The 56306-nt window shown below is 44.8% G+C and overlaps 1 protein-coding gene, 1 long non-coding RNA gene and 1 pseudogene across 3 annotated transcripts; 2 read left to right on the top strand and 1 right to left on the bottom strand.

The window, feature by feature from the left end:
- Positions 1-46401: 46401 nt before the first annotated feature.
- On the bottom strand, positions 46402-47571 carry LOC107277969 (growth-regulating factor 1-like; annotated as a pseudogene).
- A 359-nt stretch (positions 47572-47930) lies between these two features.
- Positions 47931-49455, top strand: LOC107278416 (uncharacterized). 2 transcript variants are annotated; one of them, XR_010740372.1, is made up of 3 exons: positions 47931-48086; positions 49026-49096; positions 49252-49455. It is a non-coding gene; the product is annotated as an uncharacterized lncRNA (long non-coding RNA). The 2 variants fall into 2 exon arrangements; XR_001544225.3 differs by having other exon boundaries at positions 49026-49155.
- Positions 49456-52255: 2800 nt separating this feature from the next.
- LOC4333216 (ABC transporter F family member 4) lies at positions 52256-54724 on the top strand. The gene has a single exon (XM_015776781.2). It carries the CDS (start codon positions 52327-52329, stop codon positions 54457-54459), a length of 2133 nt encoding a protein of 710 aa, XP_015632267.1. The 5' UTR covers positions 52256-52326; the 3' UTR covers positions 54460-54724.
- The last annotated feature ends 1582 nt before the right edge of the window (positions 54725-56306 follow it).

Raw genomic sequence — 56306 nt, 5'->3', positions numbered from 1 at the left:
TAGTCCCACACCTCTCACAATAATTATGGATGTTATACCTGGTAATAATTTGTTTAGCTGGTTGGGCCTGTGCAGCATGGGTGTGCTGTTCAGTGTTGATTAAAATTTCTGATTAATTACTCCACTGTTTTTACTTCTCTTAAAAGTTTTGCTAAATGCTGCTTTTGCAAATGAACCTATATTATGCTTGTGCACTTGTATATTTGCTGTGTGGCTTGTTGAGTATGTTATATGCTCATCCTTGCAATAATCAATCAACCTCAGTTGAAGAAAAAGGATCCAGAAGGAGAAGACGTTTGGCTTATACCCCAGTTGAGCTGCCTGTGGGAGTGGAGCCGGAGCTTCGCTAGATTTTATTTTCCGCTGCAAATTTCTTCTTAATGAGGACTAAGTGCCTCATAAGTAAGTATTTATCGTTTTAGTTAATTTGATGAATCTGTATATTAAATTGTCAGTTTGTGTACCTCGGCTGATTCCTGGACGAGGATTTTATGCACAAATAAGTTCGGAAATTACTAGTGAATTTCCGGGCGTGACAATAATAGAGAACAATTATTACTCTAATTAATAAGCGAATAAAATGTCATTACAGAGGTAGATAGTTCCTCTCAATCAATAAAGATCTAAGCAGCGGAAAAATAAGATAAACGGCGCAGACGACTCTACTCCACAGGCAGCTTGACCAGGGCTACACCTAATCCTCCACACCATCAGCATCACTGTAGAACTCCTCCTCTGAAGAATGATTGCAAGGTGAGTATATGACATACTCAGCAAGCCACGCAGCAAATATGCAAGTGCACAGGATAACAAAGGATGGCATAGTAGGGTTTCATTTGCATAAACAACATTTAATAAACATTTCAGAATTTATTAAAACAGTTAAGTAATAATTAAACAATATTAATCCAACGCTATACAACATACCCTATTGCATAGGCCCAACCATTCTGAACAACCATCCCGGCTGCACAGTTCTATCTCCAAACCAGGAATTAACCATTCCAAACCAGGAGCTAATCAAATTATTACCAATTATAGCATCTTTTATTATGATGAGAAGTGTGAGACTAATCACGAAAGACATTGTTAGACCCGCCTATAACCGCGGGCACGGCTATTCGAATAGTTTTACTCTGGCCAGAGGTGTACCACTATACCCACAAGACACAGCCCCACAACATGTCACCATGTGCCTCAATACCACCACGGTACCTCGGAAAGGAGCTGTGACAGTACCCCTCACACAACACAATCCACCACAGCGCACCGTTCCTGGATCATAATCACCCCCTTATAAACAAGGCATGGACTCCCCAGCAACCCCCGTGGGCTTACCTCCGCCACTTCTTAGTCTGGTGCCCCGCAATGAACCATGTTATACAAAAGGTAAAGCCGTTGCCCACGCTGGCTTGTGGTTGGCACGGTTAATGTCTCACAACCGAAACTCGTGAACCGATCCTTAATTGTCATGAGAACGACCAACAAAACCATGTGCTCACAACCCACCTTTAATCAGGTTTTAGTTGGCAATTTAATTAATTAACCAATCACGATTGACCATCGTGAACTATCATTAAGCCATCATTAAATAATAGTGAGTCATAAGTTATCCCAATAGTGTGCTAAAGTTTCTAAGCATGGCTAAGCAATCATATCTAATATCTAGTTGAACCAATATATAAAGCTCAACTAGTCAAGTTACAATATCCCAAGGTATCAAGGAATAAAGTAATCAAGAACAAAAGTGCCATAACAAATAATAGGTTAATTCCACCCAATGACATTCGAAAATAAATGCAATAGTTGAATAGAAACAATAGCTTTAAATGGGATCAACATGCTCAAAGGGTTGTTTGGGATCTGTGTGACTTGCCTTGCTAGCCTTGGGACTCTTCAAATTCTTCTCCTGCAAACTCAGACTCTCCGAAAACGTCGGAATCTAAAGAGAAAAGAGCAAAATCACCAAAACAGCACATAAACAAGCATGAACAGTACATGTGGATATTTTTAACATGTAGATCTCAATTTTAGAAAAATTTAGAGACTTCAACCAACTATATCCGAGCTAAGATGAATTAGTTATGAATTTTTAAAGATTAAATCGGATTAAAACACTTATATGGATTTTAATTGAATTATGACGCAATAATGAATTATTTTTGAAAAGGAAAAGGGAATTATTGCGTCAGCAGCTAGGGTTCGCGATGGACCGGGTGCACGGCGACGGCTCACGGAAACGAACGGCCGAGACCGATCCATCCAAAAACGAACGGCCGAGATCTATCGGTCCACGAGCGGCCTACGACAGATGGCAACGATGACGTCGGCGATGACGCCACCACCGGCGGCGGCTCGGGCATGCATGCTCGCCGGCGAACGATGGCATGACAGCGCGAACGGAGGGAACCAACACGTAGAGGGCGACGCGGCGAACTCACCGGTGACCAAAACGGCGGCGGAAGATCAACGGACGGCGATGGCGTCGAGGAAGAAGCAGCGGCGACCTTCGGCCTGACGACGACGGCGGTGCTCCGGCGACCTACGGAGGGGCGGATGAGGTTGGTGACGGCTTGGCGATCACGATGGTGACATCCCCGAGCGACGATGACGACCGGAGTGGCGGCGGCGCACGGCTGGACGAACGACGGCGATGGCGGCGCTAGGCTACACGGCGCTAGGGCTCTACCGGCGACGAGAGGCGAAGGCGAGGGTGGCGGCGGGTAGCGGCGGGCTTGGGGGTCAATTTATAGGGGTTAGGAGGCGGCGGCGAAGGCCCACGGCGACCGGCGACGCGAAGGAAAGTCTAGGGTTCGGAGGAGAGAGATCGATTCGAATCAAACTCGAATCCACGGATTTCCAAACGATTTTAGCCGACGATTCCAAAAGAGAAAAGGTAGAGGAGATTCCGAAGATCATTTCCCCTCTATTGATTTCACCGGAAAAGGAAAGGGGTGGCCGAATTTGGAAGGAGACGGCGGCGGCGCGGCGCGGCTAGGGTTTCGACGCGAGGAGGACGACGAGTCCGACAGGTGGGACCCACCTGTCAGCGGCCGAGCGCGCGCGCGGGCTGACTGAGCCGAAGAGGAGAGAGAGAGGGAAGGTTTTGGGCCGACTTTCGGCCCAAAGCCAAAAGAGAAAATTTAAAACCTTTTCCAATTTAAATTATTCATGAAATGCAATTCCATTTATTAAAAATACTTCCTTAGCTCAAATAAATCCCAGAAAAATCTAGCAATTATAGAATTAAGCAAAGTATTTAATGAAATTTTAAGCAAAGTATTTAATGAAATTTTATCTGGCCCCATTTTATATTGGAATTTATTAATTAAAACTAGATCTTCTCTTCTAGGCTTTTAAAATAAATTCTAATAATTCCAATTTAGACAACAATTTATATATTTGGGATTTTTAGGGTGTGACATGGTTCAACTAAAGTCCAAACTTTGTTTCTCTCAAAATTTTCAAGTTCTTCATGCATGGCATTAATCCACGATTCATCAGTTAATGCATGTGACACATCTTTGGGTTCAAAAGAAGCAACAAAAGCAGAATTTGCACAAACATCATGAGCCGTTACCTTAGACCTTGTAGTCCGCTCACCTATATTACCAATGATTTGTTCCGGCGGATGTCGTCGCTAAATGTGCAAAGGAGCAGCGACTTCTGAAGTTGATCCACGTTCTGTATCAGTACTGGTCGAAGTTGTAATCTCTGGAGGACCATCTCGAACAGCATCAACAGTACCCGAACCCGACGACCCTGGCCAGTCTGACCGCTCCTCATGGGTCGGTCTGACCGGAGGTGTGCCGGCAGTCCGACCGGCCTGGCACCCAGTCTGACCGGCCGAGCTGACCTCGTCGTGGTCGTTGTCGTCGCTCTCGTCTTCAAAAATATGACCATCCTCCCCCTAAACCTGTGAGAGTGTACCTGCAATATCGGGTCTAGTACCTGAACTAGCCTCATCAAAAGAAACTTTGTTGGTCTCCAAAACAAGTACACGATAGCCACGAGTATGTGCGGGTTAACCAAGAAACAATCCATCGGTAGAACGTGCCTCAAACTCATCCAAATTTCCAGATTTCAAGACAAAGCACTTGCAACCAAAAACACGCAAATGTGAAACTTTGGGTTGATGTCCAAATCGAAGTTCATAAGAAGTTTTTCCAAGTTTTGATCTCAAGAAAACCCGATTTGAAATATAACAAGCAGTGTTAATCGCCTCAGCCCAAAATTTTCTAGGAGTTTTATATTCATCCAACATCGTTCTAGCCATCTCAACCAAAACACGGTTTTTCCTTTCAACAACACCTTTTTGTTGAGGAACATGAGGAGAAGAAAATTCATGTTCAAGACCTCTTTCATTGCAAAATTGTTCAAACGAAGCATTTTTAAACTCACCACCATTATCACTTCGAATTCTTTTCAAAGAACCAGGAAATTCAAGCTCCAATCGAAGAAACAAACCACGAAAGTGTTGAAAAGCTTCGTCCTTAGTTGCCATAAAGAAAAGCCAAGAATATCTAGAAAAATCGTCAACAATAACCAACACATACCACTTTCCTCCAACAGATTGCACTCTAGCTGGACCAACAGTGTCCATATGTAATAGCTGTCTCGGTGCATCCGTCATCACAGAAACAATAGGAGCATGTGAAGTAGAAACCATCTTAGCATGACGACACGGTGTACAAACCAAATCAAGATCTTTCTTAAGTTTAGGCAAACCACGAACAAGATCCAAACCACTTAACCTAGTAAGATGATCAAAACCAACAAGTCCAAGTCTACGATGCCAAAACATCACATCTTTATCAAACTTAGCAACCAAACATGTTATCATAGGTGAAATAGGATTTTCAAAATCAGCTTTAAACACTCTTCCATAGCGAGAAATAATCAACACAGAATCACCACAAGAATCAAAAACTTTACTTCCAGTTTTCTTAAAGTGAACCTCAAAAATTTTCATCAATAATTTGTGAAACTGAAAGCAAATTGTACTTTAAGTCCTGAACCAAAGCTACATTCTTCAATTCAAATTTTTCATTTACCTTAACCAAACCTGTAGCGAGAACGGCACTTGTAGCAGCATCACCAAAGATAATCGATTCAATCTTAGCTGCCTTCTTTAGGGAGGAGAACCAATTTTTATCACCGGTGATGTGTCGCGAACAACCGGAATCCACGATCCACACATTCTCCTTCCTTGCCACCAAAGCCTACACACAAGCAGAAGTCGAAGCGTCAGTACTGAGGCACACGACCAGAAGATCCAATAGGCATATATCCACGTGCAAAATCAATTTTAGAATTTACAGAAAAATTCCTCCGAGGCCGGTATGACCGAGGGTGTGTAGCCGGTCTGACCGGTGGTCGGTCTGACCGAGGCTGTTCAGCCGGTCTGACCGGTCGCCGGTCCGACCGCGGGACCCACTGCGGTCAGACCGGTTTCCTCAAGGGAAAACCAGATTTTTGCCACTTTGATTTTGCAAAGGCAATCTCTCTCTCTCCTTTTTCTGTTTATGAACTAATCTGAAACAAAAACCAACAATATGTCCATCTTTGCCACAAAAAGAACAAGTATATTTTTCACGATGATTAGACACATTGGTAGCACTAGTAGATTTATCAACATGAGCAACAACATGAGATTTTGCATGCACAACATTGGATTTTGAAGAAGATGCATTCATATTAGATATGACACCAACAGATTTAAGCACAGTTTTGTTAGTATCAAGTTTAACCAAAATCTTGCCACTTCTAGCACCAACACCTAACACAACAGGAGGATGTCTAAAATTGTGAGCATAAGGATTAAAACCTAAACCACGGTTATGTGTGCTAATCTCTGATTGATCCAAAATCATGTTGAGGTTCTTTTTACCATCAGAAAATCTTAGCAAAGAATTTTTCAAATAAGAAACCAAAGCCAAATCCTCCTCCTCGATTTGTTCGAGTTGATCATCGGATGTGGCATTAAAAACAGCAAGAAAAGAAGACTTAGATGAAGAAGCATCAACATCCAAAGAGGAAACTAAAGCACTCGACTTAGAATCAACTTTTCGAGAAAGAACATTCATCTCATGTGTTTTCAATTTTGTATAAAGTGAATCCAAAGTCAAAGTAGACGTGTTAATAGATTCGTGAATAGATGTAACTTTCATCTCCCAAATAGATATGTCAAGACCATTCAAAAAGTGGCGAGAAATCTCAGATTGTGGATAATTAGCATCATAAGAAGAATCAACAGATCTACGATCACTCAAAATTTTATTAAACCGAGAAAGATAGTCATCCAAAGCTTCTCCAGGTTTCATCTCAAATTTAATATACTCCTTTTTGAAAAGATCACGACGAAGTTCTTTAATATTATTTGTTCCTTGATGAAAATTACTCAAAGCACTCCAAATCTCCTGAGCAGTTTGAAGATGAGCAACACGATCATAATCTGAACGAGAAATACCACTCAAAAGAATATTGCGAGCTTTGCAATTTTGTTCAAAAGCAGTTTTTTCAGCAGCAGTATTAATAGCTTCAAGAATCACATAAGGATGAGAAACTTTTCTCCAAATATCATAATCTTCAGCCATAATATAAGATTACATCCTACTACACCAATGAGAAAAATCCGTTCCATCAAAAACATGAGGCTTAGTTGAAAACCTAGCAGGAGTAGCCATGGCAAAAACTTTGGATCGATAAAAATCCAAAGAAGAAAACAAGGCTTTGAAACCACTTGTAGGATCGAATCACAAGAACTAAGCCAACTAGAGGGGGGGTGAATGGTTGGTATACCCAAAAACCGAAAACTTTAAGCGAAAATAAAAGTTACCCTCGAAATCGACGGATCGCGGTCAGACCGAAGTTGTCCTGCCGGTCTGACAGCCTGGTTGCCGTCGGTCTGACCGCGATTATATCTCCGGTCCGACCGCCGAGATCAGCTGCTGCTCGCTGTGTCGCCGCCGCCGGTCTGACCGCCGTGCTCCCGCCGGTCTGACCGCCGAAACCCGGTAAACACAAATCGAAGAAATCTTAAAGTAAATGATGACTTTATTGATTCTCTCTATGTTTACAAAGTGCACCAACAGCACTCCTTACAAAAATTCTGACTAAACTCGAAACCCTAACTCAAAACTCAACTCAATTGCTCTCCAAAGCGATACAGGGAAGCCTCACGCTCCCTCTCTATTTATACATGAGGTAGGCAGCCTAAAGCCACGAACCAAACTTATACTAAGAGTCCTAAACACCTTAGGAAACCCTCTAGTACAAGAAAGAAACTTTACATAACCAATCATACCAAATTTGACTCCGCATCCCATACGCATACAATAACTCCATCGTATGCCATATGGAATATCCATCAATCACGTGCATCAACTCTAGCCTAAGTATCCCGCATGATCTCTGACCACCACGGACGTCGTCTTATCCCCAAGCCGACTCCCGGTCCATCACCACAAATACTATCCCGAGACATCGAGTCACCTACACATGGAACAAACAAAGAAACCATATTCCGAGACCAAGCTATCTCCAACTTGACTCATTAGTAGCAAACAACAGTATTACATACGTATAGTATCCATCTAGAAGTCATAATCATAAAATAATCACGGATGTCCAAACAAACAACCCGAAACCGAAACCAACACAGTGTCGGCCGGTCAGAGCACGGGCTGGCCAGTCTGACCGCGCGCATACCGCCAGTCCGACCAGCTACCAGAGCCCAGTCTGACCGGTCACATGAAATAATGAATCCTGCGATCACCTATGAATCCAATCATCTCCAAAACCACTCCGTGAATAAATTCCAAATAACAAAACCAATAATCTCCAATGCCCAATTGTTCATCATAGAATAATAATCAAAAACACCTTTGATTTTAGAATTTCTCGTTTTGGTTTCGCCAACTCCCAGAAGGGGGCCGAATGCACAACTTTCGGCGAACACCCTGGTAGACAGTGCAAAAAGGGCAAAAGACGAATTGCATAGTGAGAATAGGCGAAAAAAGTATTGCATAATGTGAAATGTGCATAATCATAAATACGCCAAAGACTTCGACCACAAAAAAGTGGCTAAGAGTGAGTCATATATTCAAAATATCCAATGGGCCCTTTTTTCGGCTACAATAGGGAGGATTAGCGGCAGCCTGCCGAATATACATCATTCGCCATTCCCGGCAAACACAAAAAGAAGAAGGGAAACTACAAAAATCTAAGGAAGGGGCGGAGGGCCTCACACCTCTGGGTGATCCTGGGCATCGCCTCCACCCCCTTCGGCTGCCGCGTCCTCTTCTTCGCACCGGTCTGCCGCCTCTGCCTTCGCCAGTTGCTCCAAAAGGCGTGCCTTGGCGGTGGACCGGCCGTCTTTCTGCCATATCTGTTTTAGCCACGCACAAAGCGCGGGCGAAATGTTCTGCGCACTGATCTCCCAGTCCCCCTTCGCATAGTTAGGGAACTCGGCGACGTGTTCATAGCCGAACTGTTGTAGATGGCCCGTAGTAAAGGCCGCCGATACGCACGCACAGCAATCGCCGTACGCAGTGGCGCAGTCCGAAACCGAACCACCGGTCTGCTGGGTCCACTCGGAGAAGTCGAAGGCCGAGGCAACTTCGGCAGGGACCCCTCGCATCTTTGCACCCATGTCAGTAAGGGCGAGGCGAAGCGTTCGGCACGCCATTCTCGCGGATTCGGTAGTTTTCGCCATCTCCCGCGAAAACCGCTGCGACTCCTCCACAGCTGACCTCCAGGCGAAGAGCCTCAATCTTCGGCTCAGTAAGATTAAAATAATCTGTCAGCACGGCGGAATGGGCTTTTTCTTTCTTCAATTCGGCCTGGAGACGATCAACCTCAGCTATGGCCTCTCTCCCTTTCTCCAGTTCAGCCTTGAGCCGATCGACCTCGGCCCTAGCTTCTTTTCCTTTCTCCAACTCGGATTGGAGCCGCTTGTTTTCGGCTTTCGCCTCTTTCAGGGTGTTGGCGAGGGCCTCCATCTCCAAGTTCTTGCGGCCTATTTCGTCATCCTTGGCCCGAAGATGGTTCTTGAATCCGTCAAGATGGGCCCGCACGGTTCGCTCTGTCGAACAGTGAGCTGCAAGAATCTGGATGCAAGGTAGGAACGGGTAAAGAGAACAAATGTTAATTATGTGACATGTAAAAAATAAGAAGAAAATCAAGAAGAGAGAAAAAGCATACCCGAACCGCCAAGCTTCTAATAGCAGAACACCCTTCATCGAACTCATTCAATTCGGTGAATAGGCTCGGGGTGCTAGCAGGTAAGACAAGATTGCTTACTCCCTCAACAAAGAGAATAAGCTCTGCTCGGGTCTCGAAATCGCCAGGGGCAAAATGGGGCGCCACAAGGGAATACTCCGAGGCAGATGTTTCGACGGCCGCACCCTTCCCCTTCGCTTTGACTAGCGGCGAAACAACCGGCTGACGCAGAGGGCTACCGAAGACCCTCGCCGCAGCTGTCACGATCCATTCCGCAGAGGCTGAAGCCCCGGCGGCGGCACTATCGCCTGCCCCACCAGCGCCGAGGAAAAGAATGGGGACGGTTGAAAGGTCCAGGCTGCGGCTAGCGGGCGAAGTCGGAGTCTCGTCAGAAGACTCGTCATCGTTGAAGACACGAGCGACATCGACAAGTCCTTTCTTTTTGGAGATCTTTTTGACCGGACCTCCCTTCGCCGCCCTGCCTGCCGAAAACGCAATTAGCGCCTTCGCCCCATCCAAATCCTTTCGACGAAGGGGGGAGCTGTTCGACTCCACCCCGGTCTCGTTGTGACCTGGACTTGGAGTAGGAGTGTAGCCAGGGGTGTCGACGCGGTTTTCGACCGTCTCGTCCGCGGCCTTGTCAGCCACGACCTCCGTCTCCTCTTCTTCCTCTCCTTCCTCCTCGCCGTCACGCTCTTCGACGTCCTCCTCATCGTCGGCGTCGGAATCGGAGGAAGCAGGAACCCTTCGCTTCCTAGGGACAAGCTTCACTTGCCCGCGCGTTCGCTTTCGCGAAGGTCCTGCATCGTCGTCCGCCTTGTGGGGGTTCGCCCGGGGAGGCAATTCGCCGTTGTAAACCCGGTTCGCTCGGCCAGCTGCTTGTCACATCAGCAGCTGGCTATACTCGACGACTGACACATCGCCGATCATCCTACGGGCTTCGGCGTCAGCCTGGTCGAGGGTCAACACTGCAAAAATAACGGGTGTAGCCACATCAAGCGTCGAACAAATCAAAATAGCAAAGCGCAGGAGTGCGTAGTGAAAGAGCACTCTTACCATTCGTTCCCTCGGGGAGAACCAACTTCGGCAAACCATCAACCTCTTTGCCTTGATCAACTGCGACTTGCCATGATTGAGAGAGGGGAAAGATGTGAAGCATGCAGAATTCCTCCACCAAGTCGCGACAGCTAAGGCAGGAGCAAACCTTACGCAGCAGAGCGAACCGCGCCTCCATAGCGCCGTCCACGGCGATATTGGGTTTTTGGTTCGGCGCAATCGCCCTGCGCTGGCACCGGAGGGCCTTCGCTGAGTTAGAACCAGCCTCGAAGGAGATGGTGTGGTAAAACCACCTCGCCATCCAATGGCGGTCCCACTTCGACATGGCGGCATTCACTGGCCAGAGATCGGACCGCTCGGGGCGAACATTAAAGTTCACGCTCCCGAACACTGTTTTCTTCGTCCCAGCAGGGGTAACCACTGTCTTCGAATTCACGATGGCGAAAAATATGGCGCCAAAAAGTTCGGCGCTAGGCTCAAAACCGGAAGTCCAACACGCCTAGTCGAAGATAGCGATCCGGACCAGCGCCGACGGGCTCAACTGTGGGAGCTCCACCTGGAAAAGGCGAAGGATCTCCGGCAACAACGCGTTGCACGAAAACCGGAGCCCCGCCTCAAAAAACACGGCGAACACCACCGTCCGGTTGTCGACGGGCTTCGGTACAACGGCTTTCCCCAGGGCGAAAGTCTGTCCCTCGACTAACGTCCCAGAGCTGACCAACTTCTCCTGCTCGCCGTCATCTATGAGAGAAATCCCTAAATAGGCGGTGGTGTCATCGTCAATCCGGCCGGGGTCGGGCCCTTTCACCGAAAAGGGGTTAGGCTTGCGGGGAGCCATGACGAAGGACATATGCAGTGGTGAATGGTGTGTGCAGTGGCGAACAAAGGGAGCGAGCGAAAGGTCTGAAGGGCCAAGGGGTACCGTGAGAGCAAGAACGGAGGAAGAGAGCACGAGCGGTGAAAGTGACAAGTCTGGCGGTGAAAAGAGAACGGGGGGAGAATATATAGCCCACCGAAGCAACGGTTCGCCTACCCACCAGTAATAAAGCGCCACGTGTCGCGAGGGTAGGCAAAACGGTAAATTCCCATCGACCGAGCTGCAAAGTAAAAAGCCCACAAAGGGAAGGCCCATTACTGTTTCCTTTTGGCCCGGGAAAGATAAAAATAATATACCACCGTCCGCAGGAGGCGAAGAGTGGCAAAACAATACCAGCCACACAGACAACAAACTTTATTTGCAGGAACAATGTAGGTTTCGGCAGGAGCATCGATCGAAAGGGGGCGCCACACACCATACCACATGGTTTGCACGGTCTCGGCCGAAGCTCCAATCTCACCCTTGCCCGTGAGGAGCTTGTTGGCGGTATGGCATGAGGCCATTCGACCAAAATCTGCCGAAAGCTATGCGAAGAGTGGGGATTCAAGCCCGAGACGTCAAAGTTAGTCGGGGCGAAGTCCCCCCATGGCGAAGACTATGGAACAAGGACAGCGAGAGCCGAGGGATCGCACGGGTACTCTGCCAAGCCAGAGGCCTCTTGGGCGAAGGATGCAGCGCGAAGAGTATATGCCAAAGGGAGATGACTTTGCCAAAGCAAGCTCGCCCCCGCGAGGGCTGAAGAAGCCTTTTCGGCCCATCAAGCCTAGGGGCTATTGGGCCGACGATCGCCCGACGGCCCATCAGGAGCCCATGAACCTCAATTACACTATGTACCCATGTAAATTTCCCTTTTCATAAGGGTAACCATGTAAATTCCCCTGTATAACCAAAACCCTAGTAGTAAGAACCTGTAATAGGGGCTATAAATAGTCTCATAGGGCCATGTAATGGGGGATCCCGAAGAAAAATTCTCTAATTAATACACTTTACTTCTTTCCCAACCACTGTTGAGTGACCACGTCTTTCGACGTATGCGGTTGTCGTTTCGCCAACAATCATTATTTTCTTACAATAATAGATAAAAATTTGACATGTATATCCATAAGTGGATATACTGCAGCCAAAAGTTACAGCATGACTCCAAGTCTCGTAACCAACGAACAATAAAAGAAAAACAAAGAAATAAAGTTAGAAGATTAAGCTTCAAAACTACATCCAATTCTTGCTTCACCGCTCCAACAAACCGTGGTGATCCAGGGAGCAGCCCAACCACCTTTTAGCCTTTCACTAGACGCCAACCCACGCGTTTCATGGTGTGTTAACAATAATATTATAATACACGTGCTTTGGATGGTTATTAGTGTCAATAATATAAAAGTTTATTAAAATTTGAGACAAATGTTGAATACGTTGGTTACATTCAAATTATAGTTGATTACTCCTTTTTTTAAATTATATTGGTTAGTTCCTTTTTGAACTATTAAATGTCATATAAAAAGGAAGTAATAGATCAAAATAACAGTCAACTTCAGTTACTACTCGATAATTATTAGTTTTAAAATTGACAATTAAATGAAATACTATATGAAGAACCCATCCCATTTTTTATGACTGAAATTCAGAATCAATCCCTTTTTCACTGAAATTTAGAATCCATCGCTATTTTGACAGAAATTAAGAATCCATACTTAATATATTATGTTGTTTCCTATTTATTTTATATTTTGGAGTTGTGAAATTAATAATTATTTTATCTATTTGTGTTGTGTTGGAGATTCAATGTAGTATGTTTCATAATTTAATAATTACGAAATTTAGAATTAAATTGTGGATATATTATGAATAGCACAAATTTAATTACATCTTAAATATGTTGTTACTAAATATTGCTGAAAGTACATGTAAAAATTTTTTTGAAGTTCAAATGTTAAACAAATTCTATTATATTTATAGTTCACGGTTTAAAATAGTAAAAATTAAAATTGATAAGTACCAAACTATATGTATTTGGCTTCGAGAATGTCTATTATAGCTTGTTACAGTTTAATAATTCCAAAATTCATAATTAATAAACATGAAGCCATATTCGGTTTAGAGTCTCATTTATTAGTTTCAATAATTCAAAAATTATAGAATCTACTGTACCTCAGTTTGATTTCTTGCTTTTATATTAAGGTAAAAAAATTAATTAGTCTATAGAGTTGTGTTTTATTTAATATAAATTTTATGGCTGTCCCTAAGAACTTATTTTAGTTTGTGCTTGAAATCACGTACGAATCTTCTGAGTTACTGTGCAAAAGAACTTTCTGATTAGTGGATGAACATCTAATAAACACCTGAAATTTACTGGGTCAGTTTAGGTGCAGAAGAACTGGATTAGTGGATGAACATCCAAACACTGGATGTTTTTGTGTCAAATGATATAGCATAAGCGGATAAGCCGTACTTCTGCTTGGTGTAGTCGTTTTAGATGAGGAATAACCGCGTTAATTAGAAACCAATCTTGTTTGCGAAATAGAAACCAAGACGTACGTAGCTATTCCTGATCAAAGGTGAGAAAATTGCAAAATTGGAACTGCAAACATGAGGGCTTCGTTGTTTTGACACTCTGAGTGAATGATAAATGGGTCCATCTGTGTCTATGAAATATAGGTCCAATGTCATTATAGCAAAGGTTAATGTTTACAGTGTCATAATTGCAAATCCCCCGATCAAGGTTGTTTTAGATGATGCCTTGATTGAGAAAAAGGAATAGCACTTGAATTGTAGGATCTTCATTCTTCAAGTCACACATGTCTGCAAATCGGGATGAATTTCGCTGCAGCGGCTCTCGTCTCTGACGAAGTCCCACACCACACGTGTATCGGCCGCGTGAAGTCTCCAGATGGCCGGATCATCGTATGCATGGTTGACGACCTCGATCCAGATCGTATAAACTACCAGCCAATGTACGTGAATCCCTTTCCAGTACTCCAAATGCAAATATGGCCAATCCATCAACAGCATATGGTTTCTACCAGCTATGATAACGGTGGAAACTAACTAAGATACCATTTATCAGGTATATGTTATTACTTTTATCGTAAAATCTATCTCGAGAGGCCTCTCGATCTGGTCCTATCACGCGACGCATCTAGGGCCGTCCGATCCCACACGCTGGTGTAGTCGTCTATTCCACATGCCGATATTGCCGAGAAGGCCAGAACAGACCGAATCGGAAGCCACGTGACGCACTCTGTTACGCTAGAGAGAGAGTAGTTTATCCCTGTGTTTCAAGCAAATAGGAACCACCTATACTTCAAATTAAATTTTCTCTTAAACTACTTATCCGATCTGTGGTCCGATTGCGCCGTTGTGTTCGTAACAATTAAATCTTTATAACAAGATCTCACATGATTATACTTTGATGAAAAATTATAAATTATTTTTATAATATATCTAAATTACTTTTAGATTTCACTAAATTACTTCTTAGACATATAAAAGTAAATTTAGTAAAGTCTAAAAGTAATTTACATAAATTATAAAAGTAACTTAAAACAAAAAGAAAAAGTAACTTTATCACGACATCAAAACTAAATCCGTTATAGAGGTAAAAACATGAGTCTATATAGAAATTAAATTTAATAAGCACAAATTACGTCACTGACTAAAAATGATTATAAAATAAACAACTCACAATATTATGAATAACATTATGAATGTATAGATTTCTTTTAATGCCGTAACAAGTTACTTTACTTTTGTTTTAAGTTACTTCTATAATATAGGTAAATTAATTTTAAGCTTTATTAAATTACTTTTATGACTAAGAAGTAATTTAATAAAATCTAAAAGTAATTTAGATGTATTATAAAAGTAATTTGTATTTTTTCATAAAAATATAGTCATGTGAGATCTTGTTATAAAGATCTAATTGTTATGAACACAATGGTGTAATCGGATCGTAAATCGGATGAGTAATCTAAGAAAAAATTCTATAAGAAGAAAAAAATACATACACTTTTGAGTATACTAGTAGCAACTAGATAGATTGAGGTAGCTGGTTATGACCATACAGAGAACGGTCTCGTTGTAGACACGTCCTACTTTTATCGTGAAAGAAGCAACTTGTATAGTGTAGGTAGCGTGACTGGAGATTGGATAAAAAACGTAGGGAGACGATAAGATATACGTACATGACGCACAACAGATTTGGGCTTTAGAATTGGCCTACAATAATTTATATTAAACACATGTTGGATTAAAGATATACGGTTGTATAATACGATCCTTCTAATTAACAGTCAGATTTTTTCTGATTAACGTGAGAGCTCGTAGATAATTATTATAGATAGATAGATAGATAGATTAGCGATCCATCCACCTTCAACTGATTCCTGCTTCGTCCAACTGCCCCTACTGACGACCACATCCATTTGACAAACCGGATAGCTCCCAACCCCCTAGTGCCTTCGCTCGCCAACGCCATCCACGAAAGGCAGAGAAGAGCCATTGCCCTTGACCGTTGCATGAACGGATCCTGGCACAAACACATCCGATCTAGGGGCACTTAGGCCCTGGATCTAGCGTCGCGGTCTAACCGCTACTATCGCTGGCACCTACGTCAATCTCTTCGTTCCACTCCTCACCTTGCTCACCAAAAGGATGTTGGGTTCACCCACCTCGATTGTCGTAACACCGCCATTGAATTCGTCATTGTACTGTCAAATCACTGCCTTTGAGCTTGCCTCCAATCCACACGGCTGGATCTGGACACGGAAGCCCACGATCTGGTAGGCACTATCCCTAGAGCCATCACCACCACCATCCACGATGCCACGCTAGAAAGCACTATTGCCTCAATGGTTACACTTGTTGTCACACAGCCTGATTTGGGTGTAGGGGCACCCGAACTAGTAGTCACCACCGCTAGGGCCATCACCATTGGAAGCACTATCCCTGCCACCGCCACCATCTTCGTTGTTGCGCTGTGAAATCCTGCCTCCTCAACCGCTACCGTCGTCATCATGCTGCCAGCCGCCCACCCTCTGCTCATTGGCACGATGCCCCGCCACTCAGCCTAGTCCATTGCTACATCACTAGAGAAAACCTGGCCAACCAAAAACCGACAAAACCGCCAACACGTAGTGTTGATGTATATCATAATTTGGAATTTTCTAGAGTTACACCAAATCCTTGTGAACTCCATTATGCTAGGACGGCTTATTGCGTATCCATGGGTGGGTGAAAAACATCTATGGAACCATTGAACATTCATCAATCATCGTACCTTTTCAATCATATTCGGATATCGGAGGCTAGAATAGGAAACAGATGTTATCCAAGGCTTAATATTTCTCTTACCTCCCGGCCTATTGAGTGACAAGATTTCATTTCTTATCATTTAAAGTCTATTATTGTCAATAATTAGTCCACACATAGCTATTAATACCAAGAAAAAAATATCTGCTAGTTCAAATTTCGAGTGAAATTTTAATAAATAGACTAATTGAAATGCTATTCTACTTCCATTTTCAAACCAAAATTTTGAAATAACTTTGAAATTTTAAGTTATATTTAATTTTTGAGTAAATTTCATAAAACTACATATACTTTGATAAAATTATAACAAAACTACATATTTAAGAAGGTGTATCAACTACAGATTTAGAACCAATTTTATCAAAGAACTACAATTTTAAGATGAACTATCACCAAACTACATATATAGTTTTAAAATTATCACAAAACTACATGTTTTACACCATGCATGTTAAGTGCAAAATTACAACATTTATAACTCTAACATAACACTGGTGGTAAGGATTGAAATTGTAAAATCTATAGTGTTGTGATAACTATAGTACTAAATCTATAGTTTTGTGATATTTGGCCTTAAATATGTAGTTTTGTGATAAATCTTGTGTTAAATCTATGGTTTGTGATACAACGTCTTAAATCTGTAGTTTTACAAAATTTGGTCAAAATTCATGTAGTTTCAATGGGAAATTTACTCTTAATTTTTCTTTCACATATAACAATTTGAGACTTGAAAATACAACCTTGTTTCAAGTTCATTTTTTTTTCAAATTTAGTTTGAATAGAATTGAATTTGGACTAAATTTGTTAACATTTGAATATAAATTGACAAATAGGTCCCCCAATTTCTGAATGGGCGTTTCTTTCACCTTTTGGCAAGATTAACATTCTTGATTAAATTTAATTAGAAGGATAAAAAAAAGTATATATAATCACTTGTTTTTTAGGCTGTAATTTATTAATAAAATGTATACATTAATGGTTAGTATGATTTTTCGTAGCTCTTATCATAGAAAAACACAGTTAGGTATAATACAGTGCAGATATCATGTTGTTGCACAAATAGCAGCCATAGTTCCCATGAAGTTTGCAGCTGTAGTTGATCCTTAAATTACATGCTCTGTAGAGCACGGGGGAAAGAATCTAATCTAACAGTATCGCATAGCCGACCATGGAACACAAAACAATCTCATCGATCACTAGGTTGTAGCTAGTTGCATGGGCTACATGATAAAATGGATCAGCGCTCCTTGACAGAGACGTATCGATCATACATATATAGATCCACTTGTGGGTACAACTGGAGCGTAGAAAAGAATCAAATCGCAATGATGCAATCGCATGGTACATATTACATGTACGCAGCAGACATTGATGCATAATTATCCTTAACGAGACCAAGATCAGGGGCCGGACCATGTTTGGTACATTCTTTCTGGTGGATCTGATCCAACTGACCTACAGGATAGACCAGGACACATGCAAGGAGCTAGCTGTGCATGTAAATTGTGGATATTTCTGAACATGTTAAATAATATCTTGTTCTGATAATAATAAATATAGTGAGAGATCTCTCTTCCTTTCTTTGGAGCTAGTGTCTTTGCTGCCACAGGAATCTGCCTCGAGAAATGGGCGTGCTTAGCCAAAAATGAGACAAATAACCACCGGTGCTGTACATGTACTGACTTGTTTCTTTCCCCATGATATGATTTTGGTTAGTTGCCAGGGTTGATCTAGCGTTCAGTAGGAAGGTACGTAGTTCAGATTCAGGCTCAACATGTTAATTCAGTAGTACAATTTAATCAGTTCAGATGCCATGCATGTGCCACATGGAAGAGCCACATGTAGGTAGTGTGGTCTGTTACATTAGATTTGCTGCTTTAGACACTTGCAATCTCGATCGGTTTGTGACCCGAATAAAAATAACTAGAAGAGAAAGAGAATGGGAGGCGAAAACAAAAATGATTCAAAAGGAGCAGGTAGACATATGAAGGGAAAACTATATGTTATGTTGTTTGTGAACGTCTGCGTTTGTATTTTAAAAAAAACTATAATGATGTACAAATATTAGAGAAGGGCATTAGAGTTTCTGTACTACAAGTACAAAGCTCCCTTCTCTGTTCAACATTCTCCCCAATGGCTTAACAGTGAATTGTTCCAGTAAAGCAAATTAACAGCCTTGTATCAGTTCTTCCAAGTCCTATATGGGAGTTAATATGGTAGAAACGAGTACGATAAGAAAATAGCTTGGTGAAACATCGATCATTTCTCTGGAGTAGGCAAGACTGAATTTCTCTGCAGGAATCATGGAAGGCCAAAGTTCCTCCTTCAGTACTTAGGTGCTGGCGGCATGGCAGCTGAGTTGACGTCTCGAATGCAGTGCAGGAGATTGAGAGCACAGTGCACAGAAGAGGAGCGCTGCCTCCACAGACCACGAGCGAGGATTCATGCAAGGAGAAGCGGCGGTCGTCGCACGCGCGTAGAGGAGGATGGGCATTGCCGCCGTAGATCGGTTCGCACAAGGAGGGGCGCTGGCTGTTGAGCGCGTAGGGAGGTGGAGGGGCGGCGCCGCCGTGCCCGTGGTTACTTGAGCCGCGAGGAGGAGTTGAGGAGAGAGGCGAAGGTGGACGTCAGTCATCAGGCGGCGGCGGTCCTGAGAACGGGGAGTTGAGCAGAACGAGATCAGTCGTCTTGCCTCGCGTGGGAGGCTAGTAATAAATTATCAAAATATCCTTCCACCTTATTAGAGTAAAACTGAAAAACACATTTTACAATCAAGGGTTGGATTTGATTTTTACTACACTACTAGTACCAGTGGGAGGTACTGTAAAAGCCCTCTAAAAAATAGGACCGTATATGTAAATACCATAATAGCAAACAATAATATATGCATAACTAACAGTTTGTGAACACAATGACTTTTGACTTTATAATTAAACTAGAAAAAATGCACGTGCGTTACAACGGGTGAAAGCAATTTGTGCATTACAACGGGTGAAGGCAATTTTAGCTTTATTATTGTTATACGTTTAGTTAAGGTGAAATCAGAACTCGTTTGGATTTTTTTTAAGAAAATCATGAGCTGCAATTAGCAGTCTAATCGTTTCAAGTTAGCATGTAAGTTTTTTTAAGAGATATTGTAGATGATTCATTATGTATTTCCAAAAGCGAATGAACTTCAAAACTAACTCAAATACGGATATGTATTTCCAAAAACGAACAAACTTAAAAACCGACAAATGCACGGATGACGTACTAAAGTACCGGCAAAAACATCTTTAATTTTTAAAATAGTAGAGATTATGCAAAAGTACAGGAGAAAAATATGATACATCTTTCTCGTCGAAACTTGTGCACAACAAAACATCACTTGCAACTACAGTGTGCTAGGCAAAACAACCATTTTTGTTATACAGTCCCAATGAATACTTAAAAGACTAATATGCCCATGCTAACACTACATCGATATTTAGTAATGCGAATTAAACAATCAAATGCTAAAAGATACATATTTTAGCAAATTAAGTTCAAATGTCTCAAAACCCAAAAAACCAAACAATGATATATAGTATATCGTTGTAATATATTTGGCCCCAAATATAATTTCATATTCCTAAATTCTCGTACATGTCATAGTAACATGGTAAATTTCAATTTACCAAAACCTAGGCTAAACTTTTCAAACAACACCTGCTGGTTGTGGTGATTTTCCCTTGATCAAGCAGAGCAATTTATGCAAGCATGTAGAAAACAAACAGATCATCGGAGAGGGAAACAGTTGTATTTACAGCATTCAGAAAAGGAAAGGCCACCCTGACATTAGAAAACTTGAAGGAGAGATGTTGATTTAGATTAGTTTGATCCTGTGTTTTCTGCATTTTGATGAAGGCTTAACAAGTAAAACCAAAACTCAATATTTTCAAGAAAGTGAAATTCATATGAACTATATCAAATTGAATGCACATCATTCCCTTGTACTTTTATTAGCATATATCCCCTAAATTTGAACTAAGTTCCATTCTTCTATAGTTACTGTACAATAGCACAATAGTTACTGTACAATAGCACAATAGCAGAACTTGGTGGAATTCTTCAACTACTTGCATACGCACAAAATGCTGCACACGATATTTTCCAACTCTTTCCTTAGTGCACAATGTTGGGTTACGCGTAGGCTACGATAGCATAAATCAAAATTTTCTATCGCGTAAACCAGGAACCATGCAAGTATTAGATCATAGATCGTTATCACTCGACGCGCTGCGGAAGAAGACACTGAGAAGTCGAAGGAACTCTCGCGAAGTAGCACGTGTCGATGTAGAGGAAGTAGTTGATTGCACCGGCTCGACCTTCTCCTCCCCGTGCGTTCTTCTCGCCGTACTCCCACGTCGATCAGCACTGCAAACCAGCGGCGCCTCTACTGGTATCCACACGTACAGGGACGGAACGCCACGCACAGATGTGCTAGCACCCGCGCGTGGCTAGGGTTTTGCTCGGGGAGGGAAGTGACGGCTAGGGTTTCTCATGTGATGTAATACCTTCGTCGGTCACACCCCTCACGAATATATAGGATCCATCACTCGAGCCTCCAAGGCCCGTAGGACTCCTATTCGGATCCCTATCCGAATTAAGCTCATATTGGATCTCCATCCAATCCCCTTATTCCGGCCCATTAAGCGTGCGACCCTGTAGGTTCATGTACACTCGGCTGTAACCCGAAAACTCCTTTTCTGTCCACGTGTCAACAACGGCCCCTAGCAGAACGTATTTACCCACTGGGCATACACAAAGATCATATCGGCTGAACCTCTAGTGTATACTTGTATGAACCCCTTTGCCTCACGATATCGATTAAGCTCAAGGCTAGATATGTGCCATCCTCTAATAGCTCAATCATTCACTCGAACCTGTTGATAGATTATATAACTTGTAATTGTCTCCTCAATCACCTTTAGCATGGCCATGCACTTCTATAATCTACAACACCGAGGGGCCTAGAGATATCTCTCCATAGGAGGGGCAAATCCCATCTTAATTATTCATATCCCACTACATGTTTCATAGCATACCCGAAAACTACTTTTATAACTACCCAATTACGGAGTAGCGTTTAGCAGTCCTTAAGTAAGCTACTACACATGTTGGGAACCATCATAATCTCAGGTCTAAGGATTCAACACCAACACTAAATAAGATCACTGATGACACAACACATACGGCTTTTGCAGTGTCTCATGTTGGGTCTATCCAACAACATGTTCACTAACATGTGTCCACATTATTAATTTGGTATCTCTATACCATGATCCATGAGACATGATCATCAATTAATACATATGCTAATCATCATATTTGTTCCACATATGATATTTGATCAGGGATCCTTTAGAAATAGCAACACACAACATAAAGAGTCTCATGAAAGAATCACATATTCATTAACCAATAATGAGTTTATCTATTTCAAGGAATGAAGTCGGATAAATATGTAAACATAGTGTGTGATACAATTATCTCTATGATTGCCTCTAGGGCATATCACTAACACACAAACCATGCTTACCAGAATAAAAAGCTTACATTTTTGCACAGCAAAATGGAAGATTATTTCCCTCAAATTCTTTTTTTTACATGAAGTTCTTAATTATCAGCGTTTCAGTGAGGTTCCTCCAATAATTCTGGATGAATGTTCAGTTGAAAATATCCTATTAGACCTCACCTGGAAACAAGGAACTTGACTGTGTCCTCCACATCCTTCACCACGCTTGGTTCTACACACCGCATCATCACTTTCCTCATCTTCCAAGGAAAGCCATGCAAATACCAGTAGTGCAGAGATATGTTAACCCAATTGCTACCTAACAAGATGTTAAGAGTAACTTGGCATAATTTATGCAATAAATATTGTGTTGCTATGTCATGTTCACTGTAGGTTTTATCTGAGTTTGATTATTGAATATTCCACTTATAGGAAGCTAGCAAAAGGTTCATATATCTGGCAATTCCTCTAAAATGTATGAAAAACAATTGGTAGGCAATTCATATAGATGCATCAACTTTAATCTAAAGACGGTATAGCCTGTATAGTATTTAACAATTGTTGAACCACTGAATAATTAATAACAAACAGAATAGGCCACAACATTCTTCCAAAAAATGAAGAAAGAGTATTATATACTCCCTTTGTTTTACGTTATAAGACGTTTTGATTTTGGTCAAAGTTAAACTACTTTAAATCTGACTAAGTTTATGCACAAATATAGTAATATTTATAATACCAAATTAGTTTCATTAAATCAATAATAGAATATATTTTCATAATAAATTTGTGTTGAGTTGAAAATATTATTATTGTTTTCTACAAACTTGGTCAAACTTGAAGCAGTTGAACGTCTTATAACCTGAAACGGAGGGAGTAGGATAATGAAGAACCTGAATTATTCATACTGCAATTAATTAAGGTTTCTACTCAAGCATTAAAAAGTACTTTCTTTAATCCTGGATTAAAGGGCCATTGGAGCATTTCCTCAAAGATATGTGCAATTTGATATGTCAATTCACCTCGCAAAAATAACTCGAAAGGTTACTTGGGATTTCTAAAGAACAACACTAGCCACGTAGTCGCGCTTGCGCAACTTTTGATCCTGTTTAAGAACTTTTGTATATGGTCTATTAGTCTAGGTAAGCTTTTAAGAAGGTTTTGACATAATAAGTTAATTTGCAAAGTATTGATTTCCCTAACCAACTATAAATTTAGTTAAGTTGCAAAGTACTATATGATTTCACTATATATATATATATATATATATATATATATATATATATATATATATATATATATATATATATATATATATATATATATATATATTCTACACCCGGGGTATAGAATCCCATCCTCCCTTCCGATGCCCCGCCGCACCGCCCCTCCCTCCCTCTCGCGATCCCCCCTTCCCCTCCTGATCTCTCCCCTTCTCTCTCGCGTCCCCCTCCCCCCTCCCGATCCGCCCCTCCCTCCCTCCCGATCCCTTCTCTCTCGCTTCCCCTTCCCCCCTCCCGATCCTTTTTTTCTCCTTAAAACATTCTTTTTTCTCTTTTCTAGGAAAATAAAAAATAAATTGCTAAATTCAAAGACTTGAACCCATGACCTCATAGTTCAAAGCACATTCTTCTAACCAATTCATCTAATGATGCTATTTATTTCAAGAATTTTGTGGGAAAGTAGTATGATTATCAATTCTAATATCTTTCTCTACCATCGTAAAACAAAAAACAAAGATATGTTACTACGAAACTCGTAACATGTACTATGCTCCAGTAGTAACATTATCATAAAAGTATAGTAACACGCCACGTTACTGTAGAACAAATAGGACGTTCCTGCAGTTCTGGCAGTAACATCGTGGTAAAATTGTAGTAGACCAAGAATCGAAACAAAAATATATGGGTTAAAGCCTCACATGCTAACCATATAGTTGTTACTGCACAAAAGTAGAAGTGTTACTGCATAATAGGTGCATGTTACCACTTCCAAGTAGCTATGTTACTGCACAATAATTGTAGTTTTATTATGTCATTTTTACAAGATGAAGATTGAATAGGTGGGCCATAGGTAAAGTCTGTAGTTGGCTTTGAGCGAGGTCTGATTGATGTAGGAGTATTTTGAACAATTTTATACATTTGGTCAAACCATGTTACTGCATGTATATGCCCCTGTTACTGCATATTACACATTTTGTTACTGCATGTGGAGGGTTAAAGTTCAAAATACCAATATTTGAAAAGCAATATCTCACAAGATATGCATTATTTTTTAAAACCGTTTCCACCATAATGCTATAGTGCAACTGCATGTGGAGAGTTAAACTTCAAAATGCATCTACATACTCCCCTCCTCAAGAAATCGTTCTTCCTCCTTCTTCTCAAGAAAACCGGTCTCCACCCTCCAATATAGTGTTTCTGCGTGCATGTATATGACGTTACTGCACTTTTGACAGTAATATTGTGGTGAATTGTTGTAAACCTGGAATTGGAACAAAAATATATGGGTTCAAAGTCTCAGATGCTAACCATATACTTGTTACTGCACAAAAGTAAAAGTGTTACTGCACAGCAGATACACGTTACCACTTGATAGTTACACATTACCGCATGTTTATGCAATAACACTATCCAAGAACTGTAGTAAAAAAACTTTATTACTGTAGTACATATAGAGCGTTACTGCATCTTAATTTGGCAGTAACATCGTGATGAAATTGTAGTAAACCAGGAATAAAAAAATATATGGGTTAAAACAAACGAGTAAACCGAACCAATTCCCCATATTCTTGTAGTGATGTTATCAAGTAATTGCAGTAACACACTATGTTACTATGAAACTTATAATCATTACTACATCTTGTAGTAACGACATGATGTGATTGCAGTAACGCAAAACATGCACTAGTAACACCTTTTGATATACTATTACTGCTCGTGGAGAGTTAAGTTTTTAAGAACAAATCTTTGAAGGGCAATATCTCTCATATCATGTACTACTTTTAAAAACCGTTTGCACCATGATGTTCGAAAAAAAGTGCTTATCAAAAGTAGATCCATCATGACTATATTATGACTGAATTTTAATTTTGTTACTGCAAGTAAAACACGGTGTTACTGCACGATAAACAAGACGTTACTACGTTGTTCCGATACGAGAGCTAAGAAGAGAGGGGGTGGTGGGGGAAGTCATTGGCGGGTTTGACCGAGATTTGACCGATGTGGGGGACCTTGGACTAGCCTTTGACTGAGGTAGGAGGTGGGTTTTGAGCCCTTAGAAGGAGATGAGGTGGGTTGGAGGGAGGGGGGTGTAGAATAGCTATTCTATACCCCGGGTGTAGAATAGTTTATATATATGTATATATATATATATATATATATATATATGAGCATTGCAGTTTGCAGCTATTTGTAGCTAAATCCCTATAACGAGAAAGCATATGAATTAAATAGCAATCTAGGAAAGTTTCTTGCAAATTGGATCTTGAAACAACCTAGGCATATGAGGGGGCTGGATAAGGATCCATGTCTAACATATATCAGTAGTGCCGTACTGCCACCACCAGATCCAATCAGATGAACATGGGAGAGAATCACCACTAAAAAATTTCAGGAGCAAAAATTGGAACACTCTGTTATGCACTTATGCGCTGTAGCAAAGCAAGATTTAAATCCATGGAGGAGGGCACCACAAGATCAACAGATAATAGGGATAGAGACTTACTGATGCTGTGGAGGAGGGCGTACATGCATTGGCATTGGGCACACCGGCATAGTGCGATACCAATTTTTGGTGCGGAAGGGATCGACAGAGCTAGGGGGCTCAGTTGCAGGTGACGAAGAAGTGTCACACAGGGTCAACATCGTCAACCTCGTCTTCCAACCTCCTCCGCTCTACCACAGCCACCACCGATCACCAGCACCTCCACCTGTGGAGATTATGGGTACTCTATACCCACACGGCATGGTTATCCGACTGGTTATAGGGGATAACTTATATCTATGAAATATGTAACGGATCATGACTTGGGTATTACATTTTCTTATATATTATGGAACAGCCTAAAGTTTTGATTTGATAATATTGTAAAGTAGATTTAGGAAACTGATACTATATTGGTTAAGGTTTCTATCTTGTAATCCTGCCCCCCGTCCTATATAAGGTGGGCAGGAGACCCTCTATGGGGCATAATTCACAACCAGATCGTCGGATCTATAATACACCCGGCGGATTCAAATCCCCAAATAGGAGTAGGGTATTACCTCTCATCGAGAGGGCCTGAACCTGTCTAAATCCTTGTCTCCGCATCCATCCACATTTAGGTCTCGTGCGCTACCCCCTTTTATTATTGACGAATTCTTGTTTTGACAGTTGGCGCGCCAGGTAGGGGATGGAATAAAATACAGGAGTCGCCAACAAGCTTCGCCTCTCAGATTCGGGTCTAATCGGCTAGGGAGGATGACAACCACTCGGCGGCGAGTTTCAAGTCCAATCTGCAATTCCAAGCCGAACATGATTGATTGACGCCAAGCTATACACGTGATCATCACCCGTTGAGAGGACCATATTTCCAGTTGTGTCCCGTATCTATTTGGCTAGCAAGAAATTGGCGTGCATGCATACAGAGAAGTCGGCGACATGCATATGTATGCAGTACAAGTTTAATGGCAATTAAGTATATATGCACATCCTCGTCAGACATCCTCTCCGGTTCTATTATTTGGTTATATCTTTTTGATCTTTAATCTAGTAACAGAAACTTATTTTCCTCTCAAATCGTGGAATCATCCACGAATCCAGCTTCTGGCAAGTTTTTGGTGTTTTCCTTTTCAATTTAACTTTGTAAGCTTGGTCTAGCCTGAAGATTGGTGCTCCCTAAATTTTAGTGCTTTCCCTCTCTTATTACAAAGTCTTTTGTGGGCTCGTGTGTGTTTTGCCTATGTGCATCCTAGTTATGCAAAGGCCGGAAGTTTTCTTAGTATGGTTCTATCAACTTGATGTAGTCATCTGAGATTAGTAAAAAGCTTCCTTTATGTGATCTTTTTTTTTCTACTTTTGCATGTATCATCGATGGCTGAGCCCGATCAAAAACCAAGGCTTACACAAACTATTTGTTTGGTATAATTCCTCCTCGGCCACGATGAGTCAAAAGCAGCACTAGCCGACTGGTGCCCTTGCCTCCACGGTTGGTTTACTCCGCCGTCATTTTTGATGGAGACGTTGTCTTCACCGCCGGCCGCCGTCATTGCAGCCGACTGGTGCCCTCGCTTTCACGGCTGACCTATTAGGCCGTCATTGATGGGCGTCTTCGCTTTCACCGTCAACCACCTTGGTCGCCACCGACTGGTGTTTTCGCCTATACGGTTGGCGGACATCGCCACCGTTGATGGGCGTCTTCACTTTCACCGCCTGCCTATCCTTGTCGCCGCCGACTGGTGTCTCCGCCAACACGGTTGGTTGGTCACACCACCGTTGTTGGTGTCCATGTCTTCAGCAACCGGCCACCTTGTCCGCCACCGACTGGTGTCTCTGACTACACGGTTGGTTGGTGGGCGTCTTCACTTTCACCGCCTGCCTGTCCTTGTCGCCGCCGACTAGTGTCTCCGCCAACACGGTTGGTTGGTCACACCACCGTTGTTGGTGTCCATGTCTTCAGCAACCGGCCACCTTGTCCGCCACCGACTGGTGTCTCTGACTACACGGTTGGTTGGTCACACCATCGTTGTTGGGCGTCGATGTCTTCACCGCCGGCTTGCCTTCACCACTGCCGACTAGTGACCTCGCCTACATGGCTGGTTGGTCTACGTTTTCACCACCGGCTCGCCTTCGCTGATGCCGACTGGTGCCCTCGCCTACACGGTTGGATGGTCACATCACCGTTGATGTGCGTCATCATCTTCACCGACCGGCCGCCTTGTCCGCTGCTGACTGGTATCTTTGCCTATACGGTTGGATGGTCACACCACCGTTGTTGGGCATCTACATCTTCACCGCCGGCCTGCTTTCATCGCAGCCGACTGGTGTCCTCGTCTATACGGTTTGATGGTCACATCACCATTGTTGGGCATCAACGTCTTCACTGTCGGCTGTCGTCATCACCGACGACTGGTGTTTCCACCTATACGGTTGGCGGATTCCACCGCCGTTGATGGGCGTCTTCACTTTCCCTGACGACTGCCTTCATTGCCGTCGATTGGATCCTTCGTCTTTATGGTTGGATGGTCACACCACCGTTGATGGGCGTCTTCATCTTCACCGCTAGTTGCCTCAGCTGCCTTCACGGCTGGTGTTTATATTGCTATTGATGGACGAATTTGTTTCCACATCGTCCACCTCTGCCGTCACCAAGGCGAAGACCAAAAAGCTAAGTCATCAATTTTTTTATGATATTTTTCTTTTCTCTACCTCACTACATCAATTGGTTCTCTATTGAGTAGTGAGTTGGGGGCTACAGATGTTATATCATATTTTTTCAAAAAATTTTCATAATATCTATCTTAATTGCTTGCGAAATAAACCGAGTAAAAATATAAAGTGCCTATCAAGTTATGGAGTTCTATCTTTCTATGCTTCCCGTTTGGTTTGTCGATGGTTAGTTGCCTTTGGGCTGATTCCTACCGGGGGCTCGTTGGATGGACCGAGTAATGCAAGATGCTAAGTATTACTCGGAAGAAATCAAAAGCACAGAAATAAGATAATTTATTTTCTGCTCTCAACCATTGCAAAAGTACCCGCGTAGTAAATTCTAATCCGTGAAACTTTGTTCCATTAATGACGAACTCAAGTCACTCATATGCATGTCTAGGAAGTGCCTTAGCTCATTCCCGATGCGTGGGGGCTATGACTAGTCGGGCAAAGTGTTTAAACGTAAGGAGTCATCTGCTTGGGGAAATCAAAATTGACAAGAGGAGAAATACATATTTATAAACATTTTAAAATACTTGAATTTTTCTCAAGTATTGTATTTACATCAGATACTACTCATCCTATATGTTTGTTTTGCAGGATCCAGATCCAGATATGCATAATATGGATTCATGGCATTAAGCTTATGTCCTACGCTTTAGGAATGGATCAGTCAGAACATCACCGACCGGCTTGCCTCCGTCGCTGCCGATTGGTTTTGCTCGCCTTCACGGTTGGATGGTCACACCACCATTGTTGGGCATCTATATCTTCACCGCTGGCTTGCCTCTGTCACCGCCGACTGGTGTGTCTTCGCCTTCACGGTTGGTTCGTCACACCACCGTTAATGGGCGTCTATGTCTTCACTTCCGGCTGCTCCCGTTTGTTGCCGACTGATTATCTCGCCGCCATGGATGCACAACTCCGTCATAACTACTGGGCGCATTCGTCTTCATTGCTGGCCGCCTTGTTTGGCGTTGACTGGTTTCTTCGCCTCCACGGCTGCACGTCTTCGTCACCATTGAATGGCATCATTGTCATCACCAGCTTGCCTTCTCCATTGCTGATTGGTGTCTCCGCCTTGATGGCTGGCCTATTATACTGCTGCTCATGGATGTCTCTATTTTCACCATCTGCTTCTTTTGTCGCCGACTGGTCTTCGCCACCGGTTTGCTTTTGTTGCCACCGGCTTGTGTCTACGTCATCACGGCAATGTAACTCTATCATCATTATGGGGCAACTTCATCTTCATTGTCTTCAGCACCGGCAAATTCTATTGCCTCTACTTCGCAAGATTTTCTACTTCACCAACCATGACGTCTACAAGAGCCTCAACATCTCGGCATGCGTTACCAAATATGATTCCGTGTTATTATACTACAAAAGTGGTGCTCCAATTTTCAAGATTTCTACTCGGACATCTTCAACACATATCTTCACTCAAGCAATGGCTACTCGACAACAAGAAGCTACAGTTCTCGACTCTATGTTTAGTTATTTCTCAACTAACCAAAGAGTCGGGGGCTACACAAATACAAGACCCTTAAAATTCGAATTCGACTGGTGTTATATCAAGATGAAGCAATCAATTAATTAGCCAACGAGTCAACTCCGGGAGTCATTATCTTCATCATCACTTCAGAGCAAGCTTTCTACTTCAGCAACTCCAACATTTTGAGTGACTATTCTGGCTCTCAGCTGATGCCACGGTCTACTTCAAATTTCTCAAGTATCAAGTTTGAGAGATAATCTACATGTTTGAGAGTTTAGGGTTATCAACCAATCAGCTCAGTTTCGACGAGTTTGACAACAGCATCTACTTTCCTCCAAATGAAGCATCTGCAGCAGCTATGACACCAAGTTCTACTGCCATCTTTATAAATCAAGGGGCGTTGCATCAATCTTTGTTATACACACGCTCGCATCAAGGAAACTACTCGAGCTTCGATATCTTCTCAGCAGTTTGGTGGATTATTGTCATTGACATCATCACCAGCACCTCTACTTCATCGGCCCTGACGTCTCCGCCGTTGCTAATGGGTGATCACATATTCGCTTCTGGTTGCTTCCGTCATTGCCGACTTGTTATTTCACCTTCACAGTTTACCTACTACGCAAACACTGATGAGCATCTTTGCCATTATCATTGGCTGCTACACCGCTATTGACTGGATCACCGATATCGTCATCTTCATCAACATCCTGTCAAGCCTCTTCAACATAGCCTATTCTACTGCTATTGATGGGAAACTTCGTCATCATAGTTGATCATCTCTGTTGTTGCTAATCGTCATTACCATCGGTTGCGTTTGCCGTCGCCGACTATTTTCTTCATCTTCATGATTGGTGAATTTCGCCATTGCCACTAATAGGCCTCTTCATCTTCTTCACCGGCTGCCTCGTCACCGACTGATTGTTCCGCCGCCATGGCTATACAACTCTGTCGCTATTGCTGGGCGCCTTCATCTTCACTGTTGGCTGACCTGACTGTTGTTGACTGGTTTCTTCGCCTCCGTAGCTGTGCGACTTCGTCATCTTTGATTGGTGTCACTGTCTTTACTACCACCAATATATCTTCATCATCTCTAATGGGAGATGTCATCCCCATGTTGGTCATCTCGTTTCCATGCCGACTGCATATGCTATCGTCAATGGATAATTTCGACTACGACAAAATGACAAGCTATATACTCAGGGGCTTACCAGCTCAAACACAAGTATCATACCTTCAATTTGGACTTGTTCTGGATACATGCAACATGAATTCATGGTCATGAGTCGATTTCTTATGCTCAACGACTGGACTATTCATTATTCTCCATGAGGGCTATCAGCCGAGTACTTGCGCCAGTCGGGATTCAACTTCGCATCTACTTTGGTGCGTCCCATGAGGGATAACTACTCAGATCATAAGCTACTCAGATGAGATGCATTCTATTTACATCACCCGGGAAATTTATCACTCGAGAGCATATTAATAGGCATGTTATACACGTCACGCCCAAAAATTTAGCCCAAATTTCTAGACTATTTTGTGTATTAAATCCCTATCCAGGACCAGCCAGGGTACACAAAACGACAAGTAATAAACAGTTCCAAACGTAAATAAAGCGTAAAATACTTACAGAAGAGGCACTTTGTCCTCACACCGAAACAAAAGCAGCAGCAGCGGAAAAAGGCGATCCTAGCGGGGCTTCAGCTCCACTCCACAGGCAAAACTCAACTGGGGTCTGAGCCTTGATCCTCTAACTTCGTCTTCAGCTCAGAAGCACTACACTTCTGAAAAGGGGGAATAATAGCAAGGCTGAGTACAACCACCGTACTCAGCAAGCCACACCAATGATGCAGACGTGCAAGGGGAACAAAAGGACGGTTTGTGGCTATTTACATAAAGGCGGTTGTAAAACATTTTACTGAGCAAAATAGTAAAACTGTTGAGTAATTAAAGTAACATTAAATCTCCACTGATCAACGCTACACCACGTTGAACAGTCCCAACCAACCCACCTGAACTACAGTGCATTGAGTCGATTTATTAAGTGTGAGACTAATCACGGTGAATCTGGTCGACCGCCCATCACCGCGGGCACGGCTATTCGAATAGTTTTACTCTGGCCAGAGGTGTACAACTGTACCCACAAGACACAGCCCCACGACACATTTCCGTGCGCCGACATGCCACCACGACATACCGGATAGAGGCCGCGACAGGACCCTTCGCATAACCCCCTCTAACCAAGCGCACCACACCTCAGGTTTTACCCCCACTCCTCGCAAGGCAGCAGGCAGTCCCCTCTCATGCCTAGGTGAATCCGGAAGCCGCATAGGCCGTCACAGGGCCCATCCAAACTCCATCACGCCCACCCTTGCCTGGATGCGTCAGCTAGAGGAAAGCTACACTACAAGCCCAGCCGTTGCCTACGCTGGCTTGTGGTAAGTACGACAAGTTCTTCCAGGGCATCCCTCGAACCGGTCCTTAATTGCCATGGGTGCGACTAGCAAAACCATGCACCCACAGCCCACCATTCAGTCGCATTTTAGTTAGATAATTACGACTATGAAGCATGGCCAGATGTCTCGAGCACGCAGCTTATTCTGATACTAAAAGGGTCTAATACTGTCATTATCCCATCAACTGAGCTAGTGGTAATTAAGCATGGCTAAGCATATAGGTCTAGCTAGGTCACATAAGTAACATGAGCTAGTTGATTTATTACCCAAGGTTGACAAAGGACAGATATCAAGTAAACATGGCACAAGCGAGCAGATAGGTAATACCCGGATCCCATGTAATTAGCAAAACATGCAATTTTATTTGCAAACGATAAAACATTTGTAAATTAGGATAAAAATGCTCAAGGGGAATGTGTGACTTGCCTTGCTTCTTCAAAAGAATCTTCCGAACTCTTTTCCTCGCGATCGCGGACTTCCGAAATGACGGAATCTACTCGCTGGCACACAAAATGAGGAAAAACTCTAATAAAAACCAAGGAAACAGTACATAAAAAGTAAACAAACATGTAGAGCTCAATTTTAGATGAATTTTGCAAGTTGAACGGCTCAATTTGAAGTTCGAATGAATTAGATATGAATTTTAGAAGTTTTGAACCATTTAAATGAATTTCTATAATTATTAACGAATTTATTGCGCAATTAAAATCAATTATGACGTCACCGAGGGGATAGGTGGTGCCGGCAAGCGGGCCCCACCTGTCGGTGACTCAAAGGGGCGGTCCACCGTGGACCAAGTCCACGGAGGCACGAGACGGGTGCACCACGTGGCGCACACGTGACGTTGACGGGGCACCGACGTGGCGGCCACGTGTGCGGACACACGGGTGGCCCAGATCGACCCGAGGCCGATCGGACGGCTGAGGGGAGAGACGGCTGGGCACGGTATGGCCAAGACCAGCCCAGCCGGCCATGGTGCGGCGGCAGCGCGCGGTCTCTGGTGACGGCGACCGGCGGGCGGCGCGGGGAGCGGCGGCGCACATGGGCGGCAGGCGGCGCACGCGAGAGAACGGCGGCGCGGCGCGGCTAGTGCACGAGCGCGGCGCAAAGCCGAGTCGACCGAGCGATGGCGCGCGGCGGCGCGACCACCGGTGACTAGCGGCGGCATAGGACGGCGCGAGGAGGGCGGCAAAAGGGAGAGGAGGAGGAGGCAGTTCTCACCGTGCCCGCACAAATGGCGAGAAGGAGACGGGAAGGCGGCCGGCGGCGAGGAACGGCGACGGCGGGCTCCTCGGATAGACAGCTCGGCGGGGCTTCGGCGACTCCCGGCGAAGACCGCGGCGCGGCCGAGGCCCGACAGGGCCTGGGGAAGGTATAGAAGGGAGCTAGAGTGAGGGAGGTGGCGCGGGACGACGGCAAAAGACGGCCGGAGTCCGGCGGAGGAAACCGAGCTCACCTTGAGCAGAGGGGAGGGAGTTTCTTCGGTGATTCGCGAAGATGGAGAAGTGGCCGAGCTTGCCCTTGCAACCGCGAAGCCAGTGATGGCGGTGGCACAGCCTGAGGTGGACAGGGATGGCGGCAGTAGGCGGCCGGAGGTGGCAAAACGGCGGCGGCCTCGGGTTAACAGTGGGGGTGGAGTTTCGGTGAGGGGTTAGGGAAATGGAGTAGCGGTCGGGCTTGCCCTCGAGACGGCGAAGCCGGTGGAGGTCGTCTCGTGGTGCGCCGACGACTAGGACTGCGGCGAGGTGTGGCTGGAGTCGGCGGCGGCGGCGGAGAGAGGTGGTGCGCGTGGCTGTGGCACTTCGGAGGTGGAGAGGGGAAATGGAGCGGTGGACGGGGTGCGCACGGCGGCTGCGGTACCGGGGAAGGCGACGGCGCAGTGCGGGGTGAACGGGAGCGGTGGCGCGGCGCGGCTGGAGTTCGCCGGAGAGTGGCGGCACCTGGGCTCGGCGCGGGGAGCGCGAGGGAGGGCGCGACGACTTGGGGATTTGGGGAAAAATGGGAGAGGGGGCCCCGGGGATGCTTTTTATAGGTCCGGGAGGTGGAGATCGTGGCCGTGGCGGGCGGCAACGGCCGGCGGATGAAGTTCCGGCGACGTGGGTGAGTGGGGCTCGAACGGCGCTGATTTTTGGGGGAAAATGGGGGAGAAAGTGGATAAAGGGGAGGACGTGCGGTGGACCGCGCCCACACGCGCGCGGGAACCGGGAGGCGCGCTGGGAGGGGCGGCAACGTGGGCGGCTCAGGCGGCCATGGCAGTTGCCGGCCTGGGCTGGAGGTTGGGGGTGACCCCGACAGGTGGGGCCCACCTGTCGGCGGCTCGGGGAGAGGAGGAAGGAGGAGGGAGGCGAAACGGACTTGCGCGAAGGAGGGGGCAAGCCGGGCCAACGGCCCAAAGAGAAGGGAGGAGGGGAAAAGGAATTTTTTTTCGGTTTTAGATTTTTTTAAAAAAATATTTACAGAAATAATCTATCGGCCAAAAAAATTACAAAAATAGACCCTGCCGCCCACCTCTGAGGCGGCAAGCTGACGTGGCAAACGGGGGAGGAACGGGCGGTGACGGAGGGAGGGTTTTTTGCAGGAAAACCCTTGCCGCCCTCTGGTGGGGCGGCAAGGGGCCCGAATGCAAAAAAGCCAGTCGGGGCCAGCTATTTTGCAGGCGGCCCCTTGCCGCCCTCTGGCCGGGCGGCAGGCCTCGCTGCCTATAAAAGGCCTGCTGCCCAGCCCCCAGCCCTCATTCTTCTCTCCTCAATTCCAGTGAAAATAAAAGAAGAGAGGGGAGGAGAAGAGAAGAAGGGGCGAAGCCCTACCGGATTCAGACGCCAATTTCAGGTAATATTCATAGATCCTATATGTGACTATTGAGTTAAATAGTGTGTATTCTTTAAAATTTTGTTTGAATAAATGCATTATATTTTTAGGGTTTTAGTTGTACTAATCTAGAAGTGCGTATTGTAGATATCGGTAACTACGTAGATCTGCTAGTTTGGAATCAATACATTACCGTTGCATTGGCTTACAAAAGAAGATATTACGTTGTAGATGTTTATTGCATGAAAGAGTAATATGATCTAGTTATTTCGTTGACAGATATGTCGAACAAACAAATATTCCAAGTTTACCATGGACCAGGAAACGTCCGTTACGGGCCAACTGAGGTAGATCTGTCAGATTTTATTGTATCAGAAAGGGGAATTGATAGACCGGCTGAGAGGAGTGTACCTTCCATAAAAGGATGGTTAATGAAGGGCTTGAGATCACAGACAAGTGACATAACAATCAATGTTATAGTAAGTCGGGCAACTGAGGGTTTTTATTGGGAACTAATGCCAGTTCAAACCTCTCGAGTGTGGAGATGGTATTTGGAAAATGCATTGCAACGCGGGTGGCCTCTAGCTTTGGTTCCGTTTGTTCACCCGAAGGATCCAGGTGTGCAGATGAACATGGATGATGGCGAGGGACCAAGTGCTGAAGTAAACGAGACTTCTGTGGAGGAGGTCAACGCACGAGAGGACGGGGGCGTAGTAGCTCCAGTTGGCATTCAACCAGGTGGAGTGGCCGACGAGGGGGAGACTGTCGGTGCCATTGTGGATGAAATGGAGAGGGAGGATTCTGACAACGAGCGTGTAGAGGAAGGTGATTCGTCAGATGATGAGACGGATATTAATCCAGCAGAATGGGCTAGTGAGGATTTTTCTGGGCTGATCGTCTCTGAAGAGGATAGTGTGAGATGGGAGTACAAAGAAAATGAGGTTATTCAGGGAGTGATTTATAGTAGAGCAGAAGATATGAAGGAGGCGGTAAAACATTTTGTAGTGTCACTTCATAGAGAGTTTTGGGTTGCCAAGTCGAACCGGTCGCAATATGAAGTTCGGTGTGTTAAGGAAAAAGATGGTTGTCCCTGGAGAGTGCACGCGTATAAGGGGAAATGGAAGGATTATTGGACAGTGTCAGTCGTTACCAAGCATACATGTTTTCTACCTGGTGTTCAGAAATACCACAGGAACATTACTTGTGCATTTGTTGCATCTGAGATGTATGCGCATGTCATCGATAATCTCACATATGAACCAAGGTCAATAATCCGACACATCGAAGAGACATACAAGTATACTATTAGCTATGGCAAGGCCTGGAGGGCCAAACAGAAAATAATAGAGATGAGATTTGGAACTTACGAAGCCTCGTATGACAATTTGCCACGCCTGCTTGGTGTTATCGAGGAAAGAAACCCTGGGAGCTCTTACGAAGTGAAGAAATTCCCCTCAATTGAACATCCTAGCAAGAGTGTGCTGCAAAGGGCGTTCTTAGCTCTACATGCATGCAAGATGGCATTCGTGAACTGTCGTCCTGTTCTCCGCATTGATGGGACATTCTTGACAGGAAAGTATCGGGGCCAGATACTAACAGCAATAGGGGTAGATGGGAACAATCAGGTATTGCCCTTGGCATTTGCTTTTGTTGAGAGTGAGAATACCGACAGCTGGTACTGGTTCCTGAAATTGGTTAAAACAAAAGTTGTTGGTATGAGGCCAAATGTGTGCCTGATACATGATAGGCACGCTGGCATTCTGCGAGCGATAGAAGAGTTGCAGTTTGGGAGTATGGAACGAGGATACCCCGGTGTTTGGGAACATGTACAGAGTAGGTGGTGCATGCGTCATATGGGAGCTAATTTCTTCAAGCAATTCAAGAACAAAGAGCTCATGAACATGTTCAAGAGGCTGTGCAATCAGAACCAGGAGAAAAAATTCAATGAGCTTTGGAAGAGATTAGATGAGTTGACAGCCAAATGCAGTGATCAGCGTGCAGCGGCTCCATCGACCGCCGTTGCTGACCCTCCTCAAGCTCTTGGACCTCTCCCAACGGATAGTGCAACATTGGTTAGAAAAACTGAATTGGAGATTCGGAAATTTTCTCAGTGGATTCTGCATGAACCAAAAGAGAAATGGGCCAAGGCGTATGACACAGGTGGTGCTAGATATGGAATTATGACAACAAATTTGGCAGAAGTTTACAACTGGGTGATGCGCGGTGTCCGTGGACTGCCACTAGTTGGCATAGTGGAGTTCATTTTACATGGGACATGCAGGTATTTTAGGGATCGGTTCCAGGCAGTTCTTCCCTCTATGCCGAACAATAGCATTTTGTTTGGAGCTTTCATGCAGAAAAAGCTAGAGGAGTTGCGTAAAAAGGCCATGAAACATCGAGCTGTAGTGCAAGGTACCCAACAGCACAGGTTTGAGATACTATGTCAAGATAAGGCAGGCAGGGGTATCTACCGCAAGAGAGTGAAGCAGGAGTGTGTTCTCAAAGCCGACGGCACATGTCATTGCTCTTGTGCAAAGCCGAAGCTGCTCCACAGGCCATCCACCCATGTCATTGCTGCTGCAGCGGAGTGTGGCATACCAGATGCAGTATATGTGTCACAGTACTTCAGTAAGCAAGCAATATATCATACATGGAGCGGCGAGATTTATGGGTTCGGCATAGCTGGGGAGTTCACAGAGACTAACGATGAAGTACTCAATATTCCTGACCCATCGAAGCTCCGAGGCAAGGCTGGAAGGAGGAGGACTCGTCGCATCCGCAACGATATGGACGAGTCGGAGGCTGGCAGGGTGAAGCGTTGCAGCAAATGCGATGAACATGGGCACACCTACAAGCATTGTCCTAAAGACAAGGAGAAACCAAGTGCGGCGGAGGCAGGACTATCAGGATCAGCAGCAGATGGAGCTCGCCCTACGGGTGAAGGCACTACCTCCACTCGACCACGTCCTAGGCGTCGTCGTGCCACGTCTGGCTACGTGGTGTAGTTCTTATGTTCTATGTCAGCATGTGGATTTGCTTGTAATTCGTTTCGAACTTATCAATGTGTTTATGTTTCGTCGTGTAATGTCAGACTTCGGCATGTCATGTCTTTAGGTCTCGTGATGTAACGTCGGACTAAGGCGCCTAACGTCTTTAGGTATGCCGATGTATGTCGGACTTCGACACGTAATGTTATGTTATATTATTGAACTCTACATATATGTTAAATTGCACGTCATCGTTATGTACCATTAGTAACGTTTGCTATATTTAAATAGCCTGTAATCTTGTTGTACATAATTAATCTCATGATTTTATTACTATTTCATAATTTTGCAAGTTATCTTTTGTTTTACATTACTATTTTTTGAATTGTTCTAACACGAAACACTATATTTTTCAGAGATGGCACGTCAGGATACACCTCAGTTGTTGGACCCGGCGATAGATCACCGACACCGGTCTCACCTTACTGCGGTGCAGGGGGCTCAGCTTGGGACGTTCCGGGCACGGACGTGCGGTGAGCTACTCACGGTTCACGACTCCTTTGTCGAGAGGTACGAACAGTGTTTTACTATAAGTTAGTTGCACTGTAATATTTTTTATAATGACATATTAATTTGTTATTGCAGGCTACGTGAGGCCGGCCTCCTACCGATGTGTCGGCTGGTGGAGGCTGCGGCCGGCGACGCGGACCCGGCCAGACGATGGTCTGTGGACAGGTCCCTCCTAGCAACTTTGGTCGATCGATGGAGGCCAGAGACGCACACTTTTCACTTGCCGTGCGGTGAGGTAGCCCCTACCCTACAGGACGTATCGTATTTGTTGGGGCTACCGCTCGCGGGAGACGCTGTTGGGCCAGTGACCACGGCTGTGGATTGGCAGGACGATCTGACGGCACGTTTCGCACTAGTACAGCGCGCACCGCACCTCCCGCTCGAGCCGTTGGCACACTACCGCAACACCGGACCTACGAAGAGGTGGCTGCTTCAGTTCACCGTGAGTGTTTTTGTACCGAAATGACAATCGTATTACATATTTAGTCCGCAGTTAAGGTGCCTAACATTTTATCGACGGCTTGCAGGTTGAGCAGCTACAGGCGGAGGCCGACGAGTACTCCTACAGCCGATGTTTGGAGGCGTACTTGCTCTGGCTTTTTGGCTGGGTGATGTTCTGTGGCGGTCACGGGCACGCCGTCGACAAGGGACTCGTGCACTACACCAGGAGCATCGCCGACGCCGCGGTAGGCGAGGTGCCTCAGTGGAGCTGGGGTTCCGCGTTGTTGGCGGCTCTGTACCATGCACTTTGTGAGTCTTGCACGAAGACGGATCCCAGCGCGACCTTTGGTGGGTGCCCTCTCTTTCTTTCTATCTGGGCAGCTGAGAGGATTGCGATCGGCCGCCCTGAGGTGGACCAGCACGCGTACGAGGAGTCACTGTACGAGGAGCGACCAGAGGTCGACTACCCTACGATGGGTACTCTGTGGTGCCGTCGTCAGGTACGTTGCATCGATCTTATCGTATTGTTAAGTTAATTGCTAAGTTCATTGTACATCACATCGATCGTCTCGTATTGCAGCGCCGATGGGCTCACGTCCAGGTTAGGCGGTCGTATCCTGAGTTTGTTATGGAGTTCGACCGCCTTCTGCCGACTGACGTCGTGTGGGACCCTACAGTGCAGCGGCTACCCAGGCTCGTGCGCCGTTGGGTCTGTCCACACTCTACACCAGGGACCAGGCGTACTGGATGACTACGGTTCCGATGGTCTTCGACATCTGCGTTGAGCCTCACGCCCCTTTCCGCGTGATACGGCAGTTCGGCTTCCGTCAGCCCTTTCCAGTACCGTTTCCGACCACCGTCCCAGCTGTTGTTCACCGGTAAGATCTTGCACTATGCTTTTCGTTGTTGCATTAAAATCTGCCTGTTCACAATAATTTGTAACATCTGTCGTTTCACACTAATATTACACATTAATTCGCAGGTACTCGCGCAAGGGTCAGCACTCAGCTGGCGATTGGCCCGCCAAGTTGGCGACTTTTGTTGAGTACTGGTTGCTCGCAACCGAGGAGGTCATGGACCACGAGGGAGAGCCACACACTGAGGAGTCGTACCAGGCCTACCTACGCTGGTACCAGCCACGCACCCGTACTAGGGTCACCTTCGCTCCCTTGGAGCAGCAGCCCCACGTTGCGAGCACTAGAGACCTCTATGCCAGGCACCGCGACCAGGACTTCGCTCGTGCTGTGAGTACCCTGCATCGCACCATTCCTTTATGTTTTCATGTCTCTCTCTTCGTCAAATTTTACGAATATTTACGAACAAATTAACCATGTAGGTCGACGACATCAACCAGGTCGTCGTTGACGGTTCAACGACGATCCAACGTTTAGGCGCGGGGATTCCAGTACCCATAGAGGAGCACCTGACGACGTACATGCGGATGGTGGAGTCGATGCGCTCGATTCTCCGAGTGCTCACCTGTCGTGCAGACGACGTTGCTCGGGCAGACGCAGCTGTACAGCGGCCACCCGTACCGACTGGTCCCCATCCAGCTGCGCACATTCCTAGGCCGACTCCCCCTCCGCACGGAGGTAAGTATTTTTATTACTATTTCTGTACATGCCTCGCACATATAAGTGAGCCGTTTCACCTGCCGATTGCTTCAGGGTTTCGTGCACCGTTCAGCACCCCGCCTTCCTCTGCAGGCCTTCTGTTGTGCCCCCCACAGGTACTTAAAAAAACAACATTACTTCGACAATCAATTTACATACATTTTATGTCTTAGCTTACAAGGGTCCCGTTGTCGATGTGTAGGTTTCGCCCAGTTCGCTATTACGCAGGCCGCCCACTTCTCCCAGGCTGCAGGGTCAGCGTCTCAGGCAGCTGTGTCGACCTCGCACTCAGCGCAGTTCTGGCAGTACACCGGGACTTCGTCACAGGCAGCCGGCACGTCGAGTCAGGGTCCACCACTGGACCATGCTGGGACCTCGTCGGACCGCTTGCTGCCTTCCACCTTGCTCTTCAACATCACTGACTTCGACTTCGCTTCAGGCTCGACAGAGGACGTCATTGGCCCCTCACAACTGGGAGGCGCACCGCCGGTGTAGACGCAGGACCAGGCGCAGGCCACTCCTCCGCGGGACACTCGTGCTACCCGTGCTGTGCCACCGGATCATTTCACCTACTCCCAGGACCACGTGCGAGCACAGGCCCGGAGGACCAAGCGTGGTCGCGGCGCGGGGCAGGGCCAGTAGAGCAGTCTTCTCTTTGTTTACTTGCTTCACTTTCCAGTACTGTATGCTTGTGTAATGACTACGTTGTTGTTATATGTGCACGATACCTTTCGGCGCATGCACGATACCTTTCGGCGCATGCACGACTACTTTCTGCCGCACCGATGCAGCCTCCTTTATTCGCGTGTGATACGAGTATTTGCCCGCCATTTGGCGCATACGACCAATGTAACTTTCAGCGCCGATCATGCATGTATCTTTCGGCGCCAATCAGGCGTACCCACCATACCCCACCACGTTCACATGTCAGGGGTATCACTCGATTTTTTGCGCCTATATAAGTCGCCTTAACGAGTAAGGCCTCACAATCTTTCAGAACTCAGTCACATTCAGTACTCTCTTCCCCACTTGCTTCATTACAAATCCAACCGGCTTTCGTCAATGGCTAGACGCCGGGGTGTTGAGGATCCAAACTGGCGTAGCGATCCTTGTGTATACCTACTACCACCTTGGTGCCAGCGTCCTCTCTGCCTATGCAGTGATCGATGCCAACTAATGGCTTCGAGGAATCCTGATATTCGAGGAAGGCGCTTTTTTAGGTGCCCTAACTATGACCGTGAGGTATTTTATTATCTGCATATGCTTATTCATTCTGTATGGGCAATCGCTTTATTCTTCGTAATACTACTCTATTCGGCAGACCCGCACTACGGCTTGCGCATACATCGAGTGGGTCGATACAGAAAATCCCGTTCTCGACCTAACCACTTGTTTACAAGAAGGTCGCTGGTATTTCGCATCCGAAAGTACTGAGCAATACTTACAGAGAAAAGTGGCTTATGAACGACAATGTCGTGAACAACAGAGCGACTGGCGGGTGCTAACTACGGCACTCCCTCCATGGGAAGCCCGTCCAAGATGCAGGTGTGGTGATCGTTGTCAGGTTCTTCGTTCCATAAATCCTACAACATTGGGTCGAAGGTTCTTTGTTTGTCCAAATATTCTTGACGACGATTTCATGGTAAAAATATTTTGATTACATGAATCCTTATTTTCTCACAACATTTACTAACTTTGCTTGCTTTACATCTAGTCTTTCCTCCCAGGAACCACCAAGGAGATGTCAATACAGAGAATGGATAGACACCATAAGGGTTCTAACTCCACCTAGCCGTGTTGTGCAGCTTGAACTACCAGAGCAATACAGGGTTACTAAAGCGCGGTTTCAGAGAGGAGAGGGATCCTCACGTAGGGGTTAGCTATTATCGGACAACTTGGCATATTGAAATTTCTACTGTCATGCTTCCTTGTCCCATTACTACATCGTCGTTGTGTTCAACTATTGCGCTACCTCCCTCCTAGTTCGAATCTAATATCATCTATGTAACCGCAATGCAAATAGTCGTATCATGTTCAAATTGTACTACTATTTCTTCATGTTATATAATTCTCCTTGTTTAAGTCCATATAATGTTTCTACGACCCAAACTGCGATAGGCCTATATAAATTATCCGAGTACTAATACGTCGAATAAGGTACAAAATAATACCTCACTTAACATATGAAATTGCGCAACAACCAACTTCAATACATTTTTATAACAATATTAACAAGTTTTACCAATAAATACTTCTTTATTTATTATTAACATAACATAGAAAAATCTTTTGGCCGTACTTTTTTCATCTGGGTCCCTTGCCGCCCTCTATTGGGGCGGCAAGGGACCCAGATGAAAAAGTACGGCCGCAAGCTCTTTATGGGCGGCCAAAATTGCAATTAGCCCCTTGCCACCCTCTGTATGGGCGGCAAGGGCCTAATCGCAATTTTAGCCGACGGCGGCAGACGGCGCGGTCGACCCACCGTCTGCCACGTCAGCTTGCCGCCCACCATTAGGGCGGCAGGGGCTATTTCTGCAATTTTTTTGGTCGATAGATTATTTCTGTAAATATTAAAAAAAATCTAAAAACGAAAAAAATTCAGGGGAAAAGGAGGGTGGCTGGCCCGGGAGGAAGGAGGGGGAGTTGGGCCGAGCCCAAGAGGGAGGAGAGGGATTTTTATTTGGTTTTCTTTTTATTTAATTGATTAGTTGAATTTTGTGACTTTAAGATTACTTCTTGAGCTCCGAACATTCGCGGAAAAATCCGGAGAGTATTTTAGGGCACAAAGAATATTACAAAATATTCTCGGCCAATGATTTTTAAGGGAAAATTTTAATTCCCCCATTAATTTCACTTGATTGAATTGATTTAACTTTTATTTAATTTCTAGAAAATGGATTATTAAATGATTTTTAATCCCGAACGAAAATCGGGGCGTTACACACATCGTATTCTAAGGGTATCAGTAGGCATATTTTGGGTCTAGGCCTAATATGTCTGCAGCCCATATTTTCAGGCGTGGCCTGTCACGTTCTTTTAGGGACTTAGAAATTTTTTGGTTAGGCAAAAGTGCGCGTGATCAAGTGCCCAATACTTTAAAAATCCTTTTATACCGCTCTTACTCAACTTTTTAGTAGTTGGTACAATGCATTTTAAAAGGTACCAAACAGTAAAGCTTTATATAGCTGCCTTGCTGACTTTTTTATCTAAGTCAGGGCATTGTTTGGGTTTATAAAGCAATTGATTGGATACAATATCGTTGCTTTTTGCCACGTAAGTGTGCATTCTTATTGACCAATATTATGGCTTAGGTTGACTATATATTTTGGTCGTTTTTCGGGCGATTAGTAAATCCTTTATGAGTTTATTTACTCGGATTTTACACCACATATGCCATATATTTCTAGGTATGGTGAAACCATGTGTCTTTTAGGGACTTAAGCACATATGTTAAAGCAGTGTGCGCATGGTGTGTGCCCAATACTTTAGAAATTTCTTTGTTCACAGCATACTAGCTTTTTTATAGTTGTTTTGCAATGTGAATTTTCAATGATGTAGTCAACTTTAGGTTGCACGCATCATATTTTATAAAGCAGTTGGTATATCACTCGGATCATGTTATTCGGGGATTCACACCGCATATGCTATATATTAATATTAAGTCACTTGGTTTACTACAATTATCAAAACCACTCGGTTGGTTGGATTATTTACTCCTTGACTATATGTTTTGTTTGTTCAACTAACCACATAGTCGAGGGCTATACCTATTAGGTGCATCTAGTCGATGCACCTACGTTTATAATTAATTAATTTTTAGCCCTCCACAGTCTTTAGATTTGGTAAAAGTACTCGGGAGACCATGGCAAAGATGATTGATGCACTCGGCTTTGGAGTAATCTGGTTCGAGAGAAGATTATCTTTTCGACTGTGAAGGTCTCACGGGCTACTGTGGAGATTATGGGTACCCCATACCCACACGGCATGGTTATCCGACTGGTTATAGGGGATAACTTATATCTATGAAATATGTAACCGATCATGACTTTGGTATTACATTTCCTTGTATATTATAGAACGGCCTAAAGTTCTGGTTTGATAATATTGTAAAGTATATTTAGGAAACTGATACCATATTGATTAAGGTTTCTATCTTGTAATCCTGACCCCCCCCCCCCCAAATCCTATATAAGATGGGCAGGAGGCCCTCTAGGGGGCATAATTCACAACCAGATCGTCAGATCTATAATACACCCGGCGGATTCAAATCCCCAAAAAGGAGTAGGGTATTACCTCTCATCGAGAGGGCCTGAACCTGTCTAAATCCTTGTCTCTGCATCCATCCACTTTTAGGTCTCATGCGCTACCCCTTTTATTATTGCCGAATTCTTGTTTCGACACCACCTCCCCGGGCTGCCAACATCTAGGTGACCGTGTCGTCAACTGCATGCATAAGCTGTTGCGGGGATGCCGGGGAGATCTATGGTGACCTGCAGGCAGGCGGAGGAGGCAACGATTCGACGGCAGGTAGGGCAGGGCGCGATGGCGACGGTCATCGGCGGCAAGCGATGCAGGGTGGAGTGCGCGGCGGAGTAGTCCCGGGGGGCAAGGGTTGGTGACCACAGCCCGCTGGTGGCTGGGCGACTGGCATTGGCGTTAGGCGGAGTGGGTGGCATAGCGGAGAAAAGGGAGGGGGGAGTTGTGTCGCTATGGGAGGCGTCGCTCGATGAAATTGCGGAGAGAAGCGTATGTCTGCCTAATTCGATTTGATGATCGAATGATCTACGTTTCGTGTGTCTGCCTGCATCAGGATTCAAGACCACCACTATGTTTTTCTTAAGTAGTACAGATTTTATACCCAGAAATAAGAGGGTGGGACTAAACTAAGTCTCGTTCTTTTTTCCAACAAAAGTTGCATGAAGATTAAGATTTTCGTGGCACGCTTTTTAAACAACTAAACGGTGCATTTCGAGCGAAAACTTTATATATGAAAGTTGCTCTAAAATATCATATTAATATATTTTTCAAGTTTGAAATAATTAAAACTCAATCAATTATACGTTAATACCACCTTAATCTTACACCTTAATCTTATACCATCTTCATCTTACACCATGTGTGGAAGAAATCTTTACAATTTTGTATGTCGGTGTCACATTTTGTTAGTAAATGAAGATTTCCAACCCCTTAGGCCTTGTTCGGTTGGCCCGGAAATGGCAGGGATTGGGCCGCGATCCCTGTGGATCACTAAGTTCATCTGAGGTCCCTTAATTTGTCAACGAATCCGATTTTCGTCCTTCAACCCGAAAACCAGATACAACGGTCCCTCAACTATCAAAACCGTGCAGATGAGGTCCCTCGGCGGTTTGGATGGTGGTTTTGGCTGACGTTGCGCTTACGTGGCTAATTTGACTCGGTCACCGTCTGACATGGCGCTTACATGGCAATTCGAATCGGAAAATTAATAAACCACGTGGACCCACATGTTAGTGTCACACCCAAATTAATAAAAAATTGGTGGGGCCCACGTGAGCCCCGCATGTCATTCCCACTCCTCTTCTTCCTCCTCTCTCCCCATCTCCCCTCTCCTCTCTCCAGGCACGACGGAGAGTCAGCGGCCGGGGGGAATCAGCACCACCACCACCACGCGATGGCGAGAAGACAGCGGCGCTGGTATTCCCGTGCGGCTACGTCGGCGGCGATCCCGACGAGTAGCCAGACCCCGGTCGACCCGCCGCTGTCGTCTGCAGATTGCACAAGACCAAACAAGAAGCAAATTGGATCATCAGCACGGTTTTGATCAGTGGAGACGAAGGTTAGTACGTACCATTGTGGTAGCGGCCTAGCGGGAGGTCGTTGGCGGCCATGGGGATGGACATGAACAGCTGTGTCTCACGTCCGAGCCCCATCCAGGAGCCCTTGCTGCTCCTTCTCATGCGGCCACTCGTCGAAGAAGTGGCCGAGAGGTTTGAGGTTTCTGCGTCGCCGCCGCATGGTCGTGGCCCGCCGAATTCTCCAGCCGGAGGTCGGCGCCCAGGAGGAAGCAGTGCTGCTGCTGCCGCCTCTCTTTCTCATCGTCATTTTCTTTGGAAAGATCAATGGCGTACGGCGACACAGCGGTGTTGCCATAACCGGCGCCCGGGAAGAGCGGCGTGGTGCTCTGCTTGGGCTCCATGCCGAGCTGCTTGAACTGCCACTGGCCGTGTCCGGCGGCGGCGTGGTGGTGCTCCCTCTCGGTGCCGTCGGAGAAGAAGGCGTGCTCACCGTGTGCACCTCCTTGGTGGCGTGCCCGTACGCGTACTCCTTGTGGTCCATGGAGTAGTAGGACGGCGGCAGCCGGCGGGTGAGGGTGGGTGGTGTCGAGGTGGAGGTGGAACGGGCTCACCTGCGCGTGGTATGCCGCGGCGGCGGCGGGGGTGTGCGCGGTGGCCACGGCGTAGGGCCCGCCGTAGAGCGCCTGGTACGGCGCTGCGTCGTGTGCCGCCGGGCGGTTGTAGGACGGCGCCGGGGAGGAGGTGGTGGTGGTGGGGACGACGAGGACGACAGCGGCGGGTCGTACTGCACACCGGGGTCCGGCTACTCGTCGGGATCGCGGCCGACGCCGCCACACAGGAAAACCAGCGCCGCCGCTGGCTCTCCATCGTGCTTGGAGAGAGGAGAGGGGAGATGGGGAGAGAGCAGGAGGAAGAAGAAGAGGAGTAGAAATGACGTGGGCCCCACCTTTTTAAAATTAATTTGGATGTGACACTGACATATGGGTCTCATGTGGATTATTATTTTCCCACTTCGTATTGCCATGTAAGCGCCACATCAATGCTACGTCAGATGAAGACATAGTTAAATTAGCCACGTAAGCGACACGTCACGTCAGTTAAAACCGCTATCCAAACCGCCGAGGACCTCATTTGCATTGGTTTTGATAGTTGAGGAACCTATTGTATCTGGTTTTTCGGTTGAAGGACCAAATTCGGATTTGTTGACAAGTTAAGGGACCTCAGATGAACTTATTCTCCCCGGTGGGTATTAAATCCCGGCCTACAAGAAAGTGTGCGTTCGGTTAAGCCCAGTTTGGATTCTGTCCCGGCCCATCCCGGCCTTTCCCCCTCACCCCGGTCCGGGAAAAAATCATCGACCCAAGAGGCGTGGAAGAAACCCTCGCGCACAGGAGGAAACTATCAACGCATAGGGGAAAGCAGCGGCGGTGGCGCGGGTGCGGATTGAGAGTCGACGGCGCGACGGCGACGCGGCACTCTCCCCGGAGGCGGCGCTCTCCCCTCCGCCGACCGTCCCCTCCGCTGGCCACTTTCTCACCGGTGAGTCTCTCTTCCTTCCCCTCTCTTCTCCCTATCCTTCCTAGGGTTTGGTTCTTGGTCCAAGGTTCTTGGTTAAAGATGGTGTGCAATTTTGATGTAGCTAGCGGATCTAGAGGACTGATGGTTCTCGTTGGAATAAGCCTTTCTTAGGTTATTAATCAGTGTCTTGATTAAACCTGATTTTCTGCATATTGGATGGACTGAGCAGCATCACAATTTAGGTTGCTCCTTGCTCTGCACTGCTTGATTTTGTGGAATAAAATGAAATTAATGTCAATTTGAACATATCATATGCTGACAAAATGCAAAAATTAATGCAAATCAACTATGGTGGCTCACCTTTGCTTTCAAAACTTTCTGACTTTCACTGAAATACTGATTAGGATGATTGATTCCAGTATCACTGAGACACCATGTGCTGCCTCGAAAGTCATCGTGCAAGCTAGCTATGTATTTCATATCTTAGATGATTCAAGCAAACCAAGTTTGGAAGAATGTTTATTAAAGGTAGAATTGTGAGGTGCAGTACCTGGTTACTGCTGTTTGTCGAGTTTTAAGCAGTCACCAGTTAACGTGGCCTCTTTTATCTTTATCCAACAAATTAGATTAGTATGATGGTTAGAGTACATACCATAGATGCACAACATGGTAAGTTCCTGACAGATTCAACGTCTTTTGCTCCTTATTGTATATCTCATCTGGTTATACATTTATGAATATGATTAGTATAGGACAAAACAGAAGTCAAGATTTGATTTTTGCACAAGCATTTTGATCTACATAATTGTACCTATCCATGTCCAATATGAACATAATTGAAAATTCTCGGTTTGATCTCAATTGAAAATTATTTCAATTTTTATTGGTACTAGCACATATAGGGCCTTGCACTTTAGAAATATTTTAATTTTACTAATGTAAATTGTGTCTGCTTTGTAGATTGCATGTCCACCAATTAGAGTTGGAGAAGACCAGCCTCCTCCTTCTTGGGACCCTATACCCTTGGCCTGGTAGTACTGGATTGATTTTAAGACCAATTTTCAGTACTGGGTTGATTTCTGAACTTTATGTATAGTCATTTCCTAAAGCTCCATTTTCTAGATGATAAAGCTTGTCTTCCTGATTCTTTTTGGAATTGATCCAATGCTGTTCGATTTTTTTTCAGAGATGGGAACACTGGAGCTGGGTGACTGAAGCGCATGGTGGCATTAGTGCTAAGCTTAAACACTTGCATTCAATTTGTAGTTTAGCTCTTAGCTGGCTACTTCTATTTATTCTAAGAAAAACAACTGAATTGTACCCATTTTGATTAATCTGTGACCTTTTCATGTCCTTCAAATTTCATCATCTTCTGCATTTGTTGATCTAATACGGCCCAGCCACCTGTTTTTTTTTTCATTCATAGTCTGCATGATCATCGCGCTTCACCCTGAGTGGGATCGATCCTGATCTGCCAGGTAGGCCTCTGTTCTCGTCGTCATCATGGTGCTTTGCCCGTGAGCATCGCTTGTCGTTCTTTGTTGAGTCATCGTCAAGCTGTTAACACCAAAATTTGATACGGTTGTTTAGAGGATTCAGTTAAGGAAAGAAGTCAATCAACCGATCAGGACTTATATCTTTTCTTTTATCTTTAGGAAACTTGTATCTTGTCCGATTAGGACTAATATCAACCTAAGGGTATAAATATGTACACCCGTAGACTTTGTAATCTATTTCCACATATCAATACATTACTTTCGGTACATTGCCAACTTTTATTCCGGCGAGTTCTTAGTTTTGAGCAGGTTTGCATTTGTTAAGTTCGATCTCCCACGAGGAAGTAAGTTTCGTCAACTTCCCGCGAGGAAATAATCTCCTCTTCCTATACTATTTAACTTTGGCTACAACTTTCTCGTTTAAGTCCAATATTTTATTCAGGTTGACGCAAGCATTGTCTATCTGATATATTGATTATATCTTTAACTGCATTGCTATTTAGAGTGGTATCGGCTTAGTTAGGACTTTCTCACTTAGGTCCGATATTTTGACTAAGTTGATGTTTTTCTAATCGTATTGCCGTTTTAGATAGATCGATGTATCAATCATGTTTGTATATATATCTATTGGCTAAATATTTTTTTCTTGTTATCGTCAATCTTAAAATATCTTAGTTAGGCTCGATCTGTTAGATTGCTACTAATAAGTCTATTTCTACTAAGCCGATAGGTTTTCATGCAACGTTTCATCGGACTGTTAGCCGATGAGTTGTCTTTATTGTGGGTTAGCTATCAGATATAATGATTACTTAGTTGATATACACTTTAATTTATTTACTGTTGGCGGATGGCATGAGGCCCTTCGACCAAATCTGCCGAAACCCGTGGCAAAGACTATGGAGCAAGAACGGCGCGAGACGAGGGGTCGTGCGAGTACCTTGTCGAGCCAGAGGCGTCCCAGGCGAAGGGTGCAAGGCGAAGAGTATCTGCCGAAGGAAGACGATTTCGCCATGGCAAGTTCGCCCCCGCGAGGGCCGAAGAAGCCTTTCCGGCCCATCAAGCCTAGGGGCTATAGGGCCGGCGGTCGCCCGACGGCCCATCAGGGGCCCATGAACCTCCATAACATTATGTACCCCCTGTAAATGTCCCTTTCGTAAGGGTAACCATGTAAATTCCCCTGTATAACCTAAACCCTAGTAGTAAGAACCTATAATGGGGCTATAAATAGTCCCCTAGGGCCATGTAATAAGGGGATCCCGAAGTAAAAAATTCTAAAATTAATACACTTCGTTTCTTTCCAACCACTGTTGAGTAACCACGTCTTTCGACGTATGCGGTTGTCGTTTCGACAACATTTACATTGGATCTTCAGCCAATGGATGTTTTAACCATCCTATTTACATCACATTATATTATTAGTTTTGACCGATTGGTTCAAATTATATTATCTCATGGCATCTTCTGAGTTACATCGGCTTATACTCAAACTTGTATAATCATAGTTAAATCTATATTTATCAACTTAAATCTTATATTTTTTCGGTTTGATCTTATCTATCAATATTGCTTTTGACAAAGAATGTGTTTACACTCAAATTTGGCACCTAGAGGCGAAATAGGAAAAATTGCCAAGATTTGGGAATCTACCGGTTTCCTCCAGAAGGGCCGATCTAACCGCCATGTATGGACCACTCAGACTGTGGCCAGAGGGCCGGTCTGACCAGCAGAGTCCAAGTCAGACTCCGTTTTTGTCGGGTCTCGAGATTCCTTGCTCAGGGGGCTATGTTTTGGGTTCTTTTTTTGTTTTCTACCCCTAGTTAGACATGGAGGAGGGCCTGTAGAGGGCAAGACCAACCCCTATTTAATGGATAAGGTCGGTTCAAACAATGTATCACACAACGATCAATCAATCGAATCGCTTTTTCAATATCGCTTTCTGCTTTTCACTTAGCTCTACTTTAATTCGTCCATCTTTATTGATTTACGCCGTAAATCATTCGCCTTCATTGCGAGAGTGCGAAATCCTTTGTAGGTTTGTCCCGTAAACCTTCTGTTTGCCCACGAGACATGTAGTTATTCACCGTTTTATCTAAATCGGCTCCGCTATCCGGTTTAATCTATCAAAACCCAACTTGATCTAGATTTTGCTGGTTTGGGGTGGTTGGCGACTCTACAAATCACCGCAAGACGTTTAGGTGTTGCGATCATGCTTATCTACTTGACCAAAAAAGTTGCCAACAGAAAGCAGACGGGAAGAAGAAGGACAAGCGCGCGAGAAGATAGAAGAGGCGAGCCGAGAAAACAAGGAGAATTTCTTTAATTTGTACGGGGAAATCTCTACTATTATAAAAATTGAAGATATTTTCGCGGTCCGTCATCCGTTTTTGAGTCGGTTATAAAAATTGAAGATGTTTCTGCTGTTCGTCATTCGTATTTGAGTCGGTTTTAAATTTATGTTTTGGTTTTAACCTATATCTCTGTCTCTGCTATTTAAAAAATAAAGATGTTTTTGTCGATATTTTTATATGTCATCTGTGTATGAGTCGGTTTTTAAGTTTACTTGCTTTTTTTGAAAATAAATATCCGTATTTAAGTCGGTTTTTAAGATCATTCACATGCATTTTTTTTATAGTAATAGTATTATAAGTATAAACACAGTAGTTAAGACGGAGCCAAACACAGCAGAGCCGTCCCGATCTAATCGACCGAGCCCAAAACTAACCCTAAATTCCCCAGCTCCCCACCACGCCGCCGCCGCCGCCTCCATGGGCCGCAAAGATACTTCCTCGTCGTCCTCCGCCGCCGGCGGCAAGAAGGACAAGCCGATGTCGGTCTCCGCCATTCTGGCCTCCATGGACGCGCCGGCGTCCAAGGCCAAGCCATCCAAGGCGGCGTCCAAGCCCAAGCCCTCCAAGGCGCCCGCGTCGTCTTACATGGGCGACATCGACCTGCCCCCCTCCGATGAGGAGGAGGACGACGCCGACCTCGTTGCCATGGCCACGAAGCCCAAGGCGGCCCGCGCCACCGTCGACCTCAACGCCATCGCGCCCTCGCAGAAGGACGCGAAGAAGAAGGACAAGCGCGAGGCGATGGCGGCCGCGCAAGCCGAGGCGGCCAAGCAGGAGGCGCTCCGCGACGACCGCGACGCATTCTCTGTCGTTATTGGCGCGCGCGTCGCTGGATCCGCCGGGGCCTCCGAGGGTGACTCCGCCGCCGCCGATGACAACATCAAGGATATTGTGCTCGAGAACTTCTCTGTTTCTGCCCGCGGGAAGGAGCTACTCAAGAACGCCTCGCTCCGGATCTCGCACGGCCGGCGCTATGGCCTCGTCGGGCCCAACGGCATGGGCAAGTCCACCCTTCTGAAGCTGCTGTCATGGCGGCAGGTCCCGGTGCCCCGGAGCATTGATGTCCTGCTTGTGGAGCAGGAAATTATTGGAGACAATCGTTCAGCGCTCGAGGCTGTTGTTGCTGCTGATGAAGAGCTCGCAGCGCTTCGTGCCGAGCAGGCAAAGCTCGAGGCCTCTAACGATGCTGATGACAATGAGCGGCTTGCTGAGGTTTATGAGAAGCTCAACCTCCGGGATTCTGATGCTGCCCGGGCTCGTGCATCCAAGATCCTTGCTGGGCTGGGGTTTGATCAGGCTATGCAGGCCAGGTCCACTAAATCGTTCAGTGGTGGCTGGAGGATGCGCATCTCGCTTGCTCGTGCGCTGTTCATGCAGCCAACATTGTTGCTGCTTGATGAACCGACTAATCATCTTGACCTCCGAGCTGTTCTTTGGTTGGAGCAATACTTGTGCTCACAGTGGAAGAAAACACTGATTGTTGTGTCCCATGATCGCGACTTCCTGAACACAGTTTGCAATGAGATCATTCATTTGCATGATAAGAATCTGCATGTTTATCGTGGAAATTTTGACGACTTTGAGAGTGGGTATGAACAGAAGAGGAAGGAGATGAATAGGAAGTTTGAGGTGTTTGAAAAGCAGATGAAGGCAGCAAAGAAGACTGGGAGCAAGGCAGCGCAAGACAAGGTCAAAGGTCAGGCACTATCAAAGGCTAATAAGGAGGCTGCCAAGAGCAAGGGGAAGGGAAAGAATGTAGCAAATGATGACGACGACATGAAGCCAGCTGATCTTCCACAGAAATGGCTTGACTACAAGGTTGAGTTCCACTTCCCAGAGCCAACTTTGCTCACACCACCGCTCCTTCAGCTCATTGAGGTGGGCTTCAGCTACCCTAATAGGCCAGATTTCAAGCTGTCTGGTGTTGATGTTGGCATTGACATGGGAACACGTGTTGCAATTGTTGGTCCCAATGGGGCAGGAAAATCTACACTTCTTAATTTACTTGCTGGTGATCTTACCCCAACCAAAGGAGAGGTAAGGAGGAGTCAGAAGCTGAGGATTGGGCGATACTCACAGCATTTTGTTGACTTACTGACAATGGAGGAAAATGCAGTTCAGTATTTGCTCAGGCTCCATCCTGATCAGGAGGGAATGAGCAAAGCAGAGGCTGTACGTGCGAAGCTCGGAAAATTTGGTTTACCAGGGCACAACCATCTCACTCCAATAGTTAAATTATCTGGTGGACAGAAGGCCCGTGTTGTGTTCACTTCAATATCAATGTCACATCCCCACATTCTCCTGCTGGATGAGCCAACAAATCACCTAGACATGCAAAGTATCGATGCATTGGCAGATGCACTGGATGAATTCACTGGTGGTGTGGTCTTGGTTAGCCATGACTCGAGATTGATCTCTAGAGTGTGTGACGATGAGCAGAGGAGTGAGATATGGGTTGTAGAAGATGGCACTGTGAACAAATTTGATGGAACATTTGAGGACTACAAGGATGAACTTTTGGAAGAAATCAAAAAGGAAGTTGAAGAGTAATGTGTTTTTATAGTTGCAGGATACTGCTTATTCTTTATAGACTGGGCTGGTAAACTTAATGTACTAGTACTTATTTTCTTTGGTTTGCAGAGTATTTGTATGGTTGAGTCCGAAACACCTATTCGAGCTGTTCTTGCTTTTTGCATGATCTAAGAGGTTCCAGGATGAGTCTGATAAATATGTTTTCTATGATTTTGCTGCCAATTACTCTGTACTAAGACTTCCATGATATACATCCATAATAATTCAGTATGATTTCATGTTATTGGCTCATATAATTAATATTATATTATGCTCAGCGGTACTTTATGTTGGTCAGATTAATCCAAATTATTATCAAATTCTTGGTCAATTAGTTCAATATATGGTTGAATGCCTATATGCTTATGGATGGAATGCTCACTGAACAATCATATGGAACTGCAGCACTGAATTGAAAGCACACTAAATGTGCGTACTGAAACCATGGTAATTGAAGGACAATGTTACACTGCTGATTATTGAAACTCTACATCCTGCAGCTTGATCCTGAAGGACTTTATCTGGTTATTATCACCGTATGCCTTACTGAAAACATGCTATATCTAACTACTGAAATGTTCAGCTATTGATTGTGTCACAAGTTGTACTGCTAATTAACTAAGCTACATGCTATGAATGGCGATTTAATGCCATACCGATACGGATTGCTCTGGATGGTTTGTTACAAGACCTATGATTTCTGCTTAATGGTTCAACTAGAAGATCTGCACGCCTGTTGGCGTGCCACCTAATTTAGCATGTAATATGGCTCATCTGTAATATATATAGAAAATTTGCCTACCTCTCATTTTATATTATTTGTAACTCTAGCAAAATTTCACATCAAACAAGGAGATGTGGCAAATTACACTGATATGCTTATTAACTACATTATAATCGTTTTCAAAAGCAATATTAACTTTGATTGACAGTTATACATGGCATTTAAAAGGTGAAGATAGAAGACCACGATCTAAAAATAATAATTTGAAATGTGAGAATGACCAGTAATATTAAACATGCAGAGTAATATATTATTACATGAGTAAGTTTAACTCTGAAAAAAATTCTTTCAAATGGACATGTTAATGGAATTTAATTTTATGTTTGTCTTAGAATTATGAGAAAAACCAAAGTAAGATTGTAATTAATGATGATCAATAATTTGGCAAATAGCTAGACTCTATTAGAAAATTTAAAGTTATGTTTCCTCAAAATTGTTGTGATTTCATTAACCAAAAAGTCGTACATATAGTATCAATGATAAAGTGCATATTTGAAGAAATGGTTCTTAGTTTATATTTGAACAAATTCTCATCCAATCTCTTTCACTTTATATTTGATATTTAGTTTTTCCCGATTATTATTTATTTTATATAAATACAGGATATCAATATTTTATGTTTTGAAGATTTTTTTTACAAAATTATTTATACTTTTCTCTACCTTCCTTTTTCCTACTTTTGTTTGGTCCTGTTTGTGTTATTACTAATTAATTAGCCCGAGAAGGTAAAGTGCAACGTGCAAATGCTGTAGCAACAACGCTAGATGACCAGGCCTAGTGCAGTCATGCATGACTGGGCTGTACAGCCCATGACAGGCGGGATGGTAATTTTGCCAATGGGTTCGGGTATCCACGGATACCCGATCCAATGGGCACGGGTGTGGGTGTGATTTTTTACCTGTGGGCACGCCTACCCGAGACCCGCAGACATCGTGAGCAACAGCCGAGTTTCATTTTTTATCTGTGGGTAACCCATGCCCGACCCAATTCATATGTATTAGCTAATTTCGACTTATCTCTTAATTCTTATACCCCTTTCTCT

The sequence above is a fragment of the Oryza sativa genome, chromosome 3 (assembly GCF_034140825.1).
Source record: "Oryza sativa Japonica Group chromosome 3, ASM3414082v1".
NCBI classification, from domain to species: Eukaryota; Viridiplantae; Streptophyta; class Magnoliopsida; order Poales; family Poaceae; genus Oryza; species Oryza sativa.
Note: the sequence above shows the minus strand (reverse complement) of the source record. Positions and strands in the feature narration are given on the sequence as shown.

Excerpts from the sequence above, each read along its gene's own strand:
- LOC4333216 (XM_015776781.2), top strand. The coding sequence starts at position 52,327 with ATGGGCCGCAAAGATACTTCCTCGTCGTCCTCCGCCGCCGGCGGCAAG.